The following is a 72,089-nucleotide window of genomic DNA, read 5'->3' on the forward strand; positions in this document are numbered from 1 at the left end:
AATTTCAACTCTTCAATTCTCTCATTTCTTGATACTGCGTTACTAATAGTATAGTTAGATACTATACTATATTATATAGTATTATTTATACTATACTATATATACTACAATATATACTTTATATATTGTAGTATACATTATACGTTACTAATATAGTTAGATACTATACTATATTATATAGTATTATTTATACTATACTATATATACTACAATATATACTATACTGTATATATTGTAGTATACATTATACATTACTAATATAGTTAGATACTATACTAGTATACTTGTACACATTACTAATATACTTAGATACTATACTGTATTATATAGTATTATTTATACTATACTATATATACTACAATATACACTATACTGTACTATATTACTGATAGAATATTAATTTTACCATATTACTATAATATAATTTATAATATAATTTAATACAATTCAGAATTGTATTTTTCAAATAAATTCTCCATCCAATTAGCCTTTCATCTTACAATATCGAATCGTAGTTCCATTGAATTTGAATCGAAGATTAACATGCAGCAAATTAGCCGATGCTTGCTTAAAAGTTTCAAGAAGGAACAAAAAATCGCCGCAGAAATCAAGGAATCGAAATAAAAATTCAGTTGAAATAAATTCGTGAAAAAAAAAAAAATTGTAATCGGTGAATTCAGAGAATGGGATCCTTTTACGTTGTCACAGAGAAGCCTCTGTTAAGTCGTTTCGCAAGCACGGGAACCTTCCGCAAAAGAATGAAAAAGGATTGTTGTGGACAACAGAAATCCTTTGGTCGCGCGATTTGTTCGATTCCCAGCACGCGGCAGCTTTCCGCGAGCCCGTGGAATCCTTCGAAAACAAAGGGGAGCGTGCGCGAAAAATGAAATTTGCGCTCGAGCTTGCTATTCCGCTCACGAATGGCGCTCTATCGGGAAAATATAGTTTGACGTAGGTGCAAATAACTAGGAACCATTATCGTAAACGTTTGTCACGGTCGCATTTCCGTTGGTCAGTTCCGGATTTCGCGACAGTTTGATAATTTCTGAGAATTCGCCCGCATTCTCCTTCGAAAAATCGAGTGAATTTGTATCGTGGCTTTCTTGAAGATTACGAACAATTAATGGGAATTGGGGGAAGTGGGAATTTCACGAACGATGAGAAGAATTTTTTTATAGAAGTAATTAAGAGTACAGGAAGCAGGACAGAGGTTTATTTTACACGTCGAACGAGTATTTTGAATATTTTATACGCTTCTCGAGGAAGCGAAATTCTGTCGGCCCAATTCAAACATAATTTAAGATTAGTCTCAGAAGCCTCTCCAAAGACTCGCAATACGTGCTTTATATTCATAAAAAGTTTCTCCCTTGTTTTCCCAACAGGTTATTTTCCAAACGGCTCTCGCATTCAATCTCTCGATCGGGTCAAGTAACACGATCGACCATTGAATTTCCTCGGTGCACCTGATTTCGCATTTCTATCGCGAGACTCTTTCTCTCTCTGTCGAATCTTCGCGTAAACGCATCGCATGTCGCGGCATTTTATCGTGAAAATTCACGGACCGATAGGATTGGCGAGATAATTACACGTGTATAATTTCACGGTGACCCGAGCGCGGAGCGGCCACTTGTGCAACTCAAAGCGAGATACGCGAGCTCTTCAGTGAACTTTCATCTCTTTTCAAAAAGTTTTGCGACCCGTTTTAAACCCATGGACCTGTTGCGTACATCAAACAAAGTATCCTTCATCAATGGCTCTTCGCGTAATCCACACTCTGTTTTTGTCAACTTTACCGCGTCATTGCTGTTAAAATACCGTAAAAAGAGGGGAGGGAGAAAAAAAAAAGAAAACAGGAAAATGTCCGAACATTTGGAAAACTTATTCTATCAACGTTGCCGCGTCACTGCTGTTAAAACGTTGTTAAAAATTTAAGCGCGGCGGAACGTCCGACACGCTCGATTTTCGGACGTGTGAAAACACCGTTTCGAAATAAATTGCTGTCTCGATTGTTTCGATTATTTCTCCGCGGCTCGCGCGATCGCGCGTGCTCGTTGATCTACTTAAATTTCAGCACGTGTGCGCTGGCCTGTGACAAACGACGCGTTGGCGTTTTTTGAAAACCTTCGTTCGCAACTTCGGAGAAAAATTTCGCGCGTGGAATTTCCCCGTGGCGCGCAGTGTTTTTTCTTGAAACGCAAACTTTGAATTTTTGCAACTTGAACGACGATGAGCAAATTTCGTAGCGTTAAAAATTTGTGTTTCTCTCCTTTCTTTTTTTTTTTACTTCTATCGTTTTAATAGGCTTGTCCCGTTTAAATCGGAACAAGTAGAATGAAAAATGACAGAATACCTGGTTAATAATTCTATGATTTCTGAATAGTGTGCGAGACTCTATAAATTCGAAAGCGTCGTATATTATAGGAATCAATTGGCATATCGGAATTAATAGTATAACCATGTATTTGCTCAGGCAAGTATCGATTCTCAGCGAATACGTGCAGCCTGCGCTTGAGGACACAGTGCAAGTAGTCGGTGTCCATGTTCGTGAACATGGACTATGCAATCAGATAAGTAGTATATCACGGTGTATAGTCAGACAAATTCTATTCCACTATAGACATACTCGTTCTTGTTTCCAAATAAATCAATTGTAAACTCTAAACTAGAAAGAATGTTGACAATGTTAAAGTTTCACTTGTAAACATATTTAATAAATATAAATCGATAACAATTAAATGCATCAATCGTAAACTCTAAACTATAAAGAACGTTGACATTAACGATGTTAAAAATTCACTTGCAAGTGTACGAAATATTTCATAAACGCGGTTAACATTACGAATCCCGTTAGGCAGGAATTTTTGCAAACTAATTAACACACTTACCATGTAAATAATAATAGTCGATAAAATAATATTTCACAGATTATGGGAGAAAGTTAGGCTGTTTGTTCTCTACGCCGATTAATCGGATAATGAAAAACTTTAGGTGTTCTGATAATCGAGAAACCACGAAATTCGTACTTCGAATAGTTTGGATACCATCGTACTGATATTTCGTCGAAAGCTGTGGTGAATTAGGAAACTGCGAAAAATTTTAATTTCCTGGCTTGAAGCCTACAAGTCACGTGTGTTGAATTTCTCAATATGTTAAAATATAAATTATACAGACGTATCGTGTTACATATTACAACAAATTCGTTTTTTCGTTTTGCTCGCGCTGCATCTCTTGAGAAAAATGGTGTGGATGAAACGAGCTGTGCGATAAGCTACTGAGGAGTTATGGTACGCGTATTTTCATATGTCGTCCTCACTTATCCCCGTATTCACGGACATATTTCACGCGTATGACCAATAATTCGTATAAAATCGCAGATCTAGCGCGGAGATGCGCTGAACTTTCGTCAGCAAAATTATATATTTTAATTCCACAGTCGTGTAACTATATAACGAAAAGAGCGTATAATAGCCGATGTATCTACTAACAAATGTAAACTATCAATATTTAATTAATATTAATTAATATTAATAAATATTAATATAATAAAATATTAATAAATATTAATAAATATTAATAAATATTAATATAAATAAAATATTAATAAATATTGATAAATATTAATATAAATAAAATATTAATAAATATTAATAAATATTAATATAAATAAAAATATAAATATTTCTGTAAAAACTGATTCTTTATGTCGCTGTTGAACATAAAAATTCCTAAAAATTACAATTTCTACACTATAATATTGCTGCACTCAATTTATAAAGGTCAAAGTAATCCAAATTTTGAGATTATATTTCAAAGATTCGTTCGTATTCCTCCGAAATTATTTTCCTAGCTATTCTTCTGAAATAACATTCCACGACAACTTTACGCGCCTGATAAAATTTAGTTTAAACAGTTTTCAGTCCAACAGCTCGCATAAAATCTGAAATGAAGATGAATTTCTTAAACGAGAGGCAAATTTCCTGAAGAAAACGACGATGTTTCTAGCTCGAGTACATGTACCGAGGAAGATATCAAAGTCTGGAAAATTGGTTGTAGCACGGCAGTGAGTGGTTATAAATCGTACGTGACCGAACAACTACAACTTCGTTAAAGTTTGACATGGCCTGGTAGAACGCGAAAAGATTGAAGCTGTAACTTTCTCTTTCGCTGAATGCCCGCTCGTAACCAGACTCGTTACTTTCAGATTCGTGGCTTTGTCCAATCGCTTTGTCCGGCAGAGTTTATAAAAAGAGGAGAGAAACGTACACGCGAATATCTTGGTAACGTATGCTCGCGACCCGAACGATGATAAGAAACTTAATGTGACAGAAATATCTCAACTGTTTCTCATGCTAGACGAAAACTGCTCGTGCATCAGCAACGTTATGTCATTACTAAATTCCTCTCTGTGTCGAATAATCGTGTCTTTCCAATTATAGTAAAAGACGACGAGCTAGATTCAGAATCAGAACAATTGCTTGTTTCTGTTACGAATATCTTATTTATCTTTGGCGATAAAGTACAGTTTTCTGGATTGATCACTTAAATATTGATCATAACGAGCGTGAAACTAGTCATGACGTGAAAAATTTTATGTATAATTCTAACTGCACAATTAAGAAGCTTCTAGTGACATTATTTATATATAAATCAATTATTCATATAGTTACATTATTTATAACTCTAACTGCACAATTAAGAAACTTATAGTGACATTATTTATATATAAATCAATCATTCATATAGCCACATTATTTATATATAACTCTATAACTGCACAATTAAGAAACTTATAGTGACATTATTTATATATAAATCAATTATTCATATAGTTACATTATTTATAACTCTAACTGCACAATTAAGAAACTTATAGTGACATTATTTATATATAAATCAATTATTCATATAGTTGCATTATTTATATATAACTCTATAACTGCACAATTAAGTAGCTTATAGTTACGTTATTGATCAAAAATTCGAATAGCGTGATTAATATATTAATGTGAGATCTTCGTTGACCTTGGCTACTTCACAAGAGCCCCATCTACAACCTTCGAAGGAGATTGAGACCAAAGTATGGCTTGGAATTTCACTGGACTGATCATTTAAATCTTGATCGTAACGAATGTGAAACAAGCGTATGATGTGAAAAGTATCATATATAATTTTAATTAAACAATTAAGAAGCTCATTTTACATTATCGATCAAAAATTTAAATAGCGCGAGATCGCCTCGTTGATCATATGACGCACAAAAGCGCCATTTACAATCCTTGAAACATCATCCAAGAATAGCTTGGTACGAGATAAAAGACTAAAGAAGACTTTATAGTTTATCGACCAGAGTATGTGTATGTGTGAGTGTTGTGGTATACGATCGATCTGAATGATTGAATGATTCTATAATACTCGGTGTACAATTGAGTAAAATTGATTGTCTCCATGAAACTCTGTGTAAGAGGGATTCTCTGACTCCTCTGGCTGATCGATTGTACGCGAAGACTGTACTCGGGGATTTTGACCTTATTGAGCGACTGACCCTTCCGAGTCCCATTTGCATTTCTCCCAAAATACACTCACGCAAGAGTTTTGGTGACCGGTGATGTTGAGGAATGTTAAAGGCCTGTCATAACACATTCGAGATCGAGCGAAGTTTACGACCGAGTGACGCTATTTCGAGGCTATTGGAAAACGAAGCTAAGCGCGTACCATCAACTCTCAAACATAACTTTCCCTGGACCTGTCACAAACTTGCACAACTAATATTAATTTTACATCGTAAAACTATAGATCACGCGACTGTTTCGGATTGTATAATTTAACAATACAATGCAGCAACTTGAAATATACGTACAAATCATCATCACCATCATCATCATCATCACTCTCTAGAAACCACCCTGCGGCGTCCCGAAATTTTTCTCCCTCGTGTATCACGGAACGGAACCTAAATTTCAAATTTACTCTCTAGCATGATCTCTCTCTCTCTCTCTTTCTCTCTCTCTCTCCTTTTCAGACGAAATGAACTGAACCGAAGCTTCAGACTATACGCGCACAAAGAGCCTACCTACATACCTATGAATCTTACATGCTGCCTTCGATTAATCCAAACGCGCTGTTCAATCGAGATGGTAAACATTGCCTAATACCCGGCAGGTTGATACCAAACACAAACAGCGGAATTCGAATGGTCTCCCCGGTGACCGTGAAAAGCATGTGTTTCCCTCGGAGGGAAACGTCGTTGTCGTCGTTGTCGCAGCCAGTTACGAGGCGGAAGCGCGTTATCAGCATCCGCTCGAGGAACAACGCGGCAGAGGAAGGCGGGAGGGGACGAGGAGGAGGAGGAGAGGATCTGCGCCACTCCAGGGGGATCAGAAGCGTCAATTATACCCGGGAATACTCGTACAGCGCTGCTGCTTCATGTTGGCAATCGCCGTCAATAACCGCAGTCATGACGAGGACGTTTCCATCTTCGCCGCTCGGAACATTGACAGCTCTATGGGACTAGTTATTGCTGGTCGTTTCACTGAAACTGACTGATGAGAATTGATCATCGTTCGATGACTCGAATATAAATCGCGATGGAGATGTCCGCCGGTCGATTGCACTTTCCCGATTGCCCGTCGATTCCGCGGACTTAATTGAGATCGCGTACACGATGGAGACTGGTTCGCGAGGTTCCGACACTTTCATCACGAGCATCGGATATATATTGATGTATAATCATACGTTGAAAATACACGTTAGCTATCGAGGCGAATTTTGTCTATTCAACACGGTTTATACGATGAGAAATTATATTATGTGACAAAAGATCTTTCTCGATCCATTAAAATCTCTCGATAACTTGAGGTTAGTTTAGAGAACTTAATTTTGAGTTTAAAAAATTAAAGAACTTGCGGTTAGTTTAGAGAACTTAATTTTGAGTTTGAAAAGGAAACTCGAAAAAGATTCCGTTTCGAGACACGGATTAAACGAACTATCGTAGCGATAGTTGGGTTGAAGACGAGGTTGAAGCTCCGATCGCGCGAAACGAAACGATCGAAATCGTCCGATCTAAACAACGAGACGACGACGTTGTTAAGAATTTCAAGGGAGCTGCAGCGGAGCCGTCCGATATCTCCGCGTTTATATAGGACGGCAAGCAAATTTCACGGTAAATTAAACGCAATTGTACGAGAAGAAAATTATCCTCGCCGGGACGAAAACTTTAGACGGTCCCGGCGTTCTTTCACCAAGAAAAATCGATTGTTGAAAGTTCGCGTTTCTCTTTCAGTCCGTTCCATCTTTATTTTTTCTTTTTTCTTTTTTTCTTTCAGCCCCCTCTGATCCTCATCTTTCCTATGTTTGTACTCCTTTCCACCTTTAACGTTTCCTGGAAAATACGCGCTGTTTACCCACGCTTCCCATCGTATGCTTCCGTTTCGATTTGCCATTTTCATTTCGAAAGAGGATAGAAAGCGATTACGAAACGATGGATAATTGCCCACGGCTCATAACAAGCTTCCACGAAGCTGTACGTCTCGCGAGAGTCCCTAGCTGAAATAATGGGAAACGTCCGAAATACAAAGAAGAGGGACAGACTGAAGGGGAAAAAAGTGTCAAAGTGTAGGACACCGGAAGTGGCTCGCGTAATAAGGGAGACTGTATGCACGACTTTTCCGCTGGAAAACTTTTAATAAGTTCCAGAGCGTGCTCGAACGGCAGGAGAAAAAAAAAAAGAAGAAGAAAATCTCCAGTGAATTTGCAAAGTATTCGAGGACTTGTCAGATACACCAGACTCTATGTTTAACTTTCTCGTACGTCTATGCCCAATTGACAGGAAACGGAATGTTTTTACACCCTTTGTTATTTAATCTTCTGTAATTAAATTGTCGTGGCAGGTAGAAATCAATCTAGAATTAGAGAGTTTGTCTAAAAACTGCATAACGTCTTGATCGATGGACAATGGACAATTTCGAGTTATTAAATTGCTGGATCGATGGGCAATTTCGAGTTGTCAAATTGCGAAATTGATGTCAACGACGGACGTGAAAAGTTTCGATACCATCCATTATTTAATCCACGAAAATCTGAAATTGATACTAATGACCTCACAACTGGATGATACATATTAACCAACGAACAATTTCACGTTTCGAAATGTCATGAAACTACAAAATTACAAAACTGATACCATCCGCATTATTTAATTCGTAAAAATCTAAAATTGCACGATATCAATGACTCGCGTACGTAACCAACGGATGGTTTCACGTTTTCAATTTCGATTTACAAAAATTATAGCGTCGACGTTATTCTTTCTTATATTTTGATCTCTGTGGATTTGTGGAGGATTCAGAAGTATAAGAATTAAAAAATGCAGAGAACGCAGAGAGCACGTGTGTGAAATATATAAAAAAAGAAAATTAGAGTTGCTTCGTTATTTAATCAACATTCGCGAATATAAAAGAAATCGCGTAAAAATCCAGAAAAAAGGAAATCTTTCACATTTCGTGCATCTTCACAAAAATTTGAACGAGACATTCGCTTGCAATGGAAGATCAGCGCGTTGAATTTATATTTTTCGTTGAATTGAACGCGATCGTTCGAGTTGTTACCTCTCGGTGAAGACACGCTGGTAAAAAGGCGAATCGTCGAAGATCTCAGCCGGGGCTTGATAAACCGATACGATCGAACTTTGGCGATCGTTGACGTCCTCACGGCAACAAACTATTGAAGTAACTGAAGTGGTCATAACAGCTTCTCGAATGAGGAGTAGTACTCGTTCCGTGCCACCGCTGGGTTATTACTACCGGGACTTTTTGATCGGGGATGAAAGAGCTGGAAATCGAAAGAAGAAATCCTCCTTCGTCGTTCATAGTTCGCGTATCGTTGCTAACTCCTCCGTGAGAACTTTCCCATTACGTCTGGCATTCCATGTGGGTTCAGGCTTGCTGGAACTGGCCCTGGGCCGGAGGTATTCATTGTCTCAATTTGTGATGTAATAGAATTCCGCGGTAAATAGCTGACCTCAAAGGGTACGAAAATGTCGTGGCGACCGCGTGTAATTAACTTAATAATATCGCAAACGTTCGATGATTAAATATCTCGATCGGGGATCAGATTCCCGGCCGCGTCGTAAAATTTCTTCCATTATTTAAATTATTATGCTCTCAAATTTGTGAATTCAGCGAGGTGAAATTTTCGACGAGCGTTTCGCGTGCGTTGTATTCTGTTGTTTTGTCTCGCGGAAGTGTTCGATTTGCAAAATGCAAAATTCACAGATTTCAGATCAGAGCAAAAATTTGTTTAAATCGCTGCAGCATGTTTTGGTATTCTAATTATTCACATTATAATTTACTCAATTTACGTACGTCAACCAGAGATGGGTAAATGAAAATTCCTATACTGTGATTAATTAATACATCTCAACATCGCGATAACGAGAACGTAACACATAAACGAAAACGTAACAACTCCATTCTCCCCCGTTTGAAGGGGCTTGATATAATTATCATGCAATAATCGTGCAATTAAGTTCACTTTAATCGACTGCCTATTAGGCAGTAAATTACGTACAGTGATTAACATGTACCACTGATAGTAGCTCGAAACGACGTTTTTATGGAATCACGCGAGATCGTGTGCCCGATCGATCGCGCACGCACGATTTTACACGAATCACGTTCACAAAGCTGCGAATTATCTCACGATAGACGCGAGAGCGCGTGCAACTTGATCAAAGGCACGGATAATTTTCGACGTTAATTACGTCACGTTGCTACGGGGTGTTTGACATGTAGCAGCACGCTATAAGGGAAATCACATACACCGGCTGAATCACGAGCTGCGTCCAAAACCGCGAGAATCAGTTCAAACTTTCGTTTGGACACCGATCGAGGAGAATTCTCGACGTTTGTAATTTGTTTGTAATTATTTTCACAATGATTGTCACAATGAATGTCTCTCGCTGCGAATTGAAAAAAATTCAGGAAAAATACGAACCTTTTTTAATAAACATAGAAAAACCAATATTAATGAAACTTGTTGGTAAAATATTGGAATCGGCATTGATACGCAGTCTGAAATATAAGATTCACTGAAATATGACTCATTGTCCAATAATAGAAATTTCTCCTGACTAGAATTACGTTTGTTGCCGTAGACTAGCAAAGTGTTTATGCATATTAATTATTTCTAACGTTGCACAGCGGCCAAAGCGAAAATAATTAAAAAAATCATCGAAAACTAACGAGAATATTACAAATCGTTTAAACTCTTCTAACGCAAAATTTCAGATCATCTGAATGTTGTATTCACCGGTTATTGTTACTGCAGAATGTTGGTTGCTATAAAGAAAACAAATACTGGAACATTGTGCAAATACTCAGAAAATTATATTAAAAAAAAGAAAAAGAATCCAAAGAAACGTTACATATTCACGATTGGATCGTTCAGTTTGGTCACCGTGTGTCGAATCGAATAGACAGACAGTTAAACGACGCGATGTTCATTTCGGATAATTGGCTAATGACGCAATTGGCTCCCTTCGTTAATCATTCTAATTAAGAAACTCTGATCTTGCAATTCCACTCAGAGACGAGTAACATTGGAATTCGTCGATAAATAATTGTGCAACGCGATAGTCTTGTCGAGATCAGAAACGAGAAGTTGCAAGGCGGTACCAAAGTCGAAAAGAAACGAACGGTGATCTAGTTGCTCGTAACAAAACTAATTTTACAGATACTAAATCCCTGGTTCCCTTCAAATCCGATAGCTTAGACATCTATTTCCCTCGAACGAGGCTTCAACGATCTATAAATTCGCTTGCAAGTCACAGAGATACACGATTTTCGCTCTCCTTGAATTCTAAACGCTCCGTGCATTAACCGAAGAATTACGTTCTCTGATATCTTTTACTCGCGAGCGTTTCATAAAAGAAGATGCATGATGATAGATAAGAATGTGTATGCTCGCACAGCAAAGGAGGGTACTATTTTTAGTAAACGTGGCACAAAGATGGAAAGGCAAATTTTCTTCCAACATCGTGCAAACAAAACAAAAAATTGTCAACGACAAGACGAAGAGGAAAATAAAAATGTCGGAAATGTTTGACCCTTTTAGCCGTCGTTGGCTACATTTGCAAAAAAACGCGAGAGCGATATATCGTTCTGCGCGAGTGCCTGGAAATGACAAGCTTGTCGGATGATCTATACCTAGGAGTTATTATTTATCTATTTTGTGAAATACAGTAGTGTCTCCAATACTTTGTTAGCATCGTTTTTTTTTTTTTTTTTTTTTTTAAATTTTTATTCTTCTTCTTTCAAACCTTACATCGGTCTGGCTTACTCGATGCTTTTCCCTCAGAATAATTTCTTTCATCGGCGCTGGAAGAATTGATATTTAAACTGTATTTCCTCGTATATTTATCTGCAAACGTTCGACCTTCGTGCCCGTGAAGAATAATACGTGTTCTCATTTATCATCGTGTATATTCTTTCATCAAGCGAATAAAAGTGCGAGTTTTCACGAAATCTTCTCGCGGAATTCGAACGGAGATCGACTGACAGCGAGAAAAAGAAAAGAAACTGCTGAAATACACTTGGTATATTTAAAATCATAATATTTCACGAATGTAATGTCTCTCGAGATAAAGCGGAGAACTTATTAAATTCCATTGTCCAATTTAAAAGGAAGTTAAACTTGTTTGTCAGTCTGAATGTAATATTTCATAGAAAAGAGACGAAACAAACAAAGATTAACAGTTCAACCTAACACCGACGAATCGATTTGAACTCTGCTCGAAATACCATCGACGAACGAAACACGACAATTACAGGCTGCAAGCTGGTGACGAGCACTCGCCATGGAAACGATCCCGCTATCTTATCCGCAAATAATCACCAATCTGCCGGTAATTTTCATTAAACGACAATAATTGCCGTGGGGATCACGATTGATAGAGATTTTCCCTATTGATCCTCCCCTCCTCTCAGTGATCAGGTGAGCAGCACTGCTCGAGGAACGAAGAAGAACGGAAAAAAATTGATGTTTGAGAAAAAATTGTAATACTTTCTCTGTTGTCAAGTATATTTGAAACAAAATAGGCAAAACAAATAATAAATTTATTACTTTTCAATCATTTCTATCCAGCGACATCATACCGACAAGTTCAAAAAGAAAGCGACGAATTATTGTACGCGATTCGGTCGCTCGTTATGGTCCGCGAACGCAGGTTGCCAGGGGTTGATCAATTGCTCTTGGAAGAAAAGGAAACGACCGACGTAATTCCCAAATTGCATCCCCCGAACTGAGGATGGTCGATTTTCGCGTGAAACGGAAACAGAAAGGTTTTCGAGGAGGAACAAGCATCGGTGAGCCGCTTTACCTCCGATAACGGGGGTAAAATTGACGGGGATACCCGCGGTTACTTCCTGTCGATTAAACGGAACAATAGCTGGTGATGCAGCGACGATCGTCGCGCTTCGTCGCAACTATATCTACCGAAGGGCTGCAGGTTAGAAGCGTTAAATTTTTTAGCAAGTGTCCCTCGATGGATCCGCAGGGATAAAAATAAAAGAGACGCTAGACGTGTGTCGCGTCGTTTCGGAGCACAACGGTACTTTCCTCAACAGCGAAACAACTTACAGCCGAAGCTGAAGGAGGAACGAGAATACGATAGGTGGAAGAATGTTCTCGTCTTGCAAAACTGTGAACAGACCAATTTTTAATTTAAAAACGTTCGCTTTTTAATTTAAAAACGGACCAATTTTTAATCGCAATTTTAACACCCTTGTTTTTAAAGATGGATGTTAGGACGACTCTTGTGGAGATTCAATCAATTTTAATCGTTCAACATTGGAAAACTATTTATACACTAATTTCTGTCGGAGAGAATATGAAATATAAAATTGAATTGAATTTTCGTGATATAATGTAAATTACTGTAATTATTTATTGCACAACTCCGAGATATTATTTGAGAATTGAATACTATGAATATTGACGAAATAAAGATTTTGAAGGATGTCTGAAACTTTGTATTATTTTTATATTATTATTGTATTTTCGAATCACTGCTCCGAAAATTCAATCATTTCTCGTCCTAATTTAAATATCACGCAGAAGATTGAAAATTACTTCAAATTTCTTTTCAATGACCACAATTTAATTCGCGTCGTAACCCGGTTTATAAATAAGAGTTAACACGAAGAATTGGCACGGTGTTTGCATCGAAAAGACCAAGAACTAGGGCGAATATTTAAAATAGATAAATGTCGAGCATCATCGAGTAGGATCACCCGAGGCGAGACACTTTCGCTACATCAAAGATGAACTATGAAGCTGAGACGAAGCAAAGAATCCGTTAGCAACATCGTAACGAAATAGCTCGCCCTTTCACCAACGCTTACCGGTGTCTGCACAAAGGCATTATTCAAATGCGTTACACGGCACTCGCTCCTCGATTCGCAAATAACGAGAATGGAATCTCTTGAAGCTTTTGCTGATGAAACACGAAGATGAAAGGGCAATTCATCGAAAATAATAACACGCGGATAGTTTCGTTAGAATCCAGAAATTGAACACGCCCGAATGAACGTCGTTAGATTTTTAATTTCTTCTCTCTTTTGTCCCCGAAGCCCAGATAAATATTATTAACCTCGGAACTTTTTGGAAAAGTTCCATTTGTTCGAATGATATAAAAAAAATTGCAATTTTAATGGAAAGTTTTGATGCACGAAGTTGGGTTGGAAGTGCGGGAGGGGGAAAAAAAAAGGAAAATAAAAAATTTAATGGTGCGAAAAAATTTAAAAAACTGAAAAATTTTAAAAAGTGAAAAGCAGAGGTGAAAGGAAAATAGAGTTCTAGGGGGCTTGGAGTAATCTGGCTCTCGAATACAGAATCAAAGCTGAAAGTACAAGATCAGAGAGGTTTGTGAAAAATTTGTAACGCAACTGTTCCGAGGCCTGAGCTGTTGGGAATCTGTAAAATTTCTGTGAAAAATGAATTACGGACTCAGTGGATTGCAGGATTGCGGTTTTATGCATTTTGTTGCAAAATATCCAAAGCGACGATGCTTTCGTTGACAATTAATCTTCTGTTGATGTTCAACTTTTTTTCTAATTGTACTCTCAGAAATATGAACGTTTTCTTTGCGCAACAGTTCACAATTAGCTTAACGATTTTATAAAACACGAGGCCAATTTTACCGAAAACCAATACACTTGTCTTTCACTCAAATAACTCACTAAAATACGCTATTACCTGCACAGAGAACGGTTGAATGGAACAAAATGGTCAACACAGCAGAAAACGCTACATTTTCCTCCAGAAAATCCACTTTCGTTTCGCACATCGTCTATTCGTCGATGTATCGCGAAAACGTTACGAACAAATGGCGAAGAATTTATTCATATCGCCCCTCAATATTATAGCGCCGATCGTTTCGCCAAGAAATACTCGCCCAATTATCGTCGTTCTCCTGACGACGTTCGCAAATTCGTGACAAATGACGTCGTAATAAAAAACCGTGAGCGAACATCATCGTATCATTGTATCTCACTCGGCAGCGTAAGACTCCGATTTTACATCGAGATTATTACACGCGATAAATTCACGCGTAAGAGAGAAATTTCTTAAGGATTTTAAAAAACCTTTCCTACCTTTTCTCAGCACGCTGATATAGATTAGAATTTTCTTACTTACTTATAAGCGTGAAAGCAAGTCTCTAAAGAATATGGAAACATATGATGTCTTACACCGATGTAGGGAAATTTTTCATCTAAATTGTTCCGAATCTGAAAATCTTGTCCCCTGAAGTACAAATCGTAATTGCTATTTGAACTACTGTCTTTTAACTTTTTAAGCGTTATTGGACCATAATAATTTGAGGTTAGGTTGCTCAATTTTAATTAAATGTTCCATCGCCACTCGTTCTTTGTCACAGAGAGCGTAAAATATTTTAAATTTCTTCCAACATAAAAATGGCTCGATGACACTGTTTGAGAGTTAAGAATAAACATCTGAAGATTCACCTTTACCATTTTCAAAAAGCGCATTTTTATAAATACTTAGTGAAACTTTAGATACTTAGCGAGATATTAATATTTGCGAAAAATTAATATTTGCTTCGACAGTGTCATTTGTCGAACAGATTTCTTATTCTTTCTGCGCGTCTGAAATTATGTGCAACAATTGGTCCACTGTTACATACTAAATTTCGGAAAGCTCGGCCTTACTGTCGATCGAGAAAGCGCATTTTCACTCCCTGCGGGTATTAGAAACGCAAAAAGCTCAAACGAACCCGAGATTAAAATGTGCTCCGACATATTGAGCCGCTTTTTCGTTTCGCAAAGTCCCTACCTTGCGACGTGAAAAATGAAAATACAAAATAATGCCCGCGAAGTGACTTTTTCGAAAGAAGGTGCACGCGTGCACGGACGTTTCCGTTTGGTGGAAAATTCGGCGGGATCAACACTGTGCGTGACAGTATATTGACTTTCTGTCCTATTTTTTTTCCTTCTTTTCCTTTTTTTTCTTTTTTTTTTTTTTTTTTGCGTTTTCCAATAACGGCGGTGCATATTTTATAACGAGAACAAACCCAAGGACGTCGACCTGGCGTAGAAAAAAATGAGAATGGAGCAGTCATTAGCGTGAAACAGAGAAGATCATTTCCGTCCGTGTTCCATCAAGCTCGCGCGGAATATCGTGATAATGAGCCCCCTGCTATTCGCCTACTGTCGATCTTTCAAATACTTTAATTTGACTTAATCAAGACCGATATTCCTTCCGTGTAATTATGAATAGAAAACTCTTTTCATTTTCTTTCTCCGTGCGAAATACTTGCAATGATTTCGTTCAGGAAACTAGATATTACATCTAACGAAATAGTATGGAATTAGACTGCTGAATTAGAATGTTTATGCAATCTTATACTTTTACGAGGATAATTTAAAAAAATAAAATCCAGATAGAAAATTATTTTGCAAATATTACAAAGATTATCGTACCTTGAATATTTTATATATTTTCGCATGTTACACGCATTTTCATTTTTTTCATATTGTAAATGAATAAAAATCCGCTAGTCCAGTAATACGTAAGTGTAAGTAGATAATACGACAAAATTTTTAATCAATGAATAAATATTAGTAGAATACTTAATTACGTGTGAAACATTAATATATTAATATATTTATAATTTAAGATGTTAAAATATATTTATAATGATATAATATATATTTATATATAATAATATAATATAATTATATCTCAAGTTCACGGAGATATAAAACACTCAATGAAATGAATGCAAACGATAAAAGATAACCAAGAGTATTACGCCGTAGAATATACAACACGTGTAATCAAATATGCAGTGATAAGAAGTACCGACGCGTGCTTCGGAACGTTAATTTCGGTTTAAAAAGAAAATTTGCTCGCGCGAAGGATGAAACGATACGTGTAAATTGATGTAAAACAATGAGCACGGGTCTGAGGATGTCCTCTCTCAGTAAAAGTCTAAAACGTTAACCACCGAAGTCGTGTTTATTTCGCTCTAATCGATTATTCGCGTCGATTGAGCTGGTCGGCCGCTCGTGGCCAACTTTGGCTTAAATAACGAGCCACGCTGCCAGCACATATGATCGAATCTAAGACCAATGATGTCAATTCGATCGGAAAATCAATGGTTACATTTCACGAGCAACAGCAACAAATATTTACTGTTTGGCGATCGAATATCGGGAAATATCAGGTTTGCGACGCTACAAACTGTAAGTAAAGATAACAGATAGACTGCGGATTTCTACGCGTTTAGAGAAAATTTGAAGATAAAAAAGTGGGCACAATACAAATAATACGAGAAGTAAAATCCTCCTTACGGTCTTTACAATCGGTGAAATAATTTTCTACTTGGGATTCTTCTTAATTATGAAAGTATCAAATTTTGCACAATTATAAAAGTATCAATATTCCATAAACATTCAAGGTCTAATAACATTAAACCATATCAAGCATCGACACTTCGACTCTGTTTCGCAGATTTCTAAATAATTAACAGAAATGCCTGTAAAATTGCAATTCACATCTCTGCATAAAAGCATTTAGATAAATAGATATTTATGAATTAACATAGTGTAGGAATCCCGGCCTGAGATCCCAATTTGTAGGAATTCTGTTAAAGGATAGTTATTTTTTTTTTAGGTTAACTAAACGCGTTTACCGATGCCTCTCAAACTTCAACAAAGAGGCGAGAACTAAAGCGAGCCATAATCTCGAAACTGGCGCAGGTCGTGTCCTTCGTTTCAACAGGCTAGGAATCTGTTTTTACCGATCGGTGATCGGTTTGATCGAAAAATTAAATTCGGATTAATTAAAGAAATTGCAGAAAAAAAATGGACCCGCGGCGCCGGTGTCTCGAGGAGCAATTGCAAAGAAAAGAATCGGAAGCTACGGAGTTGCGTCGAAACCTCCGCGAACTGGGGGCCAAGTTTCAGCAGCTCGAGCGAGCTTTCGAAATCAACTTGCAGTCGCAGGTCTATTTGGAAGTTGAGCTTAATCGCGTGCAACTCGAAAGCGAAGGTAGGTTGCAACACAAGTATTTCTTTTCCTTTTTTTTTTTTTCGTTGCGTTTGCTCGAAGAATTTTTCTCGTGCAGTCGCAAGGATTATCGTTTCCCCCCCTGTCTCTCTCTCTCTCTCTCCCTCTGTCTATTGTTAAACTCGTAAACTAATACTGATTTATTCTTAGACCGAATTTTTATACATTTTGATACTTTCATGAATTTCTATACATTTTATACATCGTGGAAATTTTAGAGACACAGGAATACAGAAAATATACGTAACAAGCGAAAATATAAAGGTCAGATCTACACGAGAAAAAAAAATATTAAATAAAGTTTGTCAGGAAATGCTTTGTTACAGAGTTACAAACAAATATTGTATAATAGATAGCTATGCATTTTGCTTCACTATCTTCTTTTTTCTTTTATTTTCATTATTTAAAGTCACATCAGCCGCTTGTGTGAATTATCAGCGACTTGGAAATCTTACAATATTAATATTATGAAAGTTAAACTGTCTTGGAAAGCATATTAGTTATTCAGGGATGGATATTCAGTTGATGTCTATTCACGGTTGTATTTTCTGGATTATAATATATTCAACTGTCGACTGAACTTTGCACAAATCACAAGTTGGGGGATCTCCTTTGTTTACTGGCGAGTGAATTTTGTTAATTTCTTATAATTCTTGTCAATCGCTTATAATCCTAGAAAAACTTCCTTTTCTATTGTTGTTAGCCACGGTTTACACGAGGATTTCCATTTCTTTTGATTTTCTGTTTCAAGCCAAGAAGTATAGGCAAACTGTTGGTGTAATGGCTTTACTATTTGATTTTTATTTGTAGAATTTTATTTTAAAACAAAAGATTTATTCAATGTGAGTGTTATTCGCACGAAGAATTAAAAACGTAATTTTATGGAAATTCAATGAAATTCTCGGATAACAATCTTTATAATGTTATTAATTCTATTACTTGCCAATATCAAGTTTGCTGGTGGAATTAAAAATTTTTTTTTTTATCGTGTTATTATAATTAATGATACGAACTTGTCAGCACGTGAAAAAAAAAAACATATACTTAACGACGCCTGTATTATAATGGAAAATGCTACTTGCATATTTTGTGTAAACAATATTTATCCACGACTCTATACAAAGTCTCATTGGGGTCGAATTTGATATAACATCTTTTCCTTTTTGTTATGTGTAGATTAAATCCTCGCAGTTTAACTGTTTAAATTGTGATGAAACTAATCTCTGTCTAGATTCCCATTTACATAAAATTTACATCAGATGAAACTAATCTCTGTCTAGATTCTCATTTACATAAAATTTACATAAAAATTCGCCTATTTGTCAGACACCACGATGTTTAGATAGAGAAAGAGCTCGCATAAATTTGCCAAGAAAGATCAACAAACATTTCTTCCGTAGTTAAAAAAAAAAGTTTGAAGATAGAGATAGATGACAAGCTGGTTAAGTACCTATTAGAATTCCAAATAAATTATCCAGTCATATTATCGACGATTGGGCGATAGAATCAGGAAGCTTAATTCCAGCGACATCGAGTAACTCAATTTCAATCAGTCGTGACACGTTCCTAATTAGAACTGTCGATCGCGATGTGACTAGTTACAGGATGTAATTATAGTAACGCAGGGATTAAAGGATGCAGGTAACTATGGAGACATTCGATCGTCGCGTGTATCTCGATCATCCTAATTTGCAGGATCTGTTCTCGCTAATAGAGACAAGTGAGGAATAAAAACTAAAGAACGTAACTTCGTCTACTCTGACGTTGAAACAACTTTCGCGGAACAACTTTTTTACCAAAAGGCCTGATTATCCCAACATCTGGCGCAGAATTTAGTTAAGAAAACTACGTACACCGAGTGATGTTCCAGCCAAGTTTTACAGCGTCAATTTTCTCAAAATCGCTTCCCAAAATAAGAACATCCAAGCCTTGATCCAGCTTAAAATTTTCGATTGCATTTTGTTACTTTCGTTCGTTCGTGCTAGTCGATCTGCTCCTCTCGTAAGTAAATTTTTTTCACGAATGAGATCAACTCTACACTTGCAAATTCGAACGAAGTTGCACGTCTACGTCTCGTCTAACATGCTCAAAAGTAAAAACGCGCAGGCTGCTTTCGAAGCTCTAGAATTTCGAACTCTCACTACAAGCGAACGCAAGAGAAGTCTGACGCAAGCTACAAGCATCATACAACTAACAAACAACTTAACACGTGAATTGAATTTGAAACTGGTGTATTCTATAAGAGATGGTCGAAACATTTCTCTCAAGTTATTTCCGAGTTGTTCAATTTCATTTCTATCCGATGATACTCGAATCTACTTGGAAGTAACGTTGGATAAAATACTTACGAATCGAAAGATCAAAAGATTCCTCGCGCAAACACGCCGGTAATGGAACGTTGGAATAACAAGTGGGACAAAATTTGATCCCGCGGTGCTCGTTTACGACGTTATGACACGAGAAAAGCTGCAGGATTTCTAACCGAGGCGAAATATTTCTCCGGGCCTATTACTACGTTTCCACGTTGTTAGCATAGGGTAAATAATAAACAGCTCCGGGGAATTCTCATCAAGTCACATTACACGAGCACAAGGGACCTATCAGAAGTTCTGCTCGACTTGTTAACGCTAAATAGGCAGTTGGTTACGTCGAGTAGTCTCGAATTAGCTCGATCGAGTTACTTCCAACATCGACCAGGCTTCGGCGATTGTGCGATTCCACAGTCAAGAAATTTATGAAATTCAGATGAAATCGCTTGCTCTCGTCTTATTACCATCGTTCAACGTGATGGTTTTAACATGCTTAACCACTCCCACGCCGTTATGGTTCATCACTGAAACTCCACTTCCCTCCGCCAGCCGGGGAGAGAATTCTCCCGTCGTTGAGAGTGTTTACGCTGATTATACCAGCCGTTCCCGCTGCGAATTGATTTTCCTCGTGACTAGACTGCGAATTTTTATGCGAAATTTCTATGGGAAAAATCGGAACGCATCGAGGATGCATGGATTGCGCGTATAATACGCAAAAATATGTAAACTGTCCAAAGAGTATTTATTACAATGTACAATGGTGGACAAGAGAAAGTTGAGAAGACGATTAAAAGATGATTCACAATTTTGTAAAATGCAATTTTATTTAACAAAAAACGATATAACATATATATCTCGAAGTAGTACGTCTCTTTCTAATAAATCCGATAAAAGTAAGAAAGTTTACTATTCCTTGCGTAGATAAATGTTAATTTAAAACATTTTTTTTCCAATCGTCACTGTACAGTAGATACAACAGAAGTTTCTCCTTCTTCGCTTATGTTCAAAACAAAATTACATAAAAATTCACAGACGCACACCAACTTAACTTCAAGAAATTCAATTCGAACACTTGAAATTCTATTTAAATTCTTAACGTTCCATTACAAATACTTTGAACGCCTCGACAAATTTTTTCCTCAAATTGCTTCTCGATTCTCTAAACATTTTATACAAAAAAGAGAAAAGGTATTTTCAATATAAATGTTTGTTTTCGATCACGACGAGTCGAGATGGAGAAATCTATGGCAAGTTGAACAACAATAAACACGATCCCGCGGAAAAGAAACTAACGTGAAGCTGATTTTATTTCAGAGCTTCGGGAGCTTAACGCCAAGGCTGCGCGAGCGAGAACGAAATTGAACTCGATACTAATGAATGCAATAACTGAGAGGGATCATTGGAACAACGCTTTCCTACAGCAAAGAGAACTTGTTAAAAGGTACGTTGCACACAATCACTTTTAAGCTCGAATAATTCTTTCGTGCTGCTGTCTCTTGCCGTGCTAGAAAGATAACGGAGCGCTTCGTCGAAACTAGTCAATCATAAAGAGCTAAATTCCTTCTGTATATTCGGCTCGGATGATCCTTGATTCTCTTTCTCAATATACCGAAGAAGTTTTAAAAATTGAGCAGAATTGCAGCGAAAAAATAATAATAATAATGAGTTACTTGTCGTTTTGAATTAATTGTTTATTTATGATACAACGTACAAGCTATTTTTCAAGCGTAATTTCAAGATAAAAGTATTAAGCATTGTTCGTATAGTACCAAGTGTCATCTTTAATACACGAAAAATTATAAGCGAGTGAAACTGATTTTTTGACTATCCCTGCTCGCAAATAGAACACGGGTGCATCGCTAATAAAATTGCGCTTGCGTTTCTAGCTCTGCGAATAATAAGTGAAAATCGTTCAAAAATCAACAAGATAAATTATATATATTCTATAGTCGTAGAATTTTAAAGAATTTCCAATTCTCGAATGAAAAATTAACTAGTTACGGAAGCTTAAAGATCTTTTAATTTTCCGACGACGAGTCAGTTCTTAAATTGATAATTAACAATGATCAAATTTATGATATTGTCATAAATCAACAATTATCGTTACCTGATCTTTAAATGACAAATGACAAATGGGAATGACAGATGACAAATGGCAACGACAAATGAACTCGTCATTTAGAAATGATTTCCCAACCGTGAGATAAATTAAGTAGTCGAAGAATTTCAGAGATTTTCCAGTTCTCGAATGAAGCATTAACCAGTTACAGAAGCTGAACGATCTTCCAACTTTCCAACGAGTCAGTTCTTAAATTGGAGTTTAAAAAGGATTGAAACTCTCGCGCTTCTCGTTTCACCAAAATTTTATCGAACGCAGTGCAGTCACCGTGCAACGATGCAGCGACGACTATCGTCGAATCTATCTCGAGTCGACGTCGCAATTCCACGAACGCCTAGCGCGTAAGAAACAAGAAATTCGAAAGGAACAGCTGGACAAGATTAATTAACGTTCGATGCATACGTGCACACGTCCAATCGGTGATCTGGTTTCTCGTTAATCTCGATTAGCGGGCGAACATTTTCTACCGACGAGGGGAAAAGAAAAAGTCGCGTTTGGAAGGGAAAACTCGGCAAATAGACGCAGAATACGGTCGATAGAGAATTCATGGAGAAATCCAATTGCGGATTGATGAATGAAGCCCGAGATACGGTGTATGCTCATGTGAAAAATGCATCGGCTGATGTTTAATACTTTTTCGTTTGTCTCCCCCATCTCCCTCCTGCTCTCGCGTCGAAGCTCAAACGATTATTATTCATTTATCTCTTCTATTCGTTTATTCATCAACGTATGGGCTTGAACTCGGCGTTTAATTACACATTTAAGTAAATATATACCTATGTATACGAGTGTAATAAAAATAAGAAAGAAACAGACAGTAGGGGGTACTTGAAAAATTTGAGAAAAAGACGTGACCAGATGAAGAGAAGAATGTTGCGTAAAGGAGGAAAATTTCTAATTTGAAAATGACGCGAGATCTATTAACAAAAGTATGTATGGACCTTGTAAAATTTGGTACTAAACTAAGATGTTTTGAATATGGTAATTGGTAAATTTTGTTGGCCATACACGTATGTAAATCATAAAATTTACTAAAACAATGAAGAAATTATCGCTTTATCACTGATGACTAAAGCTCAAAATTATACCAACAAGAAAGAAGAAAGTTGAAACCTCGCTTGCTATTGAAAAATTTGAGAAAAAGACGTGACCAGATGAAGAGACGAATGTTGCGTAAAGGAGGAAAATTTCTAATTTGAAAATGACGCGAGATCTATTAACAAAAGTATGTATGGACCTTGTAAAATTTGGTACTGAACTAAGATGTTTTGAATATTGGTAAATTTTGTTGGCCATACACGTATGTAAATCATAAAATTTACTAAAACAATGAAGAAATTATCGCTTTATCACTGATGACTAAAGCTCAAAATTATACCAACAAGAAAGAAGAAAGTTGAAACCTCGCTTGCTATTGATTTATAGTTATTGAGCAGTATCTCGGCTTTTGCTAGAAATCTTTCTCCTTTTGCAAAAAATGAATTTGCTCTCTTTGGTCAAACCGTGACTCTTCGTGATGATCCAATCATCATCTTGCACAGTATTAACAAACATCTCTTCTATACTTGAACTTAAAAATAGACTCGAGATAACTCTCAGACTGATTCTTAAACTTATTTCAACGAGGTTGTGTTACATTAATTTGTAACACAATTAGTATTAAGAATTGCACAGCCAAGAACTTTGAGAATATATTTTATCAACAATTTCAAACAACTAAAGAAACATTTTACTAAAAATTAAAATTCAAAGATCTTTGAAACATTCATAAGTGCAAGCATTCTTCTATCCTTCAGTTTTGAAAGATATTTCAGTTCATTTTAATCGGGCCTCAAAACGCTATTCGAGCACAAAATCCCAATATTGGCGGTATGAAATTTTACAACGTTTTGTGCACACACTTTTTGTATATCTAAACGTAGATTTGACAGAGATCTGAATTTAAGCTGACCGATTTATTGTTCGATACTGACGATAATGTTTTATTCATTCGAGGTGACCGAGATGAATATTAATCAAGTCGATCGCGTAAAAAGTAAATTTACATGAATCTTTAATATACCGGCGAGTTACGTGTTCACGAACTATGAATCAACTATTAGCAGTGATTTAATAGCTTATTTACATGACCGATAGTTTGATCCGATAGTTGGCAGATTATTATGCAACTAATTCCAACTAATTCCTCGGGGAAATTCAATGTACAGAGTTGACGAAGTTGGTGTATTTTCTAAATTTACTCCATAATTGGATTTTCGACAATACGATCAACTGCTTATTGATCAACTATTAACTAATCCTTTCGGCGACAGTATTTATATTTTATAATTAAACATATATACTTTATATATATATATATATATATTTACTATACATTATACTATACTTTATATACTGCATATGTCAGTGAAATTCTATGAAATTAATAAACTTTTTCAGTCTTTCAAACTAAAGAGAACATGCTACGTTACATTACTGGTCAAAAATTTAAAGTTCACTTTCATTTCACAGAACTAATTGGAAATTCTATAGTCACAGAATCGAAAATCTATCGAGGCATAGAAAATATTATTACCAATACTAATTAACCGATAACTACCGATAATTAATTAATTAGTCAGAATTACCAAGAAATTTAACGAGAGATTCAACGTAGAGGAAAATGATCCCAATTTTTGGACCATCTGTGTAGACGCACAATTTTAAAGTAGACATTCGTACGCAAACGCAGATTGAACAATTCATACTAGATTAGACCAGCAATGTAAAAAAAAAAAAAAAAAAAACAAATTCAGTCTCATGAAATTCAACTAGTAAGGTAGGTACTCACTGATGTTCCGTCCAATCGACCAGAATCTTCTCCTTTTAATTAATTCCACCTTGTTTACTTCTTCTCTTCTGCCTCCGCCATCCAATCGTTCGTTTAGCCAGAATCGCTTCTCCTAATTATGAAAGTGTCATCTCTTCAGGCTGGTGTCTCTCGACGATCGCCCTCTCTTCGAAAATCACTCCAAATTACCCCCGTGAAACGCTTAATTATAAACGCGTGTAATTAACAACAACTTGGCTCGCCAGCATTTGAGCTGGCTCTTTCATTCAAAAATCGGCCAGCCCGTTCGAGAGTTCTCAATTAACGAGCGTGCTTGCCTCGAGGATTCCAAATCTTGTGCCGCGGCAGCGCAAGAGTCCCTCTTTCTCTCTCTCTCTCTCTCTCTCTCTCTCTCTCTTTCTCTTCTTGGACGAAACGCAATTTGCATGTCGACGATTCACGTTCACGTGTCTTGAATTTATGGCGTTGTTTGCCACGGGGTAAACCGTGAAAGGATAGTAGACACCATCGACAAACCGCGTGCTTCTCCTGATCGATTTACGGCTCGAATCTGCAACGAAACACAGTATCATTCGACGCGCGTTCTCGCTGTAAATTGTTGTCAATTATCGGTCAGCCTGAAGGTTTACGCGGCCGATCGAACGCGGTGGTGATCTAACGTACATTGCGGATTTTTACAATTGGAAACCAGGTCAAACAGTACGCGTATCCATTGAGTACAAGTACGGGCGAAGAGAAACGAGTGGTTATAAAATGTACATTCGTTAGTTAATTATCGGTTAGTGACGAATGTAAAAGGGGTGGAATATACATTATTGGAAATTATATCACTTAATTTTAGAATTTTTAATTTAATCAATTTTTATCAAATTTAAATGTATTGTAAAATGTAAATCAAATATCTCAAATTTTAATAATCTAATGCTAACTGGCGGCCCGCTACCCCCTCTACTGCATCGATATTCATAATGGAAGGGGTAACACGATCAGGAAAGTAGGGGCAAGAGTCCTTGGGCCGTCAGTTAGCTGTCTCTTTTTATTAAAATTTAAAATATTGATCAAATTAAAAATTAAAAATTCCAATAATGTATATTCCACTCCTGCTCTGATCTAAACAACAATTTACTGTAATTCTAGCCTCTGATACTATGATAGTATTTGAGAGTCAAGGTTACATGATGGAATAGAATAGAATGAACGATTGTCAATCGAATATCTCAAATTTTAATAATCCAAGATATAAATTACTACATTCGTCGGTGATACTTATTCAGTTGAAAATAAGTACAATTCAGTAGAGAATAATAATAATATACACAATTAAAGTTGTGTAATGGAATAGAAAGTTACGTAATAGAACTAACAAGAGAAAGACGAGACAGTAAGTAGCCGTGCTTGCACACGCTGAAACACACCAATGTGAATGCTTTGAATTTGGGTATCAACGTTGATCACTGCGACGTGACGTTTCGAGCACGCCGCGTGACCTCTGATAACGTAACGCGCTAATACAATTTCAAAGCGAACATGAATCTAGTTACGTGTGACTAAACGACTTATCACTTTATAATCTATTACTCAAGCATCGAACACTCTCTTCGACTCTGTTTCTGACGTCTTGCGAAATTTAATTTCCCCCTCATTCGAGATCGAAATTCATTTGAACATTTCCGTGACTCTCAACTAGCTTGAAAATTCGTCTAAACGTACGAACAGAGTAAATTACAAGATATGATTATTACGTTATTGAAATTCAAACAGTTCAAGAGTAACGGGTAAGCGGGAACGTTTGGACGGAGCTCTTAAGCCCGAGAGCATGAACTTCAATGGTTTGATTTGCGTTTGAATAGGGTAGCAAGAATTTCAAGATTTTTAAGAAACTCCCGTTACAAATGCAGTTTGCCGGCTGCACGAAGGGTGTATATATTTTCGTTACAGTGACGTTTATCAGTAAATTTTTCAACTTACAAGAAACGCAATTCGCTCGAGAGCCTCGAAGATTTTCCTTAGCATAAACGGCGAGGGAAATGTTTCTGAAAGGGTTACACTGATTGTACAAAGGTTGGAAAGCTTCGCAAACAACGCTGACAAACGTAAATAAGAAGAAAATTGCGAAAGAAATTTTATCTCGCCGTCAAAGATTTTTTTTTTCATGAATTTTCGTCACTTTAATATTCGTCTTTAATCACGATTTATTATATCATATACTATAAAAGAAAATTCTAATCGAATTATGTCGTCAAATGTGGCTATGCACGATTCATCGTTTGTTAATTTCTTCAACCCCTGTACAATTGTAGTCTCAAATTTCCACAGATATCCATTACAATTTGTTAATTATGTGTAACCATACTGTGTCATATTACACTATCAAATAACAAATGTGTATCATACTACACTATCAGTAGGAAACTATAAATACATAAAAGTATTGAATATCCCCAAAGATAATATTCATGTTCCAAGTTTCTGAGCCATTTATTATATGTGTAATATCATAAGTGTGACGACTATAATGCGGTTAGACACTAACCGACTCGAAGACACGCGTTTTTACGCGTTTAAATGCTGGAGAAACGTCGATGAAGTCGCTTTTATCCCACATGGTAGGCCCTTGTCCGACAGTAATGGCAAAGAAAAGGAAGAAAAATTGCGCAAATCCCTCGACTTGCTCTGTAACCCAGTGAAAAAAACAAACGACGAACATGCAAATTTCGAACGAGCGTGTCGAACTTTCAGAAAAATTCCCTCTGCCTGATTCCCATTCCATTTTACGCATGTAGCGCTTAAGGGAGCGGTTTGGCGAGGACAATCAAAATTCCTCGCGCGGAACAACGTCAACCGCATCCGCTGCAGACTGCATGTGACAAAAACTGCAGTAAAATCCCTCGACGCGGCCATTATAGGACCGTGTCGTGTCTTCGATCGAACGGAAGTACCTCGTGGCACGAAGGTGGGGAACGCGTTTCATCGAATCGTAACGAAAACGTAACAACGTTTCACGGTGAAACAATAAAATACGTTGGCCACGTGGAGGCGTATCTGGAAACGATAAATCGCTTGCATCGTGTTTTACACCACGAAAATGGAGATGGGGGGAGGGGAGGAGGGAAACTGGGTCACCGTTTTGATTCCCGACTCGATATCCTTTCGACGTCACGGAATTAATACCGACCGCAGGTGTAAATTTTCCAGAAACACTGCGAGATCGTGGATCCCGACTTTCTCGATAAAAGAATTTCCGCTGATTTCGAGTACCTCCTCGCCCAGGAAAAGAGAACAAAAAACACTTCGTTCGAATGCTTGTTCGAATGCTCCCCACTCTGACCAAATTCGATTTCATTAAACGAGCGAGTTTGATTTCATTGATGAAACGAAGGAACGCGAATTCGTCAAAGTGAAGACTAAACGAACATTCACTCGCGTTTGTTTATCATTTTTTTTTTTTTTTTTTTTTTTGTAAAAAAAAAAAAAGAAAAGGAAAAAAAGGAAGAACGATCTTGACATTTTATTCGTAATAAGAACGTGAAACTGTCGTGAAAAAAATCGCCTGACGATACTAGATTGCTAATTTTAATAATCACCCCTTGTTCTGGTGCAGAACAAAACACCCCGAGACGAGCAGTCAGATCAATTCTCAGGAAAAATCGACCCTGCCAGGAACATCCAGATGTCCTGTTCCTTCTCCCATCTAATGGCACTTTGTCATAGAGGGAGAGACAGGATGTGGAAGGTAACGGTATGGGTAAAAACAAAGCCAAGCCTATCCAAAAAGTCTTGTAGAAGGTTTCAGTCTCGCGGCAATCTTAGCCAGTCAGTCTTACATGAGAAGAGAAGCAGTACACATCTTTCAGACTCGTACCACACGCGCAATATTTGTAGTTAGTGAAATATAAGTATTAAAGACACGCACGTTCACTGTTTTATTAAAACATCTCTCCGACGGAAGTAAAAGGCCGAACGAGAGAGAACATCGACACGCTAACAGCGCTGAGACACCCTTCAATCTCGCAATCGCGGTGACAGAGTTTCCAAGCGAAATGCGATTAATCGAAAACGGAGATTATCATTTTCGGTCAGTGAGCCGGCTGATTATTAAAATCCGGCGAGCTACAAATTCATTTATCTCAGCCCTCTATTAGCATAAGAAGCAAACTCGTCCGAGGCGGGGGGGGATTTTTCGATGGTGAAAGGTCGGAAGATTTATAGAATTGTTCGCGACGGCGGAACTTCTAAAAACGACCCGGTAACCCAGCTCCTTTTTCCACCATTGTCCGCGCCCATCTTCCACTTTCCTTCGGTGATTTTACTCCCCGAAACTTTCTCCTAGCAACTTGCTCGCCGCTCTTTTCCGCCACTCTTACGCTCGTTTTCCGCCGCTCGTCTCTTCAACTACATCGTTTCACCAAAAATTTTCAGAGAAATTTTACGACCATGCAATTCCTATACTCTGCGTGCGTCGGCAATGGCGAGGTAAGGGACTTAAGGATCTGGAATAATAGATGATTTTCCGCGAGCTGATATCTCACCGCGATTTCTCACGCTGATCTCGAGGTTTTAAATACGACGCAGCGTTCGATACGACTCAGCTCATTTTTTTAACGTGCAAATTAAGGCAGTTGGTGCCGATAAATATTAAATATTCGTGTCGTGTGTTTTCGTTTTTCGCTGATCTGAATTTATCAAACATTTATTCGCAATGTTCCATCGAGATCGATAGACAATTTCGCGATGTAATAAAAATCGTAAATTTCGGATTAATGTTACGCGAAATCAAAAAATCGCGGACAATATTCGTAAAGAATTCTGAAACAAATACAAATGAACATCTTGTGTGCAAAACATAATACAAGGTGGGGCAAAGTTTTCTTGCTTCCTATTCTTTTTTTTTTTTTTCTTTTTTCGATAAAATATCAAAATATAAGAAAAAAACTAATTGTATTAATTTTAAATTAAATTTGAAATTACGGATTTATTTTAATGGTGATTTTTGGTTTGACAAAAATGTTTTAATCCCTTACACCGAACAAGGCGTTGTAAACTTTTTCAATCATGCATAAGTCAACAGCGTCCATCAAACCATCGCCAGTCTCTCTAAACTACCCATCTCTTTCTTCCATGACCAATTTTTCTGAAATCTCCACTTTTTCTTCTATCACATGCATAGTCGCCAAGCGAAACTCGCCAGAAAGCATATCAGAACACATCCTCGTCTAACTTAAAAAAATTCGTAATATTAAACCAAGATTACGATGTCAATCGATTTCAGCGTTTCAAGTAAATCACGAGGATAGTAATCATCAGTTCATCGACTGTGATTTGCCTCGTCGCAAATCTCGTCGCATTGAAAAGGAACACATCGTGCTTAATACTACTGCTGAATAGTACGTATGTCAGTTGAATAGAGAGCGCTTCAAAAAAAAAAAAGGAAAAAAAAAAGGAACGACATCCCATTATTTTCCCCAGCTGTGCAACTGTTCCACAAAGTTAAAACGAGCGTCGTCGTTGTCCATTCTGACTAGGAAGCAATAAGCGAAGGGGATATAAGATTGAACGTTGTTTTAAAGCGAAATGAAACGCGGGTTGACATAACGGGCGCAGTGTGGAAACGATGCTCGAGCTGCTGTTCGCGATGGGACGTGCATGCGTATGAATACGGTATCACAGCCGAGGAAGATGGTGCAACTGTTCCGAGTCGCGATAAATTAATTCAATTCGCGTCGTAACGCTGTACGAAAACACGCGCGCAAAAAGATTCTGTGGGATACCTTCGTATCGGTTATTTATTCGCGATAAATTTGTATCGCGCCCGAAAGCAGCATACCAGCGGTGAAGAAGCGTCGAGTGAAATTTGCGAGATCGACGGGATGAAACTACGTTTATACATGCTCTGTTTCCCTTAAAGACCATTCACTACGTGTAATTTGTTTATCCCCGCGGGAATTCGTTCGTTAGCACTAGAACTACCAAAACGTGGTCGAAACGATCAATTTATAATTTCTTTAGAGCAGTTTTGCGGGTCTACAATGGTCGAAAATTACGGATCTACAATGTTACATTCTCCGAGATTTGAATTTACATTTTCCGATTTTTGTAAAAAGAAAGTTTATATCTTTCATTGTGTTACGAACGTTTCCTCGTTCTTTTCATTCTAATTTCTCTGATAAAATTTTATATTATCGAGTTTTATAACTTTATAGAATTTCTCTGATAAAATTTTATATTATAGAATTTTATAACTTTATAGAACTTCTCTGATAAAATTTTGTATTATCTGTAGAATTTTATAATTTTATAGAATTATATGTTATTTTTATATAATAATATAATAATAATATATATGTCATTTTATAATATTATAGAATTTCTTTTAGTCATCATCAGGTAATTCTAATTAATTGTATTTGACTCGAAGAAGTTAGAAATCGATGCGGAGATTTACATAGCATTGCAAACTAATAGACGCTAATTTTGTACACGCCAAATTTTTCAGTCGCGTAATGTCTAATCGTAGAATCGATATTGATCTCGACTAAAAGTTACCTCGAGTAACAGGAACGCGATTATTGATGTCCGATTCAGTCAATTCGGCGAAACAGAGGAAATTACCATTACCATTACCATTTCCAACATTACTATAAAATAAAAGCTGTCGAAATTTCGTTCGATAAAATCATAGAAACGAAACCAGGGAATCGTATTTGTTTTTAGATGCTTTTCTCCCTACCGAAATGCCCGAAAAGTTACAGTTTACGCACTGATAAACGTCAGTATAGGATATTCCGCCATGCACAAATTGGAACAACCGAAATGCGAAAAGAGAAACGTATGTATTTCTCGTGGAGGGGAGAGCGCACGGTTTCATCGATCCGCAGGAAAAAACGCGTTCGAATAAAATTAAGTAACATTTCGCGAGAGAGGTATGATAGAATAAATAAGTATGACGAAACATATTTGACAAATGTGCAAAGATTTCAGATATTCCTGTCTCCAACAAGGCGTCAAATCACACTGTTCAGCGAAGATTTTGAGAAATTTTAAGAAAGAATATTGAGATTTCAAGGAAGAAGTACAAATGAAATTTTGTATACTATACTTGATAAATCTGCAAAGATTTCAGATATTTCTTTTTCCAGCAATGCGTTAAACCATACAATTATTTCGTACGTTATTTATCTAAAATATTTCTTAAAAGCTGAATCTTTTCCTTCTGAAGATTCTCTTAAATTTAACCATTAATTTTGTTAATGATATTAATATTTGTGTTATATTAGTAAATTAAATTCGTATAATTAACATTTCTTCAAAACGTCGCTGCTGTATATAATTTCTGCATAATTGACAGTGTTTTAGAGCTCGTAAGAATAATACTTATCAAACGAAGAAAGGATGTCAGAAAGTTATCGGTCCGTGCAAAATAATTCTGAAATTAAGAAAACAGAAAAATGTCGTTGCGAGCCACCTCCGATATTATCGGAAGAACATCATAAAAACCATGGAAGAAATGCAAAGGTACATAATCACGAAACAAAATCTAAAAAGGTGACAAAATTATGTCTCGCCGATACAAGACACAATCCCGAAAAATGGAAAATGTAAGAAGACGTGAACATTCAGTCTATCAGAAGATAAAAATCCATCGGCGAGAAAATTCCAAATATCGAATATCAAATTAAAAAATCACGTGACAAATTGTACAAATAAATCCGAAATGAAATACGCAAAGAATTAATTATTACGATGAATCCACGATCTAGTCGTATTTCATGCCTCGCGATTATACATTACGTTCTGCGTTAAAATTTCGATACCTCACTTACTGTAATTTACAACGCGCACCAAAAAACGTTTCGTTTGTTAAAATTTGACCGACGAACAAAGTTTTACGTATTTCACGTGTTGCAAATAATCCCCATTAAACGAGCGTCAGTAAAGATGCGGGAGAGAGGAAGAACATGCAAACATCTTGACTTATATCGAATCTTCACGATGCGGAGTTCCCCGATGCAATATCAGGTTTGTGGTTCATGTAACGATAAATCCACTGTAACCAGAACCGGACATTTACTTGATTCAAAGACGAACGACACAGCTTTGTTCGTAGATCGTCACCAACCACTGGTAAATTATTTGCTTTTTCTACGATAACGTTCACCGTGATAATACCATCGAGATTTCCGTGCACGTTGAAAATCAGGATTTTCGTTATTTTACTGCCCCGCAAAAAAAAAAAAAGAGAAGTATATTTCACGTATTTTTAATTATTCAAATCCTACTGCCTGAATTTTTAAGTAATGAATAATAATGAAAGGCTTCGTATTAATAAATGTCTTTCTTTCTACGCTTCTATATTTTTCGATATTTGAATTAATGAAATTGTGAAATTTCACGCTGCGATATGATATTTCAAATCTTTCTCGATTATCGCTGTTGATTAAAAAATGAATGCAGTTATTATGATGCAGGTACTGCCACGGACTGTAACGTGTTCAACGTTTTTTTTTTTTTTTTAACAGTAATATTTAACTTGATATGACTTTATCAGTTGAGTTGATTTTTACATTTTTATTTCCAGTGTCATCAATTGGAAAACGCGCGCAACAAGCGAGAGTTTAAAGGACGCTTTTATCATTTCGAAACGTTCGCGATAAATATGGAATTACAAAGTAATTTTATATATTCGCAATGTCGTTTGATCAACAACAGAGCTCGACTGATGCAACAATTTCATTGAGTGTTGTCCCCTCGTGACATTAAACAAACAGATCATTAAAGCAGAAAATCAGATAAAATTGTACGAATACACGAGCCTACACTGTCTGTAGAAGAGTTTTCATAGGAGCGTGTTTCCGCTCTTTATCGAGAATCGAGATCGAGAAAATGATTGAAACAAAACAAACTTGTCAGAATTATTAATACGAACGCATGAAGTAACTACGATTCCAAATATACTTCTGTCCGACGTGTTACGGCCAAAGAAATTGTAAATGCCTTTTGCTATAAAAAAAAAAAAAAGAGAGAAAAGAAAACATAAACGTGAACACGAACTAAACAAATTTAGAAGAATCGTGAAAAATGAAAAACCATATTTTCTAAATAACGTGGCATCTCGATCGAAATTTCGATCATTCCAAATCGATCATCATTATTTCTTAAAAATAAAATTCTTCCCAATACAAGGCGAAAATGCAAAAATCATGGAGTAACCGAAATATTATAATACGAAGTACGACTGAATAATTCATTATATGACTCACTTTCAAGCTGGGTTCCTTCTGCATACTGTTCATTGAATCCAACATAAGTATGAGAAAGAGAAAGAGATAAAAAACAGAGATAAAAATAGAAAGAGGAGAAGAGAGAGAGAGAGAGAGAGAGAGAGAGACATTCATACACGTACACGTACAAGTACACTGCCAGAACATTTTCACACAGTCACAGGTATAGATTCAGACCACAATCATAATCCCGGTCACAGTCACAGTCACAGTCACACTCGCATGATTATAGATAGACACACAATACACGAGCCACCTTGCTCACAGCAACTACAATCGCACTAATGAATCGTAGCCGTGATGTTGATCTACAAATTACTTGCAAAATCGAATTGTTTACTTGGTGAAACAAAGCGACAGAGAGCTAAAAATAACTAAAGCAACCGAGCCCATTCCACTCTCGAAAAACGATCGAACCGCTCCAGATTGGATCCATTCAATTCGAAGTAATTGAAGTCTTATGGAACGTTTATTCCCGTCTCAGCGGGCGCGAGGATTCTTTTTCGATCATAATCACACGGAGCAGAGTGTGTCATCGGCGGTGAAGCACGATAAAATCATCGCGGGGTAAATCTCATTTCCATTTTAAGATCCCTGATCCCGAACTTTTATAACGGCTCCCGGGGAAAATTATTTCACCATGGCGACTAAAAAAAAAAAAAGAGGAAGATTTATGGCGCCGAAAGTTAAGGCTTTTCGCCAAGTGAAAACGAGTTTATCTGCCGTCGATATTGACGCTGTTTCAAGCTTCCTCTGATTGCATTCCTGTTTGATGAACAGCTTCAAAGAACCGTGAACGTTTAGAAAATTATGACTTTTATGTGTGCACGTGTGTACGTGCCACAGGAGCAATATTATTTTTCCAGCGTGAATTTTGGAGATTTAATTTTGCTATTTTCGTGCATCAGATAGACCGAAAAGCAACTGCGTTTCTCTGTATACGAATGAAAGGCGAATTTTTCACGAGGAACAAAAGCTTCGTTAGACAAACGTTTTTATCTTTCTCGACGAAACATAAAGTTCCAAGAACGATATCCTCGTCAGTAGTGAAATTTAGGGAACCGATTCTGACATTGGCTAGTTCGAAGACCTCTTCACCATACACGTCAGATAATTCTTTTACGAGTTTGAACATCTTCTTTTTTCTTTGCTTTGCTCCTCGAAATATGACTAAAATGTTCCTTTTTGATTTGTCATTTTCGAAATCGACACCAAGCAAGCAATTGTTAACAAAATCATTCGTTTTCTTTTTCTAAAACAAGCTTGAACAATCAGCTATGAGGTTACGGAATGAATTTGCAATTTAAAATGAAATTAAGATATACATACATGTCCATCTATTAAAAAGAAACCCAATTCATATATTTTCTTAATTATTTCTGTAAAACAACGTTAACTGTTTCAACAATCTTTACAAAACAATATTACTATTAAAACGGACCAAATTCATACTTTTCTTTTGCCATTTAAATCGTTAAATGAATATATACAGTTCGAGATACGCGCAGTATAAAAAATCAAGTTCCCTATGAGACTGACTCGTACCGAACAAAAACAACGAAAATTGATTTGATTTTTCCGTAAGAGCGGACACGATCGCTACAAATCAAGAAATTTTAGCGCGACGAAATTACCCCCGATGTTTCTATTCTATCTGCCTGCGTGAAATTTACATCGTGCTCCGGAGGTAGGTCATGTTTGTGACAACGTTGGAAGCCTGTGGTGGGTTTGTTTGATGGACAGGAAACTGGAAACTTGTAAGACGGATCAACAAACAGCCTACTGTTTATCAGTTGCCCACGTCCTGTGTAAATGAAACTTTAATAAAAAAAAAAAAATAGAAACCTTAATACTGACACATAACATTTATCATCCCGTTGCAAATACAATTTTAATGGCCACGTATGTTCAATATTACTTTAGAATTCTGCAAATTAAATATTAGATGTGTATTTAGATTATTCGAAATTAAATGCACGAGTTAAATATTGGGTGTGTATTGAGATTATTCTAAATTAAACGAAACCTTAATACTGACACATAACATTTATCATTCCGTTGCAAATACAATTTTAATGGCCACGTATGTTCAATATTACTTTAGAATTCTGCAAATTAAATATTAGATGTGTATTTAAATTACTCGAAATTAAATGCACGAGTTAAATATTGGGTGTGTATTGAGATTATTCTAAATTAAACGAAACCTTAATACTGACACATAACATTTATCATTCCGTTGCAAATACAATTTTAATGGCCACGTATGTTCAATATTACTTTAGAATTCTGCAAATTAAATATTAGATGTGTATTTAAATTATTCGAAATTAAATGCACGAGTTAAATATTGGGTGTGTATTGAGATTATTCTAAATTAAACATCATGTTAGTTAAATATTAGACATGTATTTAGATCATTCTACGTCTATTTATATAAATGTATGGCATAATAAATGAAGTAGCGATTCTAGTACTAGAGTAACGACCCTCGGAATTTAACGTGTAACGTTATTATACATACTAAAGTTCTTCCGTAAGAGAAGTATACCGGCGTGGGATAGCAACGAGTTGATAATCTACTCTCAGTGATATAACCGAGATTGCAGTATTCCTTGAATTCTGATGTTTTGCCGCCACGAGTTCGCAATTGCGGGCAATCTACTATTCGACAACTATCGCAATCGAATTGCACAGTTGAAGACACGATTTACGTACTTGCAGAGATACTTAATTCACGTTGAACTCGTATCGTTTTTCCCAATACGATTGAAAGACACGAAATTCGACGATGATACCAATTTCCCGCGAGTCACACGTAACAAGTTCGCGCGTGCGATTAACTAGAATTACCGCATAGCGACTCGGTGTTTCACAACGTAATGAATAATTTATAAACTAATGCCGAATAATCCTTTAATCAGGTACGCATAAATGAGCGAAACGTAATGCGATTGAAAGTGAGTGTTGGAGCTAGCATATCAGCCTCGTCAAACAGAATTGAAAATACAACAGCTTAATCAGCCTCCAAATAATTAGATGACAAAGGGGGGAGGGGGTAATTATTCATGCGAGTGATCAGCTTAACGAGAATTAACAGATCGCTCTTTGAAAAATATCACGAAAAATTATATGAGCGTACGAGCGAAACATTAAAATATTTCGTTGTCGAGAAGTTTCGGAAGAGGAGATTGATTCGCCGTGGGAAATGAGCCAAGAGGTTCTTTCTGAATTAATTTTCGTTCCTAAATTATCCCTGCGCAGTTAATACGTGGCCACCGAGCATCGCCGCGACGTTTCAAACTTTACGATACACTTTCGTGCCTCGTCAAGAGTGCCAAGGGTGAATGTGGTAGATACGTCGCTGAAAATAGAAATTAGCAAGCTACGGGAAACTTTGGGAAAAGTTTCACAATCTCCAAACGGAGCCCTCTCGTCGACATTAAAATATCTGTCGTGTTACCACGGACAATGTGCTGCTCTGTGAATTGTTATCTTCAGCTTGTGCAATACAACAATTTTTCTTGCCCCTCTTTTGTCTAGAAACTTCCATATTTTTCAAATATGAAACGAGGAACAGCGAGAACGGTACGTTGAAAAAATAAAACCGCTCCCTTTTCAGCTTGAAAAATGAAAGAAGCTTTATCTTTTTTTTTTTTTTTTTTCTATGATTTTAAACAATAACGTCGAAACAAATTCACTCTACTACAGTATGATAAAAAGTTTTATTTAAATTTGTTTCCAACTTTTATGAAATCCCTTATAAATTAAATCGAACCGCAATCACGCTCGAATATACAATTGCGAAGAAATGATAGAAGAAGAAAATTGAAGATGAAGTGGTTCGATGGGACGGTAGAAACTTCAAGGATACATTAAAAAATCAATTTCCCTGTAAATCTGATCCTGCTCGTCGTGTAGTCTCGCTCGCGTAATGTTTCAATTGAATTATATCTCGGATTTATGTCGAACAACGTGCACATTGGTGCCGACTGAGCCGTAATAAAACTAAATTTGAAATTGTTATCATAATGATATTGATTATTAATGATATTAATTTATGCAGATTGATCGATTTATTTCTAGAGACAAAATTGAACGCGAAGGCACGGTGGCGCTAGTTAAACGAGAATGCGAGAATATTTTGAAGACGACCCGAGAAACTGCAAAGAGACGAATTCACGAAATAGTAGAGCTTTACGACGAGGCTAAGGAAAAGGTATTTAAAAAACGAAAATTCATTGAAACTCTCTTTTGCGATCGCTGTGCAGCTTTGAAAAGTAAAACGAACAGACACGTTTGCAAGCAAAGAGAGACGTTCACCTCGACTCGTAAACTAATTCTTGAAACTCGACAACAATATTCTACTACGTTACAGTTTTATTTCCTCGGGCGAGAAAAGATATTCGAATTTTCCTTGACAGTCTGTATAGAAGTTCGGAAAGTTTCGGATGCAATAGCGATGCAACATGCACCGTAAACCGACATCAAAGTGCTTTTTTAATTGATATGCATTCAGTTCGGCGTTGTAGCCAACCTTTTTACAGGCAGTGCATCGTAAAATGTGTGCCCTTTGAAACGTCGCCTTTTTGATACGGGAAATCGAAGTTGTCGCCTTTTCGTGGCCTCTTGAATATGCAGTGTCCGAGCGGACTTCGAGTTTCAAATGAGTCGTATATACGCTTCTAAACTTCTAAATTGGAATTCTCATCTTAACATCCTAATTTTACCGTCACACGTTGAATGCTTCTGCCATTTAATTCCAAAAACACAAATATTTACACATTTTGTTTTATTTTATTTCATTTTATTTTATTTTTTTTTTCCACCTTCTTTCTTCGCAAAAGAAAAATTATTTCCAAAAGAAATCTGATTTTCGAAGTCAGTTATTTCAACGTGATAAAATTTCAATTGTCCTCAAGTCTATTTATGCGCAGTACAACCAACGTTATTGCAATAAGTTGCTTTCAGTCTATTGGGCAAATTGTTCAAACGGCCTTAAAGAGAATCTCCCTACGGGGAAGAGAATTTCGTTGGCAAGAATTTCGGGGAGAATTTCAGAGAGTATTTTCTTTGCCGTCGAAAGCATGTCAGCTTGGGAACCTTCGTAATTTCTGTAGGGAGCAACGTCAAATACAATAAGCTTTATCACTGACACAGATAGAAGGACGGAAGAAAGGGAGAAAATTACACTTAACCATCTGTACTAATCAACACGTTTCTTAATAAAACTTCGTCGACTAGTATGTACAAACAACTGAGTCAATTTTTCAGCAATCTCCAGGCAACGAATATCACTTTTTCGATTAAAAGACTTCGGTATTTCTTATTCTTGCAAGTTGCACTAGCTTCTAAAATTTTTATTCGATTCATGGTAAAGTTTTAATTAACCGTGTCTAAGCAGCTTACGGAATAAGGTCAAATTCGTAGAAAAATAGTTTCATAGCAACTGTAATTATTTGTAGTATTATTTGTAGTTCTATCATATTTGACTCGATATTTTGAACAATCTATAATTTGTTCAAAAAAATTCTATTTTCTAAGATTTTCCTAAGCGCGTGGCGTATTGATTTTTCTGTGTTAACTTACACGACGTTCGCTTATGCTTGCATTAATTTTCCAGGGCACAACGAACTTGCGTAAAACAAGCCTGACACGAAAAGGTTTACGACCGCGAGCATTAAGCTCTCTCCCCTCTCTAAAAGTGAATCGATAACGCGTTAATAAATTCTAGAAACTAAAAGGTCTTGCTACCAGAGCTGCTAAATCGTTAATTAAAGGTTACGCAAGTTATTTCTCATTCTTTAATTTCCACGCGAAATTTAATTACAAGGAACACACGGAATGCTTGCCGATTGAAAATATTTATTTTCAGAATGTCATCAATCGCGAAACAAAATCGTTTATAATACAAAATTTTTAATTGCTCTATCGACGAATTCACAACGTACGAATGTACCTTTAATAGGAATCACGTTGTCGGAATTTTTGCACAGTTCGATTACCAAAATATTTCATTTTCGAACGACAATTTCTCTGTGGAATTCGTTGGCAGTTAAATATGACTTTCCGAATTGTATCACGGCAAAGCAAAACGAAAGATCGTGAAAAATGATGAAAGCTGGCGTTTCAATCTGAGGATTTCTGGATGCCAATTATTATTTACGAGTACTATTTAAAAAGTAGGACCTACACAGATACTTTTTTAAGTATCATGATAGATATTTCAAATACTTTACATGCTCAACGTTTTCTTCGCAATTTATTCGCGCAGTTCTTTTTCGCTGCAAAGTTGTCAAGCCACGTCAAGTCACCTATCAACAAAGGGAGCAATTAAAATGAAATAATTGTAACTGAACAATGGAAACGTTAAAATCGATATCCGCTCGTACGGTGGCAATCTATCTCGAGAGATTGAATTTTCTTTTAATAGGTGACCCGATTAGAGGAACGTGTAGAAACGTACGAAGCTTTCGAACGTGAATACGAAAACCGTGGTTTCGAGCTGGCGAATTTACTTGAAACTTTAAAACGTTTCGACGTGGATGTCGGCTCTGTCTGTCAACTCGCGGCGGAGGGTAAGTATTATCCGGCACTTTCAGATTCCATCGCATAAGTCGAATGTATCCCTGTGCAGCTTTAAAGAACTTGACCGAACGGGGGAACTTATTCGAAGAAAGCATGAAGAATCTCAGGCATCTCGCCTGGACCGTAAAAGACAGAAAGGACGAACCGCAACTGGTTTCATTAAGGGAGCAGAATTCCGTTTTGAGAGAGATAGTGAAGAATCTTAAAAAAAAGGTAGGTACCCTCGGCCATTTCACGGAAAATTGCAATATTTTAGTTAATTCTCTTTAGTTACAGAATTCTGCATTCTGATATAGTCACTGTAATTAAAGTAATTAAAGTAAAAAGAAAAAGAGAGAAAAAGAAAGAAAAATTAGGAGAAAAATATGACATTTACAGTTTTTAAATTTGAGACTTATTTTTTGTTTGACTAAAAAATAGTGTTTTAACATGGCTGCGAATGAGAACAACCTGCGAGTTAAAAATTCTGTAAAAATCCTGTATACCGTAAAGCTACAACTATCAAGACAAACAATATTTTTATTTTGTCTTTTATATTGTAATCAATACATACTTAACTGCAAAAAAAAAATTTAACAAGAATTTATTGACAATACGTCAAATTTTAAAATACAAAATTTAATTTATCGTATTCTTCTCCTATAACCTTTAAAAGCTAAAAGCTTTGAGCAATTAACTTTCTTTGTAATGGGAATATTGATCAATGCAAAAAAAAATTGCTTATTTTTCGTATACGCAATATCTCCCTCTACTACTACATCCTGGGATAAAAAGATAGCATACTCTATATTATCTTATGTTACGTTATCGTAAAGTAGAGAGAATGCGTAGATTATCACACCAGTGTCTTTGAGCATCGATGTACGTGTAGTATGTTGAATGCTGTACCAAGACACGCGACTTCTCAGAAATACAAAAACGAAAATGTAAATATTACCCGTAGCCGCGAGGCAGACAAGTTTGAACAAATAGAATATTTATGTAGCTCAGTCGTGCAGAAGCTATCGAATGCGTAACATTCATGCAAAATACAGCCAGTTAAGTGCGCGTTAACATATGTAAAAATGAATTGCGTGAGAAATTCCAGCTAAAATACATACGACATTGAAATTAAACGAAGAACATTGTTCCGCGACAAAAATAGCCAGAACAGTTAACAGAAGTCACAAAGTGATAGAGAATGAAAAAACTAAAGATCCTGATAATTACGAAGAAAGAGAAAGTTGTGGACGACCGCAGCTAACAACTCGGAATAAACGTGCTATGATACGTATAGCATTAAATTCATACAATGATTTGAAGAGTATTGGTTACTGTGGTAAGTTAGAAATGAAATTTATTACAGGAAAATTCAATAGTAAGAATTATATTATATCTCGAAACGATTGACGAACAAATTAGTGTATATCCGATACAAATTTCCGGAAATGAGTACATTTTTCAACATTGCAACGTCCGAAAGCAGTAAAACAACACTTTGCAAACAAAAAAATTCGTTTTAGAATAGCTAGCCAAGTCTCCGGACTTTGTAAATATTGTAAAATATTGTTGGGGGAACTTGCACAGAATTCACAAATATCAATGAATTTGGAAAGTGTATTATAGAAGAAGGAGAAGAACCAAGCCAAAACAACCATTATAACAATCATTATAAAATTATATAAGTCTTTGCCTCAAAGAATGCCATTATTAAATTCAAAGATCATACTAAGTATTAAGCAATTATCAAACTCTTTCTTTTTCTTGTTTCTATCCATTGTTTTTTACAATATGTATTAAATACTATTACTATGGTTCTATTTCTTTTTTTTTTAACACAAAATATATTGCAAAAAGTTTAGTTTATGTAGTGGGCTTATACGTGTTGATAAAAGCACTACGAAGAATGAACATAAGAAAGATTTTGCATCATTTGTTTAATAAGAAGAAATTTAATAATTTTTAGAGTATGCTATTCTTTGTCCCAGAGTGTATCTCTAGAAATCTTTAGAAGTTTCTAGTATAGTCATAGTACGCTAAAAAAAGTTACTTTTCTTCTTCCCTTTTGTCAATAGACAAACGGTAAATCTCATCCATTCGTTTCGATGCACAATGTAAAATATTTTACTCGATAAACATCACGATAGGACAAATTCAATTCCATGTTCCATAAAAGTTCAATTTAGAATTACACAAAGGACCTGTTACACGATTGTGCGCGTATGATTTGTTCAAAATTTTATCAAACAGTATTTCTACGCGTACTTTTTCTCTCCTAAAAACAATGCCGCAGTTTTACTTTTGTCAGGCTAATTCCATTATTTTATGCTTTAATACACTTTACCGTATGCATCAAGACAAATGTCATTAATGCAGAAAGCAAATGTTTATTTTACAATAACATTACAAACATGTACAGACGGCTTAAAATATATTCAGGATAATTCACCAAGGCAGAACGTTTAATTAGACTACTTATAATTATGGTTGGAAAAATGTGTGTCGAGATAAAAGTTAAAATCCAGCGGTATTGCTTCCTCTCTCTTTCTCTCTCTCTCTCTCTTTTAATAATTAAAATTAGTAAAATTAATAATACACCAAAACATGCGTATTATAATACAAAACTACTTTGAGAATGAACATGCAGACCGAAAAGTAACGAAAAATACGAATGAAAAGTAATAACAAACGAAATATAAAATTCCATATGTCACAAATGCAATAAAAATACGAGCTGTAAAATAATAGTATCGAGAAATTATGCCCATTCCTTTTCAGATGAAATCCCTTCTGATCGTAAATTTTACGTCACCCTATGTGTAATATGCATCATCATAAATAGGCAACTCGGAAAAATATAATAACGAAACACACACGAGAACTGACGAATTCCGGACAGAGTTCGATAAAATTGATAAACAAGTGTCAGATTCATTTACCTTTCTCTGTATCGTAGAATCTCTCACACAGGATTTCAGAATTCTTCGTAATTTCGTTGGTATATGGCGACACGCTGTCGTGACTCGTTCGAACAAGAAACTCGTAACCACCATTTAACTCGTTCTCACTTATGTTTTGTACACGTTTTAGCGTTATACGTTTACGATATTTCCGTGAAAATTCGTTGCAAAGTTTCAGATGCTCGGCCAAACGCACGACGAAATCCCGGTAAAAGAAGCTACGAAACAACACGAACGTATGCTCCTCGAAAATGAGATAAATCCTCGAAATATTAATGGACACTTGTCGGACGAGCGATTGTCGGACGTAAATGCAACGGAAAATCCTATAAACCCGTCAATTCGCGAGAATAATAACGATTACGACGCGAAGAAACGCAACGGACGCGGTGCAATTGAAACGCGTACAATGACCGTTGGGTACAAGAGCGAGAATCGAAGCGAGCAGTTCGATATCGAACGTACGATAATCGATAAATGCGGGAAACTGTTGTGCATTGAGACCCATTCAAACGGCGTGGTATACGAAGAGTACGTGTTCAAATTATCGACCGAGCGAGAAATAAAAATCAAATATCCGATTTTATTGAATAACGACGAGGCGGTTGTTAGGTTGGAGTTCGTGGATAACGAAAACGATTACGAAGTGGCGCCGATGGACAGAATGTTGATATTATTCAAAAACGTGTGCGTGAATGTGAACGTCAAGCAAACCGGTGTACCGTGCAGCACGCAAACTACAAAGATAAAAACCTCCAACATCTTTACGCAAACGACGGTTACTGGAGTAAACTCGTTTTCTCGTTTAAACATGGGCGCCACGGTGAGTGAAATGAATTTCCACTTTTCTCACTTTGAAATTGCACATTTGAAAATTTGGTTATTTTACTAAGAAAGAAGGTTACATCGTTTCTTAGAAAGAATTGTTAAAAAAATTTTCTAAATTTATAATTACATATGTAAAAGAAATTCTTACATGTAGTCTTTATAAATCGCATCTTGATAATATTATAACTAACTTTAGTATAAATACAATTAACACGTGGAAAGAGTATTGACTCGTTAAGAGTATTGACAACGAAAACTAAAGCGTTGCATCGTTTATATATACTTATTTGCTGTATTTCGTACAATACAATTGAAAAAAACGTAACATAGATCTCGTTAGAACGATACAAAATGTCAACTTTAGATTCTTCAATTAAATCTAGATGCTTAATAGCGAGAAACGTGCGATAGAGAGAAGTCTCGGTAATTTGGAACGAATCGTTAAGACCTTAAAACTGAACACGTTAAATGAAGTTGAAACGATGATTGGTAAGGATTCGCATTTGCTTGGAAATAACGAGATGTTAAACTATATCAAGGCATTGACTCAATAGCATTATGCGAAGCAACTCCTATTTTTTTCTTTCAAGTGCACGTATCCCTAACGTTACAGCGATTTTTGTATAACATGTATAACAGTATCGAACTAGATTCATCATAATTGTAATAATACTTTTCCTATTCAATTGTACATAAAAAAATACCACTACAAGTAATTGGTAAAGATGTCCACGAGTTTAGAAAAACATTAATTGTTATTGTTGCTTATCGTTAAAAATGTTACGAGATGATTCTTACATAATATCTATACACGCATAGATACATTACATACATACATATTTTCATAGTAAATGTACATAATTGCATAGATTTAATTGTATTTAAAATCGTAATAATTATCACATTATTTTGAGTAAGAATTAAATATTCACTTCGTCGTTTCGTCAGAAATAGCGGTGCATTCTACGTTCTCACATGTGATTTTTCTTTAGAGAATCTCAAAACTTTTATCCTTTTGCATTTTTGTTTTTTGTTTTTCTTCTTTACATTAAAGTGCGACTTCATTACATGTGTGTAAATGGAAAAATTTATTAAAAATGTGAAATGCAATTCGTGGAAAAATACATATATGCATAAACCTTAAAAGGTAATTCAAGTTTTTCTTCGCACATACTTCCTTCGATTGAAATATATAGAATTTATATATAATTTATGTGCTCTCGATTCAGCATTCCATATCCAAGTTTTTAATTACAAAGGGATTAAAAGATAAATTACTCTAAGTTTCTCATTAAGTAACAATGAAAATTTGATTTATAATACAAACTATCTCTTACAATTATGTTTGCCAGTGTGACAAATAAAATAAATAGTTTTAGCATGCACTATATTTCTTAATTATTCATCGCGTTGAATCTTAGAAAGACATTGTTAGAAACAGCTTAGAACAATTTTTTTTATGTAAAATACTTTTAAAAACACGATGAGTAAAAAGGTCCAGGAAAAGGCGATATTATGTTAAAATACGATAAAAGATTAGAGGAATGTCATTTTCATACTAATATGTATGTTTCCATAACCCTGCTCTTTCCCTTTCTCTTTCTTTCATCTTTATCTTTGATTATTTGCTAATATACTATCTTTGTTATCAAAAGATTCAAAATTGATTGCTAAATACTTAGTATATACCTATACTATTCTTCTTTCATCGCTTATTTTTGAATACACGATAAATTATTTCTAGAAATGGAAAAGTTTCCTCCGGCAGCACTGAATTTATCCTTTCTGTTTCTTATGTCTATTTGAGAATGTTCGATTATAATCAATGTGTTGAGCCTGGCACTAGGAACTTGCATTCCTGGTAATACTTTGGACAACACGCTGTCCCCACCAAGCTTCAAGATTAAATGGCTCAAAATCTATGATGACAAAAAAAATATCAGCTTAAAAAGTATCAATTTCAATTAATATACAAAATAAGACTACACTTACCTTTGAGTTGAGGATTTGGTTCTCGTTCTTGATAATATGTGACAGACGCTCCATTTCTATAATTGGAAGAATTACTGTGAGGTTGATTGTGACACATATCTAATTCTCTAGATACTGTATTCCACGCTGTAAACAGAAGTAGGAAAAACTTGATAATGAATACAATTTGATATATAAATATCAAAGAAAAATAGCACGATACATACAGTCATAAATATATTTAATTAAGTCAAAATGTTGAGCTACTGTTTCAGACTGATGTCTGGATGGAATCGAAGATGGTCTTTTCCCATTCACTGCTGTCATTTGGGATCTACCACTATAAAAAATATTTCACAAAATTAAAACAATATTGTATGTCTAAAACATACACATAATTAACATAGAAACTGCAGTCGAGCAACGACTGCTATTGAAATAGCACATAATTATTAGTAGATATAATATATTTTAAAATTTCACTATTTTATAGGAATTAAAATAAATGTAACTATGAAAATGTAAAGCAATATCATGAAACTGACAAAATTTAATGAAATGAATTGAAGCATGGATGAAAAATACTCAAACGTAAAAATCAACAAGCAGTTATTTATTAGAATTTATTGACATCTATTATAATAATGTCTAGACTATAGCATATTGCTTTGTACAGTGAAAGGAAATGGACACCATCTTATAACATAACTCAAAATATAACCTTTCATTTCGCATAACAATATTTTATTTAATATTTATCGTACCACAATAAAAAGATTTGCACATATTCTAAAGAATTTCACAAACGGAAGAATATATTTGATCAAAATAATTGATGTCAGTCTATAAGTAAGCCACGTATACATATATTTAAAACTCGTTTCTAATCTTATCAACATGATTTTTCCTCAAAGATTCTGATACAGCAAGACACGAAACGTAGGAAAACTGAAATTTATAAGCAATCGGTGGAATGTTTGACATGTCAGTAAAAATACGCCATAATTAGTAATAGGAAGCCTTTAGAAGAGAAAACGGCGGAAAATGGCGGTTCTCGTATGACAGTTCCTGCTGTCTTTCGATTCCCGCCTATTTCTCCTTCTGTCTATTTGACACTACTTCCTTTCGCAAATCCCACAGCGACAGAACAGTTGACAATTTGCCAGAAATAAATGTTAAATGATTCAAATCGTGGGAAACGTTATCATACACGATGAAGATTAATTAAACGAAATTTAGAGACGCGGGAATAGAGAAAGGCATTTTGCGATAAATACCTCATTTTCTTTGTTCTGCGATGAATCTTTATACCAGCGGAAATACGTGCACAATTCTGTATGAATCTGCAATCACTATCTACGAACGAAAGTATAAATGTTTCATACAAGTTAACAGTTGAAAAGCTGAAACAAGACTGAGCGTTTGTTTCTCGCAACTCACAACAGCTGCAGGAAGCTTTCCTTGAAAACTGTCAACAATGGTGGGTTGGGACTAGAGACTCGAACGGTAAAATAGAGGGGGAAGTGGCGACAATCCAGCAGGTATAAAAGATAACTGTTTTGTTGAAAAATTTAGCCGCCAGATGGAGGATTCGTCGCGTTCCTTCTACGCCATTTTTCGAATTGCGAAACGATGGTAGAACAGTTTGTGTTTATACGTGATTTAAAAATTAATCTAGTAGCTTTTCTTTCTAGTAGTTAAAAGAATGTGACCACTCTAAGAAATTTAATCAAATTTTTCAACCAATAAAATCTTTCTAGTAAGTCACGACTGTATTTAGTTTTCATTTATCTAATCTTGTGATAGTAGAACAATAATTGTATGTAGTAAAACAATGTCTAGAGATCATAAACGAGATAGACTTATATATCTCCTCTTTTTAGATTTAGAGTGCTAAACTTAGAAATTACTTTTTGAATTAATTAAGATATAAATTCATGCTAATCGAAGCTCAAATGCGATTAATTGTTTGTAAAACACATGATTGAACATATGATATGCTTGTTTCCTGTCTTAAATCCACAAACTATTAAATTATGCACATTCTGAGTGCATTTAAAAGCGATATGATTAATCAAAGTAATTGTCGATGTTTTATTGGTTTTCATTCAACGCGATCTCTTTCAAACTTTATTATTAGTAAGATCTTTAATTTCTTTAAAAATTGATATTTAATAATTGAAGTTCTGATACAGATCTATATTGTATATCATTTACCATGAATGACCATCTATTACACATAGAAAGTTCACTATTTAGTAAAGATTTCAATGAAATACAAGTTTAAATAGGAAATAAAAAGGAAACATAAGTACATATCCGTGTATGCTGTAAAACTCTTCTAAAATTGTACGTTTGCAGGAAAACACGCTTTCATGTTTCATTTATTGCAAAGATGCACTTCAAGATAGACGATAGTAAGAATTGGTTGTTACAACTCACGCTCACAAGTTCGTAGTCACGAAAATGTCGATTTCACGATAAAAATGTAATAATATGTTTCTTTGAAACTATCGAATTTAAATTTTCGAAAAATTTGCATTTGAAGCAACGCAACTTGGTATGAAATGCACGTCACATGTGTACCAAGTTGTACTACTGTGCGTGTAAGCACAGTATCTAGAGAATGATCTATAGAAAGTTGGAAAATTATATTCTTTAGAAAATTAGTCTTAAAAAGTAGAATGTGTTCATTAAATGCTAATGTAAAATTGCAATCGACTGAAACTTTTGTAAAAAACGTTAGTGATTAAATTACAAATTGAAACGTCTTGAAAACAAATTGAAAAGAGATAATAATTTTATTACGAACCACAAATGTTAAAATGAAAATTAAAGTATTAGTTTATAAGAAAGTTTTTAGTCACGTCAATATCTTTGTTAAACTTTCTTGTCCTTAAATCTTCGACACAAAGGACACAAAGGACAGCTATTTCAGTTTTTAAGTGAATTTTTAATCAAATATTAATTAAAACTTTCTGAAATTTGTCCAAAGAAACATGTTCCGAGTTATTCAACTAAAGAAAATTTAATTCTTCCATAATTGTTCCATTATTGTATTGGCGTGACAATATTGGTAAAATGGCCGTTTATAACACGATTGTAAGAAAGACTATTTTGGAAATTTTTTAAAATTCTTAAAAGAGCATGTTGTTTAACCTTTAAGAGATACGTTACATGGAAGGGTGATAGGGATATTTAAAACAACATTATTTGATACAAATCACGTAGCCATGTATTAGCATTATTTATATTAAGAAATTATTTTTATATATTTAATTAATAGGGGATTGAAAAAGAAACATTACGACTCAAATGGCAATCAAGTTCGAATTTCGTCATTTTGGGAGTTTATTTTAAACGAGTGGCACCTAAAACATTTTAGGCATTTATCTAAAACACTCGTGACGCCATTATCTCGGACATTATTCGTTAAAATATACGATAGCGTGTCGGGTTATATTTGACAATACTATAACGTGGCCTCGATATATCCACATATCGCTGGCACCATCGCCACGACTTCAGTTGGCTGCGTTTCACTTTCAGTTAACCAAAGGCCTACTAGTCTATTTCTGCAATCCTGACGTTCAATACCATTTCAAAGGATCCTTGTCACCCTTTGTGATTACATCATAGGAGATAGCAAAACTATGCGCTACTCGTTTTAAATGACACTTCGCGAGATGTATCAAATTAATATAAGGATAGCGTTAACGCCTAATTAATATTTACTTTTTAATTAATATTTACCTAATTAATATTTATTATGCAAGTTTCACGTTCAAATAATGATTAAAGAGGCACATGCGAAAGTGAAAATGTAAATTATATGAGGGCCGAATCCAACGTGCCGCGACAGTCAGTGAAATAGTCAGTCAGTAAGTAGTATAAAACACCTAGCAAGACATCAAAAATACGATGACAAGGAGAGGAAAAGTATTGTTATACAACGAAGGAAATATAATTCGTTTGATATATTTTTATATCTAGTATGGACAAACATATAAATATTGTATCAATTTTTTCTTAAAATTCTTCATTGCTTCCATTTGTACAATTTTTATGATTTTAAATTTATTTCCATAGTGATCAATCGTTGATATATGTTGATTATTTGAATCTAATGCTATCAGTCATTTTCTCGAATGTATCTATTTCACAAAAGATTTGTCTAAAGCAAAAGTTTTCTACTTTGTAACTGGAAATCCATCGCTCTCGAAGGATTTTACCTGAAGGTAATAAGTAGAAGTGTCTCTTTATCAAAGCTATCCAATTTGTCTCACGTTGACACAAGCAATATGGAAGCCTGCCAATTAATCGACGCGCTGTTGCGAACTAATTACCTACGGTGAGAAGAAAAACTAGATTTTACAATCGTATCATGGCCTTGAACAAGTCAAATTCTGACACATTTGATACTTTAACAACTCAATATTCAAAACGCCGCTCTTACTATACGACGAGATACGAAGTATTTTTGACAAAACATCGACTACGTCTTATGTAAAATCATCGTCTACTCCATAGTCAAGTGAAACGAAATTTTCAAAATTTTATTCTATACTTGTACTTGTACGTTCAAGTTTAATTATATTTGTCTAATTCGCATCTTTAGCCAAAATTTCGAAAAATCGAAATGTGCTAAAATATCTTGTCTTTGAATCTATTTGAGAAAGTTCAATCGGAATACAGAAATACTTGTACATGAATCGATTTCGAAATAATGTTGATTGCAATAACTCGGCAGTATAGTCATTTTTGCCAGTGGACCGAAAGTTTCATTCAATGGTTGCCGCAATACTAAATCTTCTCCGTTTCCCGCGTGGGAGGTTGAAACGTTCATCGGAATGGTAAATCGATGTTCTTCTGGCGAACGATAGTGGCCGAGAGGCGCATAGTCCAAACTGACCAGAATACGAATAGCAAGAAAAGCCACATCAACGGTGGACCTTCATGATCCTCGAAGACAATGATCCGAACAGGCTCAAGTGGCACTGGCTCGAATGTTATTGTGCAATACTACAAGAGGCAGTTGACCTAAATGGGCCATAACTGGCGCGGGCGTGCGGGCGCTCGCATATGTGTGTCAGTACATACACTCATTTCCGGATATTTGAAAATCGATTACATCAATAAACTACAAAGTATTATATATCGGTTGTACAACGTCAGTGAAACGAAATGAAATTCCGATACAGTGAATTATATCGTTGGAGAATATATGAGATTATCGTCACATAGGAGCGATGATTGAAATATTACGACATTCTCGTTCAATATCCCAAAAATTTGTTATTTCAAAATGATCTAATGAAACTTTTAATATAGCAGCTTGACGCGCGTGCCGATATCTCATTGTCGTGTTATCGATACGGTGTTAGATTTTTCTTCTATTAAAAATAAAAATGATAAATCGTGCAGGTTTTCTTCTCTGATATTTGCTGAATTTGGAACGTGTATCTAAAATAGACAGCTGTATAAAAGTAGACAGTTTGTTTTAGTCGAAAGATTGTTGCATCAATTACTTTTAAGTTTGTACAATACATTATTACATTGGTACTTAATGAACATAACGATATAGGTACAAGAAGAAATTTGATTATAGTTGGAACGTGCATTCGTTCGTTTGATATCATAAACACAGAAGACTGTACGATTCGCGCCAAGATTCGGGCTTGTTAAGATAGATTAATAGGATGATTTACTGTCTTATTACAAGAGTAAGTCAGAAATTCTATTAGTTCAACACAATTTTGTCTCTCGGCAGTAACTTGGTGATATGGCCAGATTGTTAGAAATGATGGAAGCGGTACTACATCGTCGAATTGAGCACAATTACGCGAACAAATAACTACGTATTAATTTTCGCGCGTAAGAAAGACAGAGGCCGCTGTCTGTAACTTTTATGCCCGTTCTAAATTTTAATGAACTAGACACACTTCTTCTTTTTTTTTTTAATAATCAAGCGTAGTGTCCAATCCATCTAACGCAACGAAGATTGATTATTAATTTCGTATAATCATTGTGTGCGTTTGTCCCTTGATAATAGCAGCGTACCTGGAGTGATTATAGCACACTTATGAAGCTAATGCACTTCATAAACTACGGATATAATCGTGTTTCATATAATTCGCCGCGTTAAAAAGATTAACGTGTATAATTAATTTTTAAGCACGACATCGGCTCGCTCCATTACATCATGTAGACGGTCCGTTACATAGGATAATATAATAACAGAATAATAATCGCACAATCTCGATACATGTGTGTGTGTGTGTGTGTGTTTGCTTCGTTCGAAAGTGGAATTTATTTATAGACAGAAATCTTCATACGTTCTGCTAAACTGTTCATTATAATGAATTCATCCAGTCCAGTTGGTGATGGCGGTTTGCGGTTCCTTTTGCCCCCAAAATAATTTGCCACGGATTACCTTCCCTATCGTGGATTTCCTCCGACCAATCTGTTCGGTCACGTATGACCGAAATCGACGTAACGCGACTTGAAATGTTCGCGAGGCTTTATTGACATTTCAAAGAGCGTGTTAATGCCGAAGCTCGTTTAAAAATCACGATTTAAACAGAGCCGGCGATCTCGTTTCGCTTTATTACACGTGAAAAGCATTTTGATTGTTAAAGTTAAGTATTTGATTAAAGGATTGTTAAAGTTAGGTATTTGATTAAAGAGGCGAGAATGGTTTGAAAATTTGTAATTTCCACTGTAAAGTAAGTTACATCGACGACAGGGTTTGTCGAAGCTTCTGGGGAAAAAAGGGAATTAGATTTGAAAGGGAAATTTTTTTAATCAAGCAAGGGTGATTTTAAAATTTGCAACTTTCTTTTTAAATTATCATGCCCGACGTACATACATCGACGACAGGATTGTTTGACGCATTTTCGAAAACAGTCACCTGTCTTTCAGGCATTTCACCTACGTGTTTGAAACAAGCTTTCATGCTATAGCTCACTATGATCAGGGAATTTATTACTCGCGTGCATATTAAAGTTCTGTTTATACGTAATATACGGTCGCATATTATGACTGTTCAATTAACTATACCAGTTTGAAATAGTACGAAATGTTACGTAATACTCACGAATTTCTGTATTCTCAGTTTACGTATTGCTCTATTCATTTTCAGCAATTTACGCAATTAAAAGTTACTAGGACAGTTTAGTAACCAGCTGTTGGCATATTTTAAATTTCTATCATTACAAAGACTGTAAATGAAAAGCACGTAGTAATTTTTGATTAAAAGGGGGCACGACAAGCGAAGAGTTATCGAGCTCTACTTATTAATTTCTTATTAATTTCTTATTAATTTCTAAAATATCTTCTGATCGTCTATTAATTCCCAAATATTCACCGTAATTTCTAGCAACAGTCTATGATTTGGTGATATTTGCACATGCATGGCTGTGAAATTGTGGTCACGGCACAGGAGATTGATTCTGGAACGGATTATTATATCAATGTCTTACACGTGTAACGGGACATACGCAGATACGTCATCTACAAATTAACACGCAATATTTCCCGACTATGCGAAAACGAAATTGCTTCGTCAGTAATATATATAATTATTTCTCTATTCGTATCACAGGAAATTATGCATAAACTTCAAGGTCCGATATCATACTTGACTGAACAGTTGAGAAGTAAACGTAAAAGGCTACGAGTGTTGCGCACGCACACACACACACACACACACACACACACACACGCACACACGCACATATACACAGACAATGCATATTTTCATGAAATCAAACGTGCATGCATTGTGGCAACAGGCGAGCGAACATCGATTTTCGATAGGCGATACTCGATACACCTCGTAACATCTTCCCGATCTGTCCCTTTCTCGCGCTTCCTCCCACCCCCACCCCTTCTTTCACCCTTTATTTTTCTCCGTCTTCCGTATTCTCCGCGGGGTTGCTTCGTTTCGTTCTTTCTACTTGATGCTTTCCTCTCTTGTTCCTCGTTCTAAATTCACCGAGCGAAGAAAGAAGAGTAAACACGCGCACGTTCGCATTGTCCCGCGGTAGCCAATAAAAATTGGCCGTGACGTTAAAAAAAAAAAAAAAAAAAAAAAAAAAAGACGCGACATGTACAAATATCGAGAGTGGTACGTACATTTTGTGGTCTATCGCGTAGTTTTGTGTACGTTGAAGGAACAGCTGATTTGCTTTTCTTCTTCTTTTTTTTTTTTTTCTTTCTTTTGCTTTACATTCTTTGCTCCAATAACAGTGGACAGGATTTCGAAGGGAATGTAGGGGACCTAAATCCTCTCGACACTCTAGTGTTTGTTAGTATAAGAAAGTAACGACAGTCGATAGGAGAGAAACGATATTTTAGGTACTCGTCTTTAATACGTCTCACATCGTTCAAGCAAATCGACAGACTTTTGTTAATTTAAGACAAAAGTTTCACCAACTATTCGTTTCCATTCTGACTTTAATCCCAGTATCTTTAGTACTTCTTTTACTTTTCTTATCGTCGAGGTATCTCCTTTTTTGAAAGATCAACTACATTGTGTATAATTTGTAATAATATTCAACATTTTTGATTGTCGAATATTCTCTATGCTAAAAACCTAACACATCGAAATAGAGAAGAGAGGGAGAGTTTTTTGAACAACGTTGAGAGTTTCTTTTTTTAAATAAAGTTTCGAAAGCTTATGGTGCCGGATCGATATGAAATTTTTTGAGGATGGGGAGGGGAAAGGAGAAAAAAAGAAAATGAAATATGAAATTTTAGTTTTAGATATTTATTTATTATTTCCCGAGATATTAATTCGGTACAATGCATTGAATAATTTAGTTTAAATCTCCCATCACGCACTAATCCGTGGAATACGTCCGCAATGAAATATAAACAATTTTATATAGGACACTTGATATATACTGAAATCTTTAATACATACTTTCGACTCTTCTTTTCTTATCATTACAATATCTATTGTATTCAATTTTCCTTTAAATGTAATCTTTTCAATTTTTCAAGATCAATTCAAGCTTCTTTTTTCCCATACAGTAGAATTTTTTTCTAAAATTTATTAATTAATATTTTTTTTCTAAATTTATTAATTAATAACATTATACTGCACTTAATTTACACAATGAAATCAAATGTTTTCTATATTCTATTATGCTACAAAATCTAGAGTACCATGAACATTTACTATGAGATCAGATCGTAGGCAATTATAAAATCTATCACTTTATAGGAAATATTTTCCTCTCTGCCAAAAGCTATTCTACACAAATTATACCAAAGAGTTAATACTTGTTTGCTATGGAGGAAATAACTGATTGAGAATCAGTTCGATCAGTTAATAAGTCACGGACTCTCGAATAGGAAATAGTATATCGCAAGTGAAGAGGAAACGAGAGCGTGGTGGTCTTGAAAAGAAACCTCTTGCCTATCGCGAGATATTTTTACTATTTTTCTCCTGTTGCCTCTTTGAATGTCAGATTTCCATCGGTGCAGAAGATGAGGAAAAAAGACACCGAAATATGTACTTCTTCCGGTCAGCAAACCCGAAGGTTGAACAGATTTTCAATAGCCAGACTGTTGGAAATTCTGTAGCGAAATATTCTAGTTGTTACATTCTTCAGAACGGAACCCTAAAATCAGACCATCGTCGATCGTAATTATTATACGCGTGTATTTCGATTTCTTTAACGAGAAAATAATAATAAAAAAGAAAAGTTGAACAATTAACTTTTGTTGTTCTCGTGCAGAGAATCTCAAAATTTCAAAGAAATTATTTTTAAAGTATTGAAAATGATTATATAAGAATTGTAAAAATAATCAGCTGAAAGGGCAACGTGAAATTTGTTATTTTACATTGACATCTGAGTTTTATGACGTTTTTGTAATTACACATATGTATAATTTAAAATATTCATATTAATGTAATAATATTACATTAATACTCGATACAGAGTATCGAGAGTTTATAAATTTCAATACTAGGAAGTACAAGAATAATTAATTATTTTCAACCTTTGTGATACTAGTTTCATTGTTTGCTCGACCGTTCAATCGACAATAATGACCGTTTGACGTCAACGAATTTTCATTGTGGGAACAATACATCAGAAACGAGAGCTTTGTATACGTTTATAATTTTGTAACTTTGTCAATCTCTCATTACTCGGGTCGAGTTCTTTCTGCAATTTCATTTCTACGCTCTCTGACGTTTCAAACATTTATTCGAAAATTGTTCATTCGATCCTGTATTTCTTCATTTAATCCTACGAAGTGAAATAAATAATTTAGCCGCGACGTGTTTATAAATCATTATCTCGCCGGATTTTCATTTCCATTCGCGCGGACTTGAAAAAAAGAATGATTTATACGAATTTTATTACCGCGTTATCAGTTTGCGTGATATTATTAAAAAAAAAAGAAAAAAAAATCCTAAGGAAAATATTCATGAAAGGTTGCGAGCGTTTGCTCCAGTATGGGTGAACACGCAGTGCGTGTGCACCGATACTTATACCGGGAAAACTAATTATAGGTGTTCATTTCCATAATTAGAACAGACAGCGGCGTAAATATTGCATTAGGGATGATGCGATGCTGGTACTTATCGATTAAGGATGATATTTACCGTAGAATACAAGGACAGCGATTTAATGCTTCCATATCTAAAAATACAAGGTACATATTTAGACATTTAAAAAAAAAAAAAAACATCAAATATTCAAAAGGACAGAAAAATAAATAAAATACTATATATATATATACGAAATATGAAATTTTCAACTACACTATTTTTAAAAAAAAACTACTGGAAAGTTAAATCGCGACATTAAATCCCCCGTTTAATGTTCAAGATTAACTCAAACTGCGTCATTTGTTTCATCCAGTAGCTGCAACTACCATCGCATCGGTGCCACAATCAATTTATATCACTTATCTGTTCTAGGTAGCAGACGGTCCCTTCCGGCGGAGGTCGACCAGAATTTATCAATGCCCGATCGTCCGGTATTTTTCACTGCAGAAGCTAGACTGTGCCTGCTGTGCCTGTGGATGTAAGAGCCGCCAGTCATTTACGTGAGTAGCCATCCACACTTATGATAAATTGTCCTACGCCATCTTATCTTTCACACTTCGAGCCGAATTGTCTAAAAAAAAAAATTATCTACGACCGTTCGGGAACGACAAGCGTCGTGTCATTGGTTGAATCGGAACCAGGCGGGAGTGGCGTTTTCCGGGATGGGGAAAGGTTGTTCGTGTCGAGGATAAACGAGGGGATGAGACAGGGGGTGCTCCGCGTGGCGAGCTTAAGTCGCTGAGACCTCGAGGAAAATCTCGGAACTGCTCATTGATGAGTCAAAGTCGAGTACGTGGAAATGTCGGTCGAAAGGATTACACCACTTACTCTCTTTCCCTTTTTTCTCGTCCCATCTTTTTCTCCGGTTCTTCCACTGGTATAAAGCCAACCCTTTTTCGTATTCATACAGTCGAGCAACCACGCTCCACGAGAACTACTACTCGGTGGTGTTCGTTCGCTCGTACGTGCAATCGAAAAATTTATTCAAAGTTCATGCGACCATTTCCTACACGTTCGTGCGAATGTACGCTGACACGAAAATTACGCGGAAAGAGGGAGATACGGTTGTTGCAGGGGTTGCTGCAGTTAGGTAAACACAGGCACACAACGAGTGGTTGAGCAATGTAGGGGCGAGGCGAGGGCTTATTTTCAATTTGAAGCTTGGACCAAACGCGTCGAAATAAACGAGACTGTCCCGGGGAAATAAGATTTCGGTAACGGATTATCGATCATGTTGCAGCTGCGGGGATGATTGTTGAGAAGCGTACTTGGGAAACGTGTTTTTGTAATTTTATTTCGCGATACACTACATATATTGGAATGTTATAATTTCGTTCCATCTTCGTAATATCAAATTTTTGCAGACACATGGACGTCAATATTACGAAATTTAATGTACTGTGCTTGATTAATTAACATGTAAAGTCTGTACGAAATACAAAAAAGGTGTACGAGTACTTTTTGCGGCTTATAAAATATAGTATAGGTGGAAATTTTCGTTACTAAAAATCGATTACCCTTCGTAATCGAACGTCGATTTATTTGATATACCGGATATCAAGTATGAGAATTAACGTGGAATTTAATTTAATATCGCCGAAGAAATAAACGCGGGGCGATAAAATAAAGCGTTTTAAACACGAAGACGTTAGGCTGGCTATGACACGCTCGTTTCCCTTAAGCAGATTCACGAGGTTACGGGGTCTGTCTATCCTCACACAGCCTAGATATGCAAATTTTTAGCAACTACGTGCTTGGATAAGTTTGTGATCCGTGTTTATCCCCATGCCCTCAAGATGGTATGTTCCTCTTTGAAATGACTTTGTTTGAAAGTTCCGCAACATTGACTGTGATTCTCGTGACGTTCAAGCGGCTTGCACGTCAAATACGACTCGATATAATATACATTCACAAAACGTGATGTTAGATTCACAATACATGATACACGACACCACCATACGCGAGATGTGTGCTCGGTTTAATCGTATTTCTTCTTTTGTGCTCGAACAATGCTAATATCAACGGTAATGCCAGCCATTTGAAACAACAGGGAAATACGTAACGTTGCAAGACACCGTATCCAGCTTCAGTTTCACTCGCGTTAATAACTCATTTAGCTGTAGTCAATTCAAAAGCGACCAATATCTCGTTAATTAATCTTCAATTCTATGCTATCGAAAGAGGGGGGAACGAGTTCGGGAAAATGAACTGCGACGTGTAGATATATAGATAATCGATATAAAATTAATTTCCTATAGTATAGGGAGAAATAAAATTTACTCAATAAAAATAAATTCATTCAATGCATAACAGATGATACCTATAGAAAAAGGAACGAATACGTAATTCGTAGTTGAACGTTATATTCGACAAAAAAGTATATTATTAATTTTCGAATTTTAAATGGGAATTTAAAATACAAAATGAAATCAAACGACCGAAATTTCAATATATATCTGAGATACTATTTGAAAATTAACGTTGGTGCAGTTGTGAGATTTTTTTCGCAAAATCGAACGGAGAAAGTTCGTTTGACAAGCTCTCGAGCCTAAAAGCTATAAAACTTGCAACATCATGACGAAACAGCAGCTATAGGAACGTTCGGAAGCAAGTAAGGGATTGAACACCGTGATTGCGACGAACTTGAACTGGCCATCTCAGATTCAACGAACTTCTGGAGGCGGAAACTGCACGCTGCAACAGCCAGAATTTGAGATGCTGCCATAAAGGTGGTCATTACTTAAGGAACTATAGTTCGGACCTAGCTAGCTAGGGACTCATCTAGACTCGGCCAGTACTCAGACCTAACTGAAGATACCTCGGAGTTGTGGTTCCTGGAGACGAAACCATGGACACGAGGGAGTCGACCGGACCAACTAACTTACATATATATATAGACAAGCTCTGTATACGTAGAGGCATCCAGAAATTGGAAGCGAAAACGTACGAAAATTGACAAAGCTCTGATCGAGGATTTCAATTCAACAAATTTCAGCAAAGACAGACTCGAGTGAAACAATCGTGGAAACAATAAGGGACATTTAAGTGATCTACAGGTGTAGAGACTTGGAGGATCCAGCTAGAGGCAAATCAGGGTAAAGACGAGATGAAAATGACTTTTCACGTAGATAATTATAACGTTTCTCCGGAGTATTGTTTCACGCCTGATCTGGGAGAACTTTAGCGCAAAGGTCGTTAGTAATTTAATTCAATTTAAGTTGAGAGCGTCGCTAAATCAACTATATATTATCACAATATATAGTGATGTTCCGATTTGAGATAAGGTCGATATCTATGCAACTGACGGCGCTGTTTCTATGCTTGAAAGATAATAAAATCGCACGCAAGTTGATTGTACGATAGTACGGGAGTTTACTGTGCGTTGAAAATTGAAATTGATTCTGACATCTTATTATTTCGAAATCGCGAAAAATTGGTTTATAGTTTTTTACCGTGTAGACGATGCGTCGAAGTATAAACATTTCTAGATACTCAGATAGCCGCGTTAAAGCGAGCTCTCCTTTCGTTCCATTTTGCTTTGATTATCCAGGTTATCGAACCATCTGTTGTCTCGAAGCGAATAAATTCTGATAAAGCTGAAATTCTGAGAAACGACGCGATAAGGTCTATTGAACGTGTCAACAGTGAAAATGAACAGGCTGGGAAGTAGACGCGATGACGAAACTTTTCGTGTACACGGTAAACATTTATGCTTCGACAAGTTCTTTAACGCAAGGCAGGCCTGTTGAGAAGATTTGTCACCATAGTGACCATGTTGTAACACGAATACACCTTATTGATACTTTCTTGGAAAATTGATCGTTTTCGTCATTTTCAAATTGTAATTTTCAATTGCCATTGTTTACATTACATTATACACGTACGTTTGTAAAACAAACTAACTAGGGAGAAGTCGTTTTCTCGATGCAACGGTTGCTCCAACGAGCCGGCAGAAATGTTTATCACCTCCTCTTTAAAGAAATCTCATTTATATACAATAATTTATCTCATCCTTAAAAAAAAAAAAAAAAAAAAAAACGTATCACGCAGACTCGCGGAAAATCATCCATTTCGTATCTCGTTACATTTTATTCCACGTTATTACCGCCGAAAGAGATCGATATTACCTTCACGAGCCGAGGAAGGATTAACGGAAGCGCGACAAGCTGAAATTATTTGATGTGACAAAAATTTAACGAGCCTTATATCCACGTCGAGAGAGACTCTCGAGTATAAAGCACCATCCACAACGTACACCAAGCCAACGTGCAGCAAATTTTAATAGACGGCGCTTCGTCTAATCGTGATGCACGGACCCGAAGATCGAGGCTGCTGTCAGCGAGTATCGAGATCAATGAGCCGAAGCGAAATAGACCATCGACGAAGAAGATTGCGAGAATTCCACGTCTGATTGTCGGAGAGTGGCCGCTACACCTTCGTTCAACTTCGCGAGCCCGACAATCGTCGTTAATGGCCTGGCATCTCTCGACCTGGAATCCCTGCTTCTGACGACGCGACATTATACGGGGAGGTGGAGGAGGGAAAAATCTTGAACGTTGCGGGGAAGAGGGAGACGGAAGCCGGAAACGAGTGAGACGTTCGACCAATTTAATCGCGTCACGTTGATCGCGCACGTTTCTGCGCCAGTGTTTCGTTAGAATTCCAGCCCATTTTCGAACTATTGAACGCGCTTCCCGTTCTAGATGCACGTGGAAGGATAATACGAATTTTCGTCTTCATCGTGCTCCTTCGTGATACGGGGCGCGGGCGATTTAAACTGAGGCTCGCAGCCCTTACGTAGTTCACCGCCGTGTCAGGAAAATAAATCCTCCTCTGCGGCCGACACCTTGATGACAGATCGCGAGGTTTTGAAAAATCGAGAGCTTCGGTGGAAAAGAAATTTTGGTGACGTTGAAATCCGGGGAGTGGATCTTTGAACTTGGCAGTTTTTAACGACGAGTTTTTTTTTTTTTTTTTTTTTTTTTTTGTTTTGATCGAACGATGAATATGTCGTCGTCATAATAAAAACGAAGAAAAAGCATCCTAGTAAAAATAAAGAAAGAAATCCTGTAGGTAGTGTATCAAATATTTTAATCAAATAGAATTTTATTAAAAAACATTTCACATTTATTCGTATTTTTCGATGGATTTTGAAGGAAACGTTTGGTTTTATAAATCTTTCAGTTTTGATGAAAATATTTCCAAAATTACCTTTAACATTGCCATTGAAATAAATTTCAATGTTTCTGTGATCGAATTATTTTCGACGGTAATAATCTCGTCTCGGATGGATCGGGTTTAATGAAAAAAATTCGAAAAATCCGTTTGATAAAATGTAATACATCAATATAAAATATAATACAATTGATAAAATATAATACATCAGGGAAGGTGGATAGACAGACAGACATTTTATACGTTATACGTTTTTCTCGTCTGTCATATTTTACGCGAGAGATGCAACACATGTTGGCCGAGTCAACGTTTGAAATGTTCACGGGACCTGAAACTATTACTGTCTCTGTAACAGATCGTTCATGTTCCGCTGTTCGCGTGACATTCCGTGGAAAATTGCGTAAGTCGAAGGAAATGAGACAGAAGACGTACGATACTCCAGTAGAGAAGAATCAATAATTATTGCAATAATTAGATTTCTAAAAATAATACCTATATTCGAAAATGGAGAAAATTTCCGTCAAATTTGTATCTCTCTCTATATATTTTTTGCTATTTGCGTTTATACGTTTATTTTATTTGTTCAAATTCAGCTTATCGTTGTGAAATATAAATATAATCCTTTCGGCGCTTTATTTATTCACTACGCTCGGAGAGTGTAATCGTGAATTGCGTACGATTCAACAAGTTGAACGCAAACGGTTGAGAAGAGAACAGAAACTAACTCGAAAAGTGGAAACAATAAAGAGGCTTCTCGCCTGAGCGGAATCCAGACGATCGTTGAATAAAGATTTTCACCTGTTCTTCGTAAACACCCGCATGCTCGACTACCGCTATCGTTGCTCGTACTCGTGAAACCATTTACACAACAACCGATAATTAGTTTTCATCAAGCCGTGGTTATTTCCACGAATAGCTTTATTCGCCGTTATCGTTAATCAATTGAGAATGAAATGCATAATATTATATAAAACGGCTGCTGTATATAATATTATAATGTAATGTAGTTTCTTTTTTAACGTAACAAATGAAGAATAGGACATTGCGCTTAATTTTTATTTCAACTTACGTAGAAATATCATTTACTTAGATAGCGTAAAGTTAGTTGATAGAGATACCTTCTACTTGTATACTTGTATACTTAGATGGCAAGTGTTTGGTAAAATTTTAGTTAAACCTATAGTTAAACCGTGTAATTTAACGGACGGTCGAGCCAGCTTTTACTTTGGGACGATAGCTCTTTGTTATTTATGTTTTCTCGGTTGCTTTACACAGCCGTTCGCCAGCTAATAACGCTAATGAATTGCCAAGTCACAGGCTGCGGATTATAAATTTCTCATTCGCTGTAAATTTCTCACTTTACGAATTTTACCTCAAGTTGATGAAACAAACTACGACGTGTCGTTTGTAAAATTTGCCGTGCCATTTTCATTTGTTTTATTGCCGAACTTGTTGCCGTCGTGCGGGATAGTTTATTAACTCGTGGCACGTAGCGCGTAAAATCTCACGAATAACATTCAGAAAATCGTGCGAACGCTGATTATATCCCGACGTGTTGACGAAATTTATGTGTTATTCAACCGCGTACACTTTGTTCTTATTTACACCATTTTCCAACGAATTCGTTCACCAAGCGAATTCACATTCTCGCGAGTGTGTAATTGAAAAGAGTGCGAGCTAAAAGAATATTCATTTCGTCGAGCAAATATCTATTGCGTGTGGTAGACTTTAAATATGAATTGATTTCGCTAAATCGTTGACGCTGAAACTATCAACGACTAACGTGCGAAATCTCGTTCGGAGAAACGAAAGTACAACAAAATAGAAGAGCACAATAGAAGTTTACAAACAATTTGCAAAATTACATTTCTGTGAAAACTCATGACCACTCGTCAGTAATTCGAGCACCGTGGTAATTGCAGTGTAATTCTGCATCTAATGTTTGCATCTTGCTATTGTGCGAGAACGCGTGAACATCCACCGATAGAAATTGATCGCGTACAGGTTTAATATCGCCGGGTTAATTCGCTGTAGATCCTCTTCGTACTGTTCCTTTATTCTTTCTCTTCATTCCCTTTCATTCGAATCGAAATTGTCACGCGCGATTTCAATGAGGGATAGACAGGCTTGGAACCGTGCCGATAACGCATTAATCCTGCAGAACGGCAAATATGTTCGAACGAATGTCACGCTTTGATTGCGAGTTTCATTGTGCGCGGCATAAAACTGCCGGTGAAGAAACGAAATGAACACAATATATAATATCTCGACGAACGATCCGTACCAATGCGAACGCCATTTGAACGATTGAAAATCGGTGGAGACGCGATCCACGATCCACGATCCAAGCTCGCGCCGCGATTCAATGCATCCGCCTTCCCCCCGGAGGCTGAATGTGTCCCTAACTACATCAAGGTTTACCTTTAGCTTATCTCGAAATTTATACGGCGATTGGTCCGGAGGAATTTAATAAACGGCTGCGTCAACACTTTGCGAGTCGTCGGAGTCAGCGAAATTACATTTACGATACGTTTCTGTATCGAGTCCATTGTGTTTCATTTTCCTATTTAATATCGAGGGTTTTATCAGTTTCGCTTTGTCACTCTCTAACAGGTACACTGCGGATTTTTAGGTTATTATACGCGGGAAATTGACAGAGGTACATGGAATATTCGTTGATACAATAGAGCAGTCACTCTCGTTTCATTAATTTCATAGTTTCATGAAAAAATGCACAAAAATCCAGAGCAGTTCGATAGAAGATAAAACACGTTTGGAAATTATTTTTAATTAATTCTTTGAATTGAAGAGAAGTTTTGATTGAAATGCCCCCCCCCCCCCAATCTGCCTCGCGTCCGTTCAAAAACGAATTTTTCAGTTGAAATTGATACAATTTGAAGTAGGTTATTTCTCAACAATATTATTTCGTTTATGCGTACTGTGAAATAGTAATTAATTAATAGTTGTTACGACTCATTCGTGAAAAATCTGAAGTTATAGAGACATAAAGAACGCACGTTATTACGTACAGTGGATGAAATTTGATCACGTTCGTTAAAATATGAAATTTCATAAACATTAGCAGTCTAGTTATTATCGTTGTTTGAATAACTCGTTCTCAAATTCTTAACGGTAGTGATATAATAAAATGATTCGAGGCTGTTTTTTATTAAATACGACGGATTATTATCAAGTAATGAAACGAAACGCATAGGAAAATTGTATTTGAATAAATAATAGAGAATAAAATAGAATAGACACTGTGTAATTTAAAAATATTGTTTCAAACGGTGCTTTGCTTACTCGGAGCCAAACGAAATTTGCAACAGAATGTCTGAGGATGTTCTTCAGTGTGTGATAACGATCGTCTAACAAACTGCTTGCACCTGCGTTACCCACGATTTACGTAATACGTAGGCCAGGCACTCAAACTACAGTTTCACCAAATAGACGTTATCGAACTTTCGGCCTTTCTACATCTTTCCACGCCATCGTCCTCATTCCGTCAGCCCCGAATTCCAGTATTGACTGAATCTCATTTGTAAACTTCTTAGGAACACCAGAATCTGCAAAATCCTCCGTTGGCTTGCGCGAGTTCTTCGAATTTTCCCTCCGCCACCTTTGCCCTGGTTTCCTTCCCCTGAAAACCTGAGAGAACAGCAATTCGCACTTCGCCACTTATCATCCGCATTAAGAATTAACTTCATCGGATGAATTTTCTGTTCTATATTCGTGCCATTTCCAACGCGAGAGAAAAAAAAAGAAAAAAAAGAAAAGAAATTGAAAGAAAAAAGAAGATACAAATTTACTCTCAAGCATTTGGCGAAATTTCGCTTATTCGTCGCTGCGTAAAGTAAACGAATTGAAAGAACTGTCCACGAACGAAATATCACGATATTCGATCGTGGAAGTAAATCGAGACGGAGAGCGTAATGGCACGGATCAAGCATACGTCGGAGGAAAAGGAACACACCTTATCATCCTGTCGTTGGTATCGGGAGGAGGACGAGGTATTGGAGGAAGCCCAAGGTGGATCGATGCCTTTCGTAGCGTACGCGTTATATTTCTATATAGATCGCAATAAAACTCGTCCCTTGGTCCATACGTTTGGGCCGAGCGAACGGTGTGAACGCACCCAGAGGCCGCGTGAGCGAGCAGGCGGCAGGCAGGTACGTACAGGGGCCAGGCTTGCCAGGAGAGCGTAGGTGAGCTGAAATAGATCGATGGACGTGCTGCGCACGCAAGTACCTCCGGTTGTAACCCCTGCAGGGGGTAGGGAGAGCCTCATGCTCCTAGGTAGGGTTATCAGAGAACGAGGAGAAGGGATCGAGCATGGGTCGAGGGGGGTGGAAACCGGGAGAAAGCGAGACAAAGAGAAAGGAGGAACGCCGGGACAGACAGAAGAAGAATGAAAAGCGGAATTAGAGGAGCGGAGAGGAGAAGAAGGAGAACCCTCTGCCTCGACGGGAAAAGGAGATACTGAATCGTGAACGACGAACGCGTCCTTGATCAGATCGGGGATAGGAAAACTGGACTGGAGTGAAAGGAAGAGAAAGAGTGAAGAAGAAACACGCAACGCGATCGTGTGCGGTTGAAATGGAATGAAACAGCGAGGGGATAATGAGACGCAAGGAAGTAACGTGGAAAGGGGATCAAAAAGAAAAGAGAAAGAAAAGAAAGGACGAGGAAAGGAACGGCGTCTCATGGCGTTTATGAGAGAGAGAGAGAGAGAGAAACGTCACTATAAAAAGTTTCAGTATCTCCCCGTAAAAAGAAGCCGTACGAGGTAAATACGAACCCGCAAGGACGAAGCTGGCGTAGAATCTGGGGGTTGATACGCGCGTCGGATTAGAGAGAGAGAGGGTTGTGTGCGCGCGCGTGTATATATATATATATATATGTATGTGTGTGTGTGTGTGTGTGATACGCTGGAGTGGGAGGAGCATGAGGACGAAGAGGAAGAGGGGAACTTGTGGAGCAGGAAAGGAGATGGAAAACGGACCAGCCGGGTTATTGGAGGAGGGTGGCAGGGTGGGAGCGCGAGGAACCGAGACGGAGAAAGACGGGCACGCGACGGCATCTCACCTGTTTGCCAACCCGCCAGTCTAGTTTACGCGCCCGGTCATCCGCCGGCTCTACAAGTGGGTATTTTCACTGCGACCGTTAGACGCGCGCTCCTTCGGCACCGCGTACGAACGCTCGTATTTCCTCTCCGTTTCGTCGCGCATCACACCTCCCCCCCCTACCCCCAACTCGTGCTTTCTTCCGTGTTTTTTTGTTTCTTTTCGAGCACGAACACGAGCTACACACAGAGGATTCGCCACGGAGTCATCGAGTCTCCGCTTCGGGGGGGATTCAAATCTTCCATCGGCGGACTGGGTGACGAGGCACGGAAACGGTGAGTACTCGAGGGTCACCGCACTTGAGACGATCGGTCCAGCGAGAGATGGTTCATTCGGTTCATCATCTCCGATGATGTTACAGAAACAGTGTGATTGTCCGATACTGGTTGGTAGTACGAAGTTTATAGCGCGTTTATTTCGACGATCGAGAGCGCGATTTTGCCTGATCTACGGTGACGATTAGGTGGTGTTTTCGAACGATCGATACGACTCTGTTTCATTGGGAAACCATTCGTAGAGAGTGATCTGTGAGTCGTTTGTTCAGATTCGAGTGGCTCTTGCACAATTGGGGTGTTGAAAGGTTTGATGTTGGCTAATATCGAGATACAACGTGCGACTATTTAAATGACATAGAGCACGATTTCTTTTCGGTTTCGTACACTGTCACGTTCGAGCGTGATATTTGCGTCGAAATTGCGTCGAACGCGGAATTTCTACGAGAATTAATATCACGAAATTTCGTCGATCCGTGTTCGTTGCGTAGTATCGTGGCCGAGCTTTTCACAGTAGAGAGGAGAAGTTTAATTCGAGGAATCTTTGTCCAGTGTCCGAGTGTCTGCGATCCTCTGTGCATTCTATTTGCTTTCTGCGTGTCACGATTATTTGCATACACTTCATTCAACGAGTCTTTCAATTCCTAACAACTTTCAGGCTAAAGTACTTTGCTTTGCTCTCTTTTCCTTTGCTTTCATTCGAAAGGAAAAAGGAAAAAGAGAGAGAGAAAGAGAGAGAGAGAGAGAGGAAGAAAAAGGCGGATGAAAGAGTGAAAAGAGAGGGAGGGTGTGGATGAAGGCCAGCGCATTTTCGCGAATAAAAAAGGTAATCAGGCAAAAGGGTGTCGAAGGTAATCGAGTGGGCGAAATGGTGCCTTGCCGCTCGATGAAAAAGTTTCAACCATCGAGCCCTAATTTTGAAGGCCGGAGGTCGCAATTTTCACAGCGTGGTTGCTCGTTTTTAAATAAACCGTAGATAGTTCAGACGGGTTTCTGTTTGTTGCTTTGTATTCTGTTCTCGTTCCCTATACTGCGTTTCGAATAAATTTTCATTGCCGATGCGAATAAACTCGTCGACAAGTATCAAGAAAAGATAAGTTTGCCAATAGTTTATCGATTGATCTCGCGGAAAGTAGAGAGACAAAATTTCGATATTTCGCGCAAGACGCGAGATTTTTACAATTTTCCAAATTCCGACGCTTTGAAAAGTTTCGTACGAGGCGTGAGTGTCATTTCGATCTGATATGTATTAATTTCTGTCATTTTTCAAATCGCGCGGAACGATCTCGTGATAAGTCGCATCGCCGTTAGAGTCGTGTTAGAGTTTGAATTAGAGTGTGATAGTATCGAAAAAAGTAAAAGTCGAAAGAACCTTAACGCGAAAGATATAAATGACCCGTTGGTGGATTCTGGCCGTGATTCGACAAGCTTTCGAACATAAACACAAGAAGATATCAATCAAGAGGCGATCCGTTGCTGAAAGAAAAGCATCGACGGTGACTTATTGTGGAGCGGACCGGATAAATTTAATGCCGGAGTTTGATTCATCGCGAGGCAAACAGTTCCTCGCTGGTCTTTGTAATTCCGCAATCCCTGCGGATTTTGCACTCGTTGCAAATCTTTATCCTCGTTCTCCTTCTTCGCCAGCCATCTATTAATTATAGTTATACTTATATTTAATTATACTCTCGTTATGTATTATTTAATTATAGTTTCATTATGTAGTATTTAATTATAATTCGTGTCCAAAAGTTGGGATATTTCAGTCAACCTGAAAAGTAGCAGTGCAGTTAATCCTGTTCCTGCGATTATTTTTTCTTGTAATTTTGCGGTAGAAAAATGAAGCTCTTTAAATGTAAAGGAAACGTTTACCTATGTGTGGGATGAAATAAGAAGAATGGACGAATTGTTGAAATATCAACGTTGGGAAATATTGACGGATGGTAACATGCAGAGTGAAACACTTAACATGATTAGTTCTTATTTTTCGTTACTAATAAATTAACAGGAATCTCTAGCCTTTAGACCTTTTTATCTCTGTTCCTCTTTGAAGCTATCTTCGATTTCGTTCAGTAATTTATTATATCTGTTCCAGAGTTTCTTTTTTAACAAATTTAATTTATACAGAATTCCGTAGAAAAAATTTAATCGCGACACCTTTAAAAATATTTTCATTAATTTATGCTGTAGAGCACAAACAGAGAGATAGTTACATCGGACCTAACCCAAACCTAACCGACTTTCTCTATAGTTTAATTTAAAATTCTCACTTTGTCCGAAAATTTTTCAATACCTACTGAATATTTCAATCGCTCGATCAACTCAATTATATCGTTGAATCATTGTTCGAAACTGAATCCACTCGTCACTGATACATTCGTTACGCGTAATTTCACTTACGTTTCACGTGAAATTTCACGAACGAAAGCAGAAACTAACTTTGCTTTGTTGGCAGTGTATGGCCGATCCGCTTAAGTGTTTACGCGCTTAGGATTGTGCAAAACTCCCAAACACTCGCCCGTCGTTACACAGAAAATGCTAATCGAGAGCTTCTTGGTTATCTCGCAATTATTTTGGTAATCCGTCGTTCCTGTAATTTCTGGCGAGATAACGTCGACCAACAGTAACAACAGTGATTTAACTTTAATTTGTTCGACCGTCCCTCCCTCTCATCCCTTCTCGTTTCCGTTGTCGTTGAGTGCCGGCTTTAATTAAAGCGTCCATCCACAATTAAGAAAAATTCGTACAAAGGGCACGCGGTATTTCTTAATTTTGGTCTCTTGGTAAAGAGTGAAGAAGAAAGAAGTAATTCGAGGAAACGAGACGTTTGTCGGACATTTTCTTTTCTTTTTCTCTTTCGAAATGTTCGAAATGTTGTTTCGTGCCTATTTATTCGAACATTCTAGCAGTATCACGTTGTATAAATTGATATTGTCTATCAAGGTTCACTGCTCGTTGAATTCATAAATCGGGAAATTATTACAAATTTAATAGTTCAAGAAAATAATAAATTAATAAAAATTTGCTCTGATATTAACAGTAAAATTTAACCGCGTAATTAATTGCGAAAATTCTACTCTAAATCCGAAGTCTCTAATTCACGAAAAGGATCGTGACACCAGACTGTATTATAATACTAGAACGTGTATTCATAATTGAACGAAGGATGCAAATATAATGGAAAAAAAAACATCTCAATCGTTAGATCAATCAGTGGATTGTTTTTTTCCATAATTTATTCCGCAATATTTTTTCCATAATATTCTCCGTAAAAGTGAGTTCAAGCTAAAGCTACAAACGTGTATTAAAGTAGCAGCTGTTTCGTTGTAATTTCATACCATTTCTCACGTCTTTATAGTCGTTTCTCGTATCCTGGTGATTGCTTGCATGCATATACCATAAATTGTTTCTGCGATACTTCGTATTTTTTTGAGTTCTGTTCCCTCTTTTCTCCGACATTAATTTCTTTACCTCGCCCGGGGAGTTGGAGTAATTTTCATCGCATGCACTTCGCGATAAACACGAAAGGATCTTGATAAAAGGAACCGTTTTCATAATATTGATATCGTTGCAGAACAAGATAATTATTTGAGCAAATTAAAGGATCAATTTGTTGTTCTCCTTTGTTTTCCCGTTTTTGATACGCATTGCTAATGAACATTCGAGCGTGATGCTTTTGATTATGCAACTAGCCACGATAAATATGGTACAAGCGTCTTCATTGTGAATAATACAGTTAATAAATCTCTAATTTATTTATAATTACCTAGACAATAGAGTTCATTATTAATCCTAAAGTGTAAAATTCGTGTCAGAGGAATTGGAATACAGGGAATTTACAATAAAAGCTTCCAAAAATACCGTAAATCCATAAAATTTCGATGAAAAATTACAAATTGATCGTTTCGATCGCTTTTCGATGGTTCCAGAGAGTTGCAGTTTCAGAGAATTTATTTCTCCGGATTTTTACAGAAATGACTAACGACAACGACCCGATCGAAATTCAATTCAATTCGACGACTTTAGACCGGGGTGAAATTCGACGAGGAAAGAATCGAAGATGAAAAACTACAAAAATTTTCCGAAGCTATATAAAATCCAGAGCGGAAAGATGCAACTTCGAAACCATCGATCAGTTTCTTGAGCACGTTTCCAGCACGTTGGATTCATCCTTCGAAAGTTTCGCGGTATCGGTCGATCCGTTCGAAACGAAAAGCTTCTCGAACTTACGTTACAAATTCGCGAAATCTATCGAGTCCTCACTCTCGCAAAAAAAAAAAGTCGGAACGAAACAGCAAAAATGAAACGGTCGGAAAATGAAGGAAAACAAAGTCAGAAGATTCTCGCTGCCCTTTCAATATTTGATGGTGCTACTTCGTAAAATATTCGTCTGTCGTAGTCGGGCGTTTTGTGTTCCGTGAGAGACCAGCGGATCAAAAATGCGGAGAGAGAAGGAGAAGAAGAAAAAAAAAAAAAAGAAAGCACGCACGATGGAGGGAAAATA

At 36.6% G+C, this 72,089-nt stretch overlaps 2 protein-coding genes across 3 annotated transcripts; one reads left to right on the forward strand and one right to left on the reverse strand.

Moving 5' to 3' along the window:
• Positions 1 to 17,381: 17,381 nt before the first annotated feature.
• LOC122529327 lies at positions 17,382 to 44,541 on the forward strand. Its single transcript, XM_043655330.1, has 6 exons — positions 17,382 to 17,568; positions 21,210 to 21,336; positions 38,209 to 38,341; positions 40,556 to 40,700; positions 40,760 to 40,923; positions 43,822 to 44,541. The coding sequence occupies exons 1-6, from the start codon at positions 17,382 to 17,384 to the stop codon at positions 44,539 to 44,541; spliced, it is 1,476 nt and encodes a 491-aa protein (XP_043511265.1).
• Positions 44,542 to 44,746: 205 nt separating this feature from the next.
• LOC122529385 (MAPK regulated corepressor interacting protein 2-like) lies at positions 44,747 to 47,923 on the reverse strand. Of its 2 annotated transcripts, none has more exons than XM_043655476.1 (4): positions 47,726 to 47,923; positions 46,676 to 46,788; positions 46,470 to 46,595; positions 44,747 to 46,396 (listed from the first exon to the last, which is right to left on the reverse strand). In XM_043655476.1, exons 1-4 carry the CDS (start codon positions 47,728 to 47,730, stop codon positions 46,320 to 46,322), a joined length of 321 nt encoding a protein of 106 aa, XP_043511411.1. In that variant the 5' UTR covers positions 47,731 to 47,923; the 3' UTR covers positions 44,747 to 46,319. The 2 variants fall into 2 exon arrangements, with proteins under 2 accessions (XP_043511411.1, XP_043511412.1); XM_043655477.1 differs by lacking the exon at positions 47,726 to 47,923 and adding an exon at positions 47,213 to 47,677.
• Between the last annotated feature and the right edge of the window lie 24,166 nt (positions 47,924 to 72,089).

The sequence above is a fragment of the Frieseomelitta varia genome, unplaced genomic scaffold (genome assembly GCF_011392965.1).
Source record: "Frieseomelitta varia isolate USP_RPSP 00005682 unplaced genomic scaffold, Fvar_1.2 scaffold_285, whole genome shotgun sequence".
NCBI classification, from domain to species: Eukaryota; Metazoa; Arthropoda; class Insecta; order Hymenoptera; family Apidae; genus Frieseomelitta; species Frieseomelitta varia.

What these genes read in the sequence shown, in the direction of transcription:
- LOC122529327 (XM_043655330.1), top strand. Translation starts at nt 17,382, where the DNA reads ATGGACCCGCGGCGCCGGTGTCTCGAGGAGCAATTGCAAAGAAAAGAA. An exon ending in CGTGCAACTCGAAAGCGAAG is followed by an intron (nt 17,569 to 21,209) that starts GTAGGTTGCAAC and finishes ATTTTATTTCAG; the next exon opens with AGCTTCGGGAGCTTAACGCC. An exon ending in CTGTCAACTCGCGGCGGAGG is followed by an intron (nt 40,701 to 40,759) that starts GTAAGTATTATC and finishes ATCCCTGTGCAG; the next exon opens with CTTTAAAGAACTTGACCGAA.
- LOC122529385 (XM_043655476.1), bottom strand. An exon ending in AATTAAATATATTTATGACT is followed by an intron (nt 46,596 to 46,675) that starts GTATGTATCGTG and finishes TTCTGTTTACAG; the next exon opens with CGTGGAATACAGTATCTAGA. An exon ending in ACCAAATCCTCAACTCAAAG is followed by an intron (nt 46,397 to 46,469) that starts GTAAGTGTAGTC and finishes TTGTCATCATAG; the next exon opens with ATTTTGAGCCATTTAATCTT.